At 42.7% G+C, this 72,089-nt stretch overlaps 2 protein-coding genes and 1 long non-coding RNA gene across 3 annotated transcripts; 1 reads left to right on the top strand and 2 right to left on the bottom strand.

Moving 5' to 3' along the window:
- Positions 1-31,050: 31,050 nt before the first annotated feature.
- Positions 31,051-31,705, bottom strand: LOC112348720 (pentatricopeptide repeat-containing protein At2g35030, mitochondrial-like). The gene is made up of 2 exons (XM_024681765.1): positions 31,531-31,705; positions 31,051-31,361 (listed from the first exon to the last, which is right to left on the bottom strand). Exons 1-2 carry the CDS (start codon positions 31,703-31,705, stop codon positions 31,051-31,053), a joined length of 486 nt encoding a protein of 161 aa, XP_024537533.1.
- A 1,415-nt stretch (positions 31,706-33,120) lies between these two features.
- LOC112348770 lies at positions 33,121-36,117 on the bottom strand. Its single transcript, XM_024681962.1, has 3 exons — positions 35,862-36,117; positions 33,521-35,519; positions 33,121-33,469 (listed from the first exon to the last, which is right to left on the bottom strand). Exons 1-3 carry the CDS (start codon positions 36,058-36,060, stop codon positions 33,268-33,270), a joined length of 2,400 nt encoding a protein of 799 aa, XP_024537730.1. The 5' UTR covers positions 36,061-36,117; the 3' UTR covers positions 33,121-33,267.
- A 20,313-nt stretch (positions 36,118-56,430) lies between these two features.
- Positions 56,431-56,767, top strand: LOC112348767. The gene is made up of 3 exons (XR_002993168.1): positions 56,431-56,529; positions 56,589-56,661; positions 56,731-56,767. It is a non-coding gene; the product is annotated as an uncharacterized LOC112348767 (long non-coding RNA).
- Positions 56,768-72,089: the final 15,322 nt, after the last annotated feature.

The following is a 72,089-nucleotide window of genomic DNA, read 5'->3' as shown; positions in this document are numbered from 1 at the left end:
AGAACACCTCGTCATCAGTGACAATGAAGACAACTCACACCAGACGTGGCTCATCATCTCCACGAGCTCCTTCTCAAGCTTCTCGATGCGCCATCCTCACCACACAACAAGAAGACCATGCGGACAGTAATATTCCCACTGCTGATCGCTCTACACCAAGCTCCTCCCAACAAGCAACCGTGGACAACCCAAACGAACTCCGCAGAACAAAGCAACAGCTCCGAAGAACAGTAAGAATCAGAAGGAGCAACTCCCAGCAAGAAACCGAAGCCAGCATCTCAACAATCAGGCTCAACTCACTCCAACAACACCAGCTCCAGCAACACACCTCCAATGATTCAACTCCACTTCGCCGCTGCCTCACAGACAAAACACGAGCGAATCCTGCTCCAAAATCGCTGATCTGAGAGGACCTCATCATCAGCGACAATGAAGACAACTCACACCAGCTTCCACACTCACACCAGAGCCATCATCCACTTGAATCAGCTCCAAAACCGACAACTTCTCACAAACATCTCAACATCTCCAAAGGAAAATGTTAGCTGCTCACCCAGCACTCAGTTTCTCCACCAGCTCAGAACAACATTCTCACCGCCCCAACCTCCTCGACATATTCTACAAAAGAAAACATCGACTACCTTTGCCAATCACTTGAAGAACACACAACCATGCCTCCTCCAGCAAATGCCACGATCAGCATTAACAAAACTTCTGCCCCTTCAACAAAATTTCAAGCAGAAAATTTCCCAACAGATAAATTATATTCAGCGCCACATCTGGGCCATTCATCCACCATCAAACTGAAAAGCTCATCTCCAACCACCTCAAAAAATCCGGCCCGACCACGTCACCCACATCCAACGAAGCAGATTCAGCCTCCAGCCAGGACCAAGAACACAGCAAACCCTAGCGAGAAACACCAGGATCATGAAGCAGGAGCAGGAGCAGCAGCCATGCCTCAGCCACAGAGTCAGGTATGCCGTGATTATGATGAGATCAGGAAGGAGTATGAAGATAAACTCCGCGACCCAAGCTACTACACCCGCAAGTTGTTTGAAGCCTCAATCAACACATGCACTGCAAGCAAGCAAACCACTTCCCAACACCAGCCGACATCGCACAGCATCTTCTCAAGCAAGACTCCTTCATATACACCCAGGGAGCGATCAAGAAGGAGTTCTATGAGCCTTTAAACCACCGGCTCAATACTCAGCTCGAAGAGATGAAGCAGATCTGTACTGACCTCTGGGACATCAGGAAGATCGTCTCCAAGCAGCCATCAACCCCATCAGCAGCTCACGAATTGACCTACAAATTAAAATACGAAGAGCTCAACACCCGCTACCAGAAGCTCAAGGATGATCATACCACCCTCCTATCTGAGGTAGCTGACCTCCAAGAAGATGGGACAGATCCACCAGATAGTGTCCCCAACCACAAGCTTACATTCCCGCAGCAAAAGTGTCGCCTTTATCGACTTGAGCAGCAGCAGAAGCAAGGGAAATTGACTACGTTTGCACTAAGGACAGTGTCTAGTTCTGTCAGGGGAGTAGAGTGTATCAACCAAAACCCCAGGCTCAAGGGACTCTGACCTTGAACCTAGGGCTGCATTAGAGATATCAATTAGATCATACACAGTATATACTATTCATTAGCATATGTTGGTAGTTAGAATCGCTAGCCTTTCAAGGGGGGGATCCGAGTTATGGATCCTTATCTCTATTCCATCATTTCTTATCAATACACAACATTCTTTCACTTATCTTTCTTCTCAGCCCTTGGAGATCAGGCCCTTTTCTCTTTTGTTTTCTTACTAACAATAGATTTCCAGCGAAAAGGAGTATCCACACCTCTTCACTCTTGGTTTTTATTATCCATTTAGGAATGTGGAAACCATTGTCACCATTGATAACAATGCTCTTGTTACTTTTAAAATAACAGTTTCGAGAAAGAAAAATGAAGAAATGAACAATATAGCGGAAAACACCAAGAAATCTATGACATTTGTAATTTAAATATTAATTCATATAAAAAACTATATTTTCTGCCTATATTGTAATCCTCCTATATGAAAAGACCAAGGTATATTTTTGTAGTGAATCCTCAATAAGAGTTTTTGGGAGTACACAAGTCAGCAAATCATGCTGCACAACTACAACAAAAATTGAAGACAACTCAATAGTAGAATATTTACAATTAGACAAAGATATACCACCACTAGCAACTCTAAAATATAAAGGTTATACTAACAATTATCAATCGTTATAGTGCATATGGTTTTTACCTTCTATCCTATGGTGATTTACCATAGGATAACTATGAAATGGAAACTAAACCCTCTATGTGCCACATGCCACGTGCTCAAAGGACAACGGAGTGAAACCCAAGTTTCAGGGCCTTAGGTCACTAAATGAAGGAACAAAGCCAAACTCCTAAGCATAGAGCCAGGGAGTGAAGGAGTTGGAGCACAGAGCGACTTTTGAGTGTATAGCTCAAGGAGCGAAGGGACAAAAGAACGAAGCGACTTCGAATGATCCTAGAGTATCTAGCATCCTAATGCTACTGCTATTTCAGCATACCAATGGCTTAATGCGATGATATGGGTACTCCATTAACTAGCATGGTATGGAACTGGGGCTTAGACCCAAGCCGAATGCAGAACAAGGATAAACACACAAGTGAGAGTTATATTATACCTCAGGATGGTCAGCCATGCCCGACCTACCCACTATCCCTACTATACATTTGGAACCCTGCCCCCCTGCCCCCCCCCCAATGAGGAACACATGCTTTGGGCTTTCAGCCTTAGCCACCCTTAGTACCAGGAGTTGATCTCTAGGACAAGCTTAAAACTTACTAAATATAGAATATCCCTAAATTGTGAGTTTAGACATAAGACAAACACCATTGTGTTCAGAAAAATCTCTACATTCTATAGATATGCCAAATGAGCAAATCTAAACACTTTTTATAAATACCAACACAACAGGCATGATAATGAAGGTGTTTGCTATCATTTAGCGATATTGAGGGACTAGTCTCAACACATGAGGGTTTTTGTCAAGCCAGTGCAAGACAAAATAAAAGAGAATTAAGAACCAGGTAGAGTATGCTCAGTTAGAAACAAATAGAAGTTCCTACCTTATATCCATATGGCTAAGTACACGTGCTAAGCCCAATTTACTAACACTTGAACAAGAGGAACTGATAAAGGGTTTAGCAATACCAACTTTCTGGTGTCGTGGTAGTAAAGAAAGAATATTCAAAAGGACTAGCTGACAGGTAACTTTCGATACCCACAGTCACATTCACGACAATCATATTCACCATTACCAAAATAATAAGTTCCAAACAATACTGAAGACATGGCACTCATCAACCCAGCAACATTATATGATAACATAACCATCTACCTAAATTTCACTAGAAGTAAAACCGAAGATGCAAAAAGACATTTTTAACAATTCAACCTCATTATCAAAGTTAATTAACAACAAATAAACGAAACACTCCTCTTTCCTTTTACACTTATTAAAGGCAAAGTGAAGAAAAACTCGACTACAAAGAAAAGATTAATCTAGCGGCACAAGAAACAAACACCTAGAACACCTCAAGAGCATTAAATAAGATACCTAAAGATTCAAATATCATGCAAAACATTGCAAAGATCTACTCACTAAATAATGTAAGTACATTTGGTATGTACAGGGATTGAAGAAAATCTATTAGCAAATGGTCGCTCTAGCAAGCACAGAAGAAGATTTAGATGTTGCGACCACCATCAATAATATCTCTAAGAAAATCAGAGAAGAAATTAAAGATGACCTCTAAAAACATATCTAAAAATTTTCAAGAGTAAAAACATCAAAGACTAATGACTCTTCTGATGATGAGGAAGATTACAAATTCGAAGTTAAGAAAAAAGATAAGAATCAAGAACTCACCAAATTACTCAAGAAAGTTATAATCAAGAACAAACTTAAAGGAGTATACGAAATGTAAGAATGATGGATATACTATTTATGAATAATAATAAAAGAAATTGAAATCTTTCGAAAGACTCAAAAGTAATATCACATCAAAGAATAAACTCTATCTATATTTCCAAGACTAAAAGGCAATCTCACATGAGAAAATGGCAATGTGGCAACATGCCCTACCACTATAATGTGGTCTATATTTCCCTACAATATATTTCTATAGAAAATTGGCATATGTAGAAAAGCATATATGCGTAATGAAGTAGAATTTCATTAAAATGATTGTAGTGTACATGGTTTTCACCCTTTATTCTATGGTGATTTACCATAGAACAACCACAAAGCGGAACCTAAACCCTCCATATACCATAATCACATGCCACATGCCACATGCCACATGTCCAAAAAATAACGGAGTGGAACCCAAGTTTTAGGGCCTTAGGCCACTAAATGAATTACCAGAACCAAACTCCTAAGCATGGAGCCAGGGAGTAAAGGAATCAGAGCACGGAGCAACTCTTAAGCATATAACTCAAGGAGTGAAAGGACAAGAGCATAGAGCAACTTGGAACAGTTCTAGAGCTTTGAACATCCAAATGCCAAGACTAACATGCAAAATGGAGCTAAACAGAATTTAGCACTATTTTAACATATCAATGGCCTAATGTGAGGATATAGGTACTCCATTAGCTACTATGGTGTGGTTCCGAGCTCCCAAATTGATGGTTCATGTTGCCTAAGCCGCATTGACCACCCAAAGAATACAAATCAATCTCAAAGGAAGCCATTAGGTAATAGCTAAGATAATGGCTGCAATAATGGCTTGGGAAATCGGTAATAGCAAGGAATTTAGTGGTAGGAAGTGGGCTTTCTGACAAAGATAACTTTAAAGATGAAGTGGAAATTTCACAAGATAGATATCAGCCATTTGATCCTTTCTTTTTACTTTTTACTTTTTCCTAACTTTTTTTTATTTCTTGGCATGAGCCACCTTTTCATATTCCTAGTATTTTTTCCTTATCTACAATGCTTTCTTCTCCTAGGATATCATTCATTTAGAACTTTGATAATTCTCATTCTTAGTCTAGTGTTGAGTTGAGTGTTTTATATCCTCCTCAAACTAATCTAAATGTTGAGTGTATGCATGAAGTTGAAAATTTTAATTTTGTTTCATTGGTAGAGCCTTTGATTAGTTCTGGTGTTGAGTATTCCCATGTTCCAAGGGTTGAATCACTTTGGCTAGAGTTTCAAGTTGAATGCATGTCCCCACTTCTGACTGTTGCTAAAATCTCTTGCTTTATCGTTGTTACTGAGGAGTTTATGTATTCCCTTGAGAGTGTGGATGTTGTTATTGATTTTTCTATCTCAAATATTGAGTTGTGTATTGAGGAAGTTGAGCAGTGTGAATTTTTTGTTTATATTGTGGTGGCCGAAGTATTTTATAATAGAAAGTCCTTTATTTTCCAAGTTTTAAGCATATATTCTTTTGATTTCCCCATTTTTACATTACCAACTACTGCAAATTCTTCTTAAGATGCTTCTTTATCCATTTTTTCTTCTTTCATAATTGTTTTCCTCAATTTTTTTTTTCATTTTCTCCTTTTTGCCTCAACACTTCAAACTTTGTTTTCTTTAGAAGAGGGGGTAGAGGGGACGGACAAGAGTTTGGCTTCAACTATGGAGTGAAGATGAACGAATATAGTAGTGGAGCAAAGATGAATGACATGGATTGTGGAGTGAGGATGAGCATAACAAGTCCAAATGAAACATCTAGCCCTGACGTAGTGAGGCTAAACAAATGTGATAATGGAGTCAAGTTGAACATAGATGGCAAAGTGAGGATGAGTGCAATGAGTCCAAATAGAGTTAGTATTTTTTAAAAAAAACCTTTCAAGAGGGGAAAAAGAGGATATGGAGGATAAATAGAGCAAGTTTAACCTCCCATGTGTGGTGTTAGATGAGGATGATGGTTGTGAGTCTAAGTTAACATAGGTCTCAAATGTTGATCGAAGGGAAGACATTATGGTAGATTTTACTTATGATCCTAAGTCCAAGTTAATGGTGGTCTTGGAGGATTGTCAACAAGCAGGTTTAGAAATAGGATGTATTGTTTGCTGCAATAGTGCTCTATGGACTACCTTACTTTGGTTCAAAGTTATGGTTGTATAGTTGGTTTGAGCATTTGGGAGTTGTATATAGAATTGCAATTAATTCACTAAGATTCTATAATCAACTGATACTTATGCCATGGCTTTGGGTTTTATTTCAATAGCTATTTTAATGGTGATATTTTATAGGAGCTTTAGATTCTTGTGGTAATTTATAATCACCCAACAAAAACTTCAAATATTCTACCTAACTTATTATCATCACCTTTTCATCTTTTGGAGGGGAGGATGGTGTAATGTTTGGAAATACATGTATGTATATACATATATTAATTTGGTTAGGTAATACACTAATTATAGTATTATAGTATATACACTATCCATTTATAACTGAATCTAGTCCATCCATTCTTGTATATAAGCAGGGTTTAAACCTCAATTAATATACCTATTCCTATATCACAAGCACTCTATTTTGCCTATAATAATATAAATAGGTTTATATTGTTAATATGATCATAGTAAATATATTTCTATATTAAAGTTCTCATATTTATCTGTTTATCCTTTAGCTGAATTTAAATACTATTTTTTTTATCAATTTCTGTTTATAAAAATGAAACTTATAGATATTAATAAGTTTGATAATATATCTAACCTACGTATCTCAAAAGAACAATATTGCAGTAGTACAATAATTTGAGCATAGCCTCTCATATGGATTGGACCATTTTGCCAAATATCTTCAAGCATGCATTGGACATATTAACGATTATGATAATGCTGTCGCACATGTGACTTCGGGTATCGAAAGTTACTTGTCGGCTAGTCCTTACGGACACTCTTTTCTTACTGCCACGACGGCAAGAGGTTGGTATTGCTGAACCCTTTATTAGTTTCCGCCTAAGCTAGTTGAGAAACTGGTCATCACATGTGCACTTAGACAGGAAGGGCACTAAGGATGGAAATCCTACATTGTCATTTAGTCAAACATATTTGGTACGGCGACAAGAAATTCATGATGTTGACTTGCACTTGCTAGTGTTGGGAACCCCCGCAATATTGAGTTTGGTCCCTCAATATTCACTATATGATAGCTTACCATGTTTGCCAAACACCCTTGCTATCATGCCCTTTGTGTTAGTCTCATTTAGGTCCCAAATGTTATTTATGGAAAGTGTCCAGATTTGCTCATTTGGCATATCTATAGAATGTAGATATTGACCTGAACACAATGGTGTTTGTCTTGTGTCTAAATTCACAATCTAAGGACATTCCATATTTCATAAGTTTCGAGCTTGTCCTAGAGACTAACTCCTGATATTAAGGGAGGCTTGGGGTGAAAGCCCAAAGCGTGTGTTCCTCCTTGGGGGGCAGGCAGCTGTGCAGGGTTCCAAATGTATAGTAGGGATCGTGGGTAGGTCAGGCATGGCTGACCAACCTGAGGTATAGTCTAGCTCCCACTTGCGTGTTTGTCCTTATTTTGCGTCTGGCTTGGGTCTAAGCTCAAATTCCATTCCATGCTAGCTGATAGAGTACCCATATCCTTGCGTTAGGCCACCAGTATGTCAAAATAGTGCTAGACTCCGTTTGGCTTCGTTTTGCGTGCTGGTCCTGGCATTGGGATGCTGGTTGCTCTAGGACTGTTCCAAATCGCTTTGAGCTCCTATCCCTTCGCTCCTTGGGCTGTATGCTCAAGAGTTGCTTCATGGTCCAGTTTTGTCACTCCTTGGCTTCGTGCTTGGGAGTTTGGCACCGTTCCTTCGTTCAGTGGCCCAAGGCTCTGAACCTCGAGTTCCACACCACTGTCCTTTGGACATATGGTATATAACATGTGGCATATAGAGGGTTTATGTTCCACTTTGTGGTGTTATCATATAGTAAATTACTATAGGATAAAGGGTAAAAACCACGTGCGCTACATTTGGTATTAGAGGATGAGTCTTGGTGAGTACTATCCAATGAGATTGGGCAACTAGTCTCATTGTATACACAAAGATGAAACCAATGATCCAAGTAGGTACACGTTTGGGTGCAAAAACTTCGCAATCATTTTTTAGGTATGGATTATGGTTACCTTTTTGTACCGTAATAATGTGAGCATGCTCTTGGGCTCATAAAAGGGATTGAGTTCTTCGATTTGTATGAGTTTTAGCTTGAGCTCGTGAGTGAGGCACATAAGCAACTCGAGGTTACACTTTGAGATGGCAGGATTAATGTTAGCCTATCGGTGGTTCCATAAATTGTTCCTTGTACCATGGGAAAAAGTAAACCTTCCCTGGGTTTGCTATGAGTGGCAAATAAGTTGGTCCGTGGCTGTTTAGCATGGCACTAATGGACCCTTCCTAAGCATGATTATAAATGGATCAATCAAGATTGTAGTGAAGAGTCTATTGATTCAAGTAATCATTGCTATGCTCTATTATAAACTTTTTTTAGATTGGACTGAAGGCAATGCGAAAGCAAGCTTGAGGTTTAGTCAAAGTTAAGACTAAAAGAGAGTTGTCAGGGACGAAAGATCAAACACGTAAATCATCTTTTCTTCTTGGAGAGATGATTCACAACGATGTGTGACTCATTTCTCGTATTCACATCATGCAATGAAGAGTCTCTATCTTGATGCATGTTGGAGATGATGGTTTTACAAATGGTGAGTTGTGGGATGAATAGCGGTGAAGCACTGAACCATTTTGTCTAGGCTTGCTATTGAAGACTTGAGTTGCAATGCTCAATTCTTTTCCGGGGAACCTTGCTATTGCTCCTTTAGTAACTTGGTCTTGGATTAGTTTTGAGTTTGGTCAGAAAGAGAGTGGCATGAGTTTGCCCGTATTGTGAACAAAAGTTAGTGATGTTAGTTGTTGTAAATCTCTATCGGTGGAGTATGGCATTTATGTTGCATTTTGTCAAATCGAGTTGGCACTTGATGCTTATAATAACCTTTGAAGTAATGGCATGAATGTTGCTCGTGGTGTTGCTCAATTAATGATCAAATCATTGTGATACTTATATCATATGTATGTGGTCATGAGCAATATATTTGCGAAGTTGCTTGGTAAACAATGATCAACCCCAAAGTAATTGATGGTGAAGCTAGTCTACTTGCATGAAGTAGCATTGTAATAGTTTTGACTAGATTCTCAATGGCAGTCCATTATGCTAATTTAAGTTGGTTCTTTGGTTCCTAGAGTTTGCCCATTAAAGTGTTGGAAAGGGTTGTAGCATTCATTTGGTATAGCTCTTTAGTTGATTCGTTAGCACTTGGAGTAGATTGTTGGATGGAGAAGGTGTGTAGTTGAGGCATTGACATCACTAGCACTTGTGTTAGTGAAAGTGGTGTTGTTATTTTGAGTGATAAGAAATTTTCCTTAAACCTTGATTTTCTATATCATTTTTTTTGTTAATATTTTGGCTTCACATTGGATCTTGAAGGTGGTTGAAGAAGAGTGTTAGTGCAATGTGGATATCTAAAAATATAGTCTTTGTGATCAAGTCTTGGATGTTCATTTTGCATTTTACAAATGTCGATGTTGGATATTGGAAAAATGGGCAAAAATGTTCGAGGCTTAGGCATACTATGGGTCATGAGAATTGGTGTTGAGGTGAATTTATGTGAAGTTGTAGGTAGGAGGAAGTTGGTTAAGTCTTGAAAGTTTGCATTCCTAGACTAAGAGTTATTCTTTCTTTAGGATGGAAATTTTTCCACAAATTTTCTTAGACTTTTCCAATAGCTGATCTGTTGCTCATTTCATTTTCGTAAGCTAATACAAATTAGTGAAAGGGTTGAAGTTAACTTTAGTTAGCTTAGACCTTAGTAAGTAGTTTGTATGATGTGACCTGAAAAGGGATATTGACTTTTGGGGCTAAGGCAATTGAGTTGGATATAGTTTGGTGTTGGTGTAAAAAGGTGGCCATTGCACTTTTTTAAGAAGGGTGACCCTTATGCCTTTCTTTTGTAGTGTTATGCTTGGTCGCAAATTGCACTTTGCATTTCATTAGACTCTATAGGAGTAATGAGCTCTCACTGATCTTGACTTAGTCTTAGAGGCCTTGCACCTTTGCTAAAGATGGTGATGTTTAACTTAGTTGTTTAAGGTTGAGATGTTAGTACCCGTACTATAACTTTGTTTATGAGAATGTTGTGTACCGATATGAGTCCATCTCATGGTTTTCACTTTAGTTTCGACTTAATGTTGATCATGCATAGCTAGCCTCTTCAAGGCATGCTCAGAGCTGTTGGCTAAATGCATTAGTGAGTTTATTACAGTTGAGTCGGATTCAAGTGGTCATTTAGTTATATTTGTCCATGAACCTTTATCTCATATTTGAGGTATCATGTTCATGTTGGATGAGTATATGACTCGATGATATAAGTTTAGTGTTGGGTCTTGTGAAGACAAGTTAAAGAGTGATTGTTAGTTGCTTTGCAACTAGTGATTGCTTATAGACTTCGTCAAGGACAGATTTAATAATGATAAGTTTACTTTACTGAATAGTATTGTGGAGGATCATATCATTAGACTTACATGAGTTTTCCATATTAGTATATTGACTCTACCTTTGTTAATATCATTTGATTACATTTAGTCTGTAGTGTTAGATTTCATTAAGTCTTGGACGTTGTGAATCACTCCTTGATGATGTGTTATCTATAACTGAGTATTGTTGGAGGATTGGTCTCAAATACTAACTAAGGTATCTTCGAATTTAGTTCGCTTGGTTGCTAAAGAGCTTTGAATGGTGATTCACTCTTGCTTTCTATTAGCTTTGTTATGGTGTTGATGGCATTGAAGTGATGCTTTATCATTGACATTGTTGGTGTTGAGATTTAAGTGGGATGAGATGTTTCTCCGTAAGATTGATATTGAGTTTCATTAGTCTCGATGCAAATAGTGCCGATGCTTGGGTTATGGCTTTGTGTTATTGGCATCCATGCATTTGCTAATTAGCAACTATGTTAGTGTTTAAATGAGCTGAGTGGCAAGTTTGAGTTAGTTATGTTCTAGACGAGATTATTTAGTAGGGGTGATTGATATTGGAATATTTGAATTCTTATTGGATTTGAGCTGAAATATATTGATCATTGATGATTCTTCTTGTGCTTGTTGTGAAATGAGTTACATTTTGCTATAGATGGATTCATAAAGGATCGGTTTGATTATCACTTGTTAAGCATATCCTTGGCTGTTGGATTAATGCAGATATGCTCTTCATTAGCTTTAGCATTATGAAGTTTGGCTTATGGATATATTGAGGAGGATATTATGGGTTGTACTATAATTTCTTCTTTAGCATTGAAGTTGGTTCATGTGAGATTCGTGATCATAATTAGACAAAACTTGACTATAAGCTTCTTTGAGCTTTTGGTTCCTTGAGTTTTCATGCTCATTATTCTATTTGTTTGGAGTTGTTGGGGGAAGGCATTTTTGGCTCATTAGCTTCAATGTTAAAGTTGGTTTTTGCATCTAGCAATCATTGGTGATGATTGATTATCATCTAGGAAAGTTAATTATCCTTGTCAAAAAGTTTTGCTTGATTGTTATTGATACAGAATGATTTACTATTTTTCGGGATGGTGGATTCCTTCTTTGACAATGATTAAGCATATTTTTATTGATGGGATAATTGATGATCTTTTATGATAGTTTTCTCTTTGTTTTTTGCATTACCACATGTTTTTTGTGGTTTGCTCTGGATTGATCTCTTGAGTTTGAGATATCAGTAGGATGTTGCTAACACTTGCTTAAGCAATTTAAGTTCTTTTGTATTATTGACTGGGATCTATTCAAATTGGCTAGTGCAATAGTTGGTATGAATGAGTGTTTATTGGTCTTACCATATTCATTCTGTTCTGTTAATTTTTGCTCAAGTTAGTTCTGATAAATTAGAATGTTATTTCCTTCGGGTGATACATTCGCGAGCATCTTGCTTGCCAAGTCAATAATACTTTGTGTTCTTTGAGTTATCTTTGGTACGTTGTTTGGCATATTGTCTACAATCTTCGGTAGTTAAGTTTTCTCATTGAGTTTACTTGATGATATACTTGCTATTGAATTTTGTTTGATGGTGAATTTTATGTTTTTTAAATATGATGATCTTGGTGGTTTCTATACTATAATACTGGTTTATCAGATGATAGCTTACTTGGAATACTTTTGTGTTAAAATATAATTTTTAATCACTGATATATTAAGTCTCTCAAATATCATTGTGTTTGACGTTGATATTGTCCATCTATTAATATTTGAGTTTGGGCCAGTATAGGCAGACTGACTTCAACACTTTATGTGCATGGTGAAATCTTTAATCATGGGGTAGCTACTGTCGACTGGTAACATCACCCGTCTCTCTGTTGATGTTCTTTATTTCGTTTAAAAAGGGCGTGACTGTGTAAACAACTTTACTTACCTATTTATAATAGTCTATTTTAACCTTACTGATAGGTTTGGTTTCTTTGCTCATGAGGGTTGGGGCCTCTGGCTTCTCTCTCTATGCCACCTGTGGGCAGGGGCGTATCACACTTTTGTAAGCTGGGTTGGCTAACTCTATTGGTCATTTCTTTGTCGGTGACGGCCGGAAGGTGTCTGAGTTGGTAGCGCATCCACGTTAGATAAAGAGGTTACCCTAGTGACTTCGGGTATCGAACGTTACCTGTCGGCCAATCCTTCGGCCAATCCTTATGGACAGTCTTTCCTTACTACCACAATAGTAGGAGGTTATAAGCTCTTAAATTTAAACTTCCTAGGAGGTCATCCAGCCCAGTATTATTCAAACCTAAGGACGCTTAACTCCAAGTATCCTAAGACCTTTAACCGATTGGAAAAGGAAGTGCACTTTTGTTCATAGGCCCTTTCCTTCTATATATGAACCCCATGGATCATCTCTCAAGTCGTTCTCTTTGGTTCTTTACAATCCACCACGCTTCCCTGCATGTTCACGCCCTCGTGAACTGAAGCTGAGAGCCGCAGCTCTCCCAAGAGCCCCGCTCTCTTGACACCCTACCCCTTGGGTCAAGCCTAGCCGAAGCATACTGGACCCTTGCCAGATGTTAATCAACATGTGGTGTGATTCCCTTAGCCAACCAACAGAGTCAGACCTGAGACCCCTCTGATACCAAATGTAAGCTCCTGAATTTGGACTTCCCGGGAGGTCATCCAGCCCAGTACTATTCAAACCCAATGACGCCTAACCCAAGACCCTTAACTGATTGAAAAAGGGGGTGCACTATTTTATATATAAACCCCATGGATCATCTCTCAAGTCATTCTCTTTGGTTACTTACAAAGGTCAGTATTGCTAGACCCTTTATTAGTCTTAATCTAAGCTAGTTGAGAAACTGGTCATCACATGTGCACTTAGACGAGAAGGGCACTAAGAAAGGAAATCCTATGTTGTCATTTAGTCAAACATACTTGGTATGGTGACAAGAAACTCATGATGTTGACTTGTATTTGCTAGTGTTGGGAACCCCCGTGATATTGAGCTTGGTCCCTCAATATTCGTTAGATGATAGCTTACCGTGTTTGCCAAACACCTTTGCTATCATGCCCTTTGTGTTAGTCTCATTTCGGTCCCAAATGCTATTTATGGAAAGTGTCCAGATTTGCTCATTTAACTTATCTACGGAATGTAGATATTGACCTGAACACAATGGTGTTTGTCTTGTGTCCAAATTCGCAATCTAGGGACATTCCATATTTAGTAAGTTTTGAGCTTGTCCTAAAGACTAACTCTTGATACTAAAGGAGGCTTGAGGTGAAAGCATAAAGCATGTGTTCCTCAGGGGGGGGGGGGGGGGGGGCTGTGGGGGGTTCCAAATGTATAGTAGGGATCGTGGGTAGGTCAGGTATGGCCGACCAACCTAAGGCATAATCTAGGCTCCCACTTGCATGTTTGTCCTTGTTTTGCGTCTGGTTTGGGTCTAAGCCCAAGTTCTATTCCATGCTAGCTGGTGGAGTACCCATGTCCTTCTGTTAGGCCACCGATATGCCAAAATAGTGCCAAACTTCATTTGGCTCTGTTTTGCGTGCTGGTTTTGGCATTGGGATGCTAGTTGCTCTAGGATTGTTCCAAGTTGCTTTGGGCTCCTGTCCTTTCACTCCTTGGGCTGTATGCTTGAGAGTTGCTCTGTGGTTTGGTTCTGTCACTCAGCTCTATATTTGGGATTTTGGCACTGTTCCTTCGTTCAGTGGCCCTGAACCTCGGGCTCCACACCACTATCCTTTAGACACGTGGCATATGACACATGGCATATGGAGGGTTTAGGTTCTGCTTCGTGGTGTTATTCTATAGTAAATTACTATAGGATAAAGGGGAAAAACCACGTACACTACAAATGCCTTCCAACAATTGCATCGTCTTTGTCAAGGGCTATTTGACTTAGTGATATAATTTGGCATTTGCTTCTAGAGCCTTTTGCCTAATGCAAAACTAAATATATCAGGGTGCATCAAATTCAACACTTTGTCAAAATCTTATGGAACTTGTGCATACACTTGCTCTAGCCACCTTTGACTATACTTTTTGACTAGCATAACATTATAAGATATTAGCTCTTCCACTTTTAATTGTACATCTTTCAACTCCATTTCCAATTAGAGATGGTTTTATTTTGATGAAGGTTGATATTATTGCTTTTTGTGTTTAAGGACAAGGGTGAGGATGTGGTCATGGCTGTGATGTCCACTATTAAGTGTATGATGAGATTAATCACATATATCAACATTGTTAGATTACTCCCACTATATCTTTCTGTCCTCCCAATGGAGCAGTGGTAGTTAACTCCACCCTTGGGTCACTAGATTCCCCACCACCAGGTGAAACACATCAGCATGGTCAACCATGCCCCTGTGTGTCCTGAAGACACATACCAAACCACCTGCAGAAGCAATGACTTGAGTGGGAGGAAATTTTCGGAAACTTCACACTGTGTTTTGGCCATGATGGATCCTAGGCATGGCAATGCTCACTGTGGGGGAAGGAGCTAGTCATAAGCCGCAAGGATTCCTGGCCACTGTTTTGGCACCAGTGGCGGTGAAAGGATGGATTGCTGATGATGGCTTTCCATGATGTGGTCACTTGGTGGCCAGGTCCACATAGCTGAGAACCGTCTCCAAAATGTTGTCTTGCAGTGACACAGGCATTTCTTTTCTCTGTTTCTATCACAAGGGCAATGCCAAAAGGAACTGGAAACAGAACAAGGTTACCTGCAATCTAAGGAAAAAAAGAAGCTCGTTCTCTTAGTTTCTTCTTTCTGAAGAAGTTATTCCCCATTATCTGTCCTCACTGGCTTGTGCAAAACCGAGCTTCTCATAAATCTCTCCAATCCTCGACCATTGTCATGGTCATGGAATGTACTACTTCTGTAAAAAAAAGAGGCCTTTAGTCATTGGCGGTCCACTTAGTCGTGGACCTGTAAGTTGAATCTGTGGATCATGTCATGGTGGCACAGTAGAAGTGGGTAATACTTGTTGAAAACTTTCCATTGGAGGCAGCATTCTTGTGTCCTGGTAGGGAAGAAAAAAGACGAAACCAAACAACCTTTTTGCTTTCCCATCAAGGTGAGCCTCTGTAGTTTCTGGAATTCATCTTCGCTGCTCATGATGATTGTTGCTCGATCCGGCAGCTCTTTAAACATCTATGACCACAAAACAAATGCGTGACCACTGTGGCAAAACATTTCACATACTTACTTTCATACATTGTGATCATTCGAGCCTACATAACTCTCTTGTTTCTTCACGACAAAACTATGCCAGGCGTGCTCAATCTCCGTCCACTCTGCCATCAGTGTCCAAGGGCCGGAGGAAACATCCATAAGTGAAAACCATTTCTTCAGAACATCGAAAACAAAGAACTTACGTGAATAACTCTGCCCCATTGTTTCAACTGTTGAAACAATGATTGATTGATTGATTGGGAATCTTAGGTCTTATATCCCAGCCATCAGCAGTATTCGTAAAGCACGTGGAGATGTACTGGGTGATATTCCCTTCACCGCAAGCATAAATTGGAGTCCAGCACCTTGTGCCGTAAGTAAGGATGAGATGCTGGCAGCCTATGAGGCTATTGATAAAAAACATGGCTGAGGAACCCGATTCAGGTCAGGAAAACTTCGTTTGCCAAAAGACAGTCCTGCTTGTGTGGTTGTTAAATGCTCTCGTCACAACTTGCAGTTCCTTGTTCAAAGCTAGGACCAGTATCATTGTTGTGATTGTCATTGCTGTCCTCAAAAAGTCTCGGAGAGTCCAGTTCAGCAGAAGTGGCCGTTTCATCAGTAGTTCTCAATGCACAGTTTACTGATATAAAACGACGAAGACTCACGTTTTTCTGGCTCTGCTTCCGAGTCCTCTGAAGCTGTTGTCCATTCTTCCTCCTGTATGAAACACAATAAGTTTGGAAAAGTAAAAACGCCTACCAATTGTATGGGATACTTGTCACTGAAAGACTTTACGGTAGTTCTCTGCAATTATCTCCACTCGATGCGGCCTCTACTCGAAAACTTGCCTAAGGCCCTTCCTGTTAGGTGCCAACTTTAACCACGTGGTCAACATTGGTCAAAGGGAGGCTCAAGGATATATTAAGGCATGTTAGGGTGAGGGACTTAACCTACCCTAGGGCTCACAGTGGTGCAGTGGAGCTTTTGAGGTAGCTCGGGGGTGGTTGGGTGGTGAGGAACCTCAAGAGGTGGTGTAACATAGTTTAGGGCGACTAGATCTCTGTCTTTTTTGTGTTGGATCATAATATTGGTATTAGAGGAGTTGGTTGTGATGGCCGACCAAGTTGAACGCTGGAATCCTATTGTCAATAGTGGTGCTGATGATGGTGTTGATGAAGCTGTGGAGATTTGAACCATTCAAGATATGGTTCACGAGCTGCGAGCCTTTAATCGAAATCAGCAAGAGATGCAAGACGAGATGCATGGCATGATGGATACCATGCGTGGGTGTGTTGAGGCACTCAAGGTTGGATGGGGTAGCGCTCCAAGTAAGCCTTCTTTGGTAGATCGACTCAAGATTCCAACCTTTTCCGGTGATGGTGGTGTGGATGAGTGTCTCACTTAGCTAGCCAATGTGAAGAAGTTCTTGGCTGCTAGGGGAACTCTAGATGCAGAGGCTTTAGTGGCTATTCCAATGGTTTTGTGTGATGCGGGTCTTCGATGGTGGAATTGGCTTGGGAAGTCTTGTGTTGCGGATAAGAAACCACCAATGTCTACCATGGATGAGTTTGAGGCTGTTTTCCGTTTACGTTTTGCCCCTCATTACGATGTGGAGAATGCTCGTATAGAACTTTGACATTTCCAGCAAGGGAAAATGACATTTGGGGACTATATTGAGAAGCTTACTCACTTGATTAGTCGCTTGATTGCACTTCGGATGCAAAGGGGTCCAAGAAGCAGAAGTTCTTTGTGAAGAATTATAAATAGGGTTGTTATCATTGCGGCAAACTTAGACACTACAAAGCTGATTGTCTGCAGTTGAAGAACAAGCAGTAGGACAAGAAGAATGGCCAATCTTCTTTTCACGGTAAGTCAGATACTAAAAAGTTGCAAATTTTGCAGCGTGAGGATGATGAGAACAACCATTCTGGTTGGAGGAAGAGACTTTCGATCGTTGCTCGTCAGCTTAGCTGTGTGTAGAACAAGATGGAGCTCGAGGATACATGTGAATCAACTTTAATGTTGGAGGGCGTGTTCCGTGGTGATCCAGTGTGGATTTAACTAGATAGTGGGAGCGATGACAACTTTGTTTAGGCAAAGTTTGTTGCGGAGCATGGCCTGGTCACACGCAGAATTCTTCTATACATAGTGGAAGGTGCAGCTACCTCTACTTAGCATTTTGATGTTTGTGTCAAGGGGCTGGAAGTGTTGGTTGGCAAAACCACACTTGTGGAGACTTTTTATCTTGCGATATCCATCGTGTGGATTTATTCTTGGGATGCCATGGTTGGTGAAGGTGGATCCATTCAACAACTAGTTGTTATGCTCTCTGCTACATCTTTGAAGTGGGCTTGTTGTAATGAAAAAGCACTTTTGAGTTACTTGCTGTTTGTTCGTGACTTGGGAGCCCAAGGCACGTGTGGGGAAGAAGCAGTAGTATGGGATGTACTTGATGAGTTTTCTGATGTTTTTCCATCTGAACTTCCTCATGGGTTGCCTCCATTATGAGGTGTGGAGCATGGGATTACATTGGAGCCGGGGACATGGCCAATTTACTGATGTCCACTTCAGTTAAGTTATACGGAGGAGCAAGAAGTTCAATGACAAGTCAATGAGTTACTTGAGTTTGGATATATTCAACCAAGTAAGTCCCCGTTTGGTGTTTTGGTCTTGCTTGTGAAGAAGAAAGATGGTTCAATGTGGATGTATATTGACTACCGCACTTTGAACAAAAAGACAGTGAAGGATAAGATGCCATTGCTATATGTGGATGATATCCTAAACAAGCTTGGTGAAGCACGAGTGTTTACCAAAATTGATCTAAGGAGTGGATATCATCAGATTGCAATGGATGATGGATGTATCTCCAAAATGGCATTCAACACAAGCTTCAGACATTTTGAGTTTACAGTTATGTCGTTTGGTTTGACGAATGCACCGGCCACATTTACTCGGTTAATGACGGAGGTATTTGGGCATTATCTTCATGAGCTTGTGGAGATTTTCTTGGACAATATTCTTCTTTTTAGCAAGAATAGGGAGGAGTATAAGGTGCATTTGCGCAAGGTTCTTTTGTTACTCCGAGATAGCAAACTTTATGCAAAGAAGAGTAAATGTGAATTTGCAAAGTCAGAGGTGGAATATCTAGGCCATATTGTGACATCTAAGGGTGTCAAGACAAATCCAAGGAAGGTGGCTGTGGTGGAAAACTGGCCTACACCGACTATAGTGGCCGAGTTGCACAGTTTTCTTGGTATGGCTAGTTACTACTAATGTTTCCAGCATAAGTTTGCCGAGGTGGATATTCCTTTGACACGGTTGGTACGCAAGAATGTGCCATTCGAGTGGAAGCAGCCACAAGAGGAGAGTTTTGTGGCGCTGAAACGATTGTTGAGCGAGACTCCAGTGCTTCACATTGCTGATCTATCGAAACCTTACGAGGTGACATGCGATGTGAGTGGTTATGCACTGGGAGGAGTTCTCATGCAAGAGGGACAGCCTATTGTATAAGCAAGAGTTACTCTTTATTGTTCATGCTTTGCGGACGTGGCAGCACTATCTTTATGGTGCAGTGTTCGTGGTGTTGACAGATCACAAACCATTTGTGTATCTTTTCACACAGAAGGAGTTGAATATTAGGCAAGCTCGTTGGATGGTTAAACTCATGGAGTTTGGGGAATTTCTTATTGAGCATTGTCCGGGAAAATCAAATGTGGTGGCAAATGCTTTATCTCTTGTTCGTCATGTGACGACATTACAAACACGATTTTGTTATCATTTGAGTAAGGTGGTCAGCAAGTTTGGGTAGCTGGTTGAGCATGCTCAGACTCAGGATGCTGAGGTGGCCTCTTTGCGAGACCAGATGGAAGCCCCTTTCTCATTGGTGGATGGGATTCTCTACTACAATGGCCGTGTATATTTGCCACGGGTGGATGCGTTAATTACTCAAGTTTTATTCCACTATCATGATCGTCCAAAGGCCGGTCATTTTCGGGGGAAGAAGATGTATGAATTGATGAAGTGCAACTTTTATTGGAGGAATATGAAGGCTGATATCCTCAAGTATTGTAAATCATGCGAGCTTTGTCAGCGGGTTAAGGTGCCATAGGAGAAGTCGGAGGGACTTTTGCAACCTTTACCTATTCCTCAAAGCCGTTGGTGTAGTATCTCTATGGACTTCATCACTTGTTTGCCACGAACACAGAGGCAAAAGGAGCAAGTATGGGTTATTGTAGCACATGTGATCATGGGATGAGATTTGGATATATTGTCATCGTGGATCTTTGGAACCTTGGGGGATAAATGGGGATAAAATAGCTACTAAGGGCTCTCTCATCAAGCAATTGCCCCTTTTCCAGTTGGCTTAAGGGGAGAGAGATAGGGTGCACTACATGTGGTATCAGAGCAAATGGCACGGGTTCGATTCCGGCTACTTAAAAATATAATATACCCTGAGCAAGGTATATTCCTACCCTTAAATTTGAAATCGTACGTATTATGCATCCATGCGTATGTCCTTCCTCTTATCCACGGACGAAGGTATCTATCGTGGGACTGTGGTACGGGTGGATGACTAGTTGCCTCACATGGAATAGCTGGTCTACACAATGGAAGGATTGGTAGATTCAGATTGGAAATGGAGGTGCTAGTTCCTTTTGGCTCAGTAGAACAACATCTCTCAAGGGGGGGTGAGTGTAGTGCATGTGATCATAGGATGAGATTTGGATATACTCTCACCGTGGATCCTTGGAACCAGGGGGGGTGAGTGTAGTGTATGTGATCATAGGATGAGATTTGGATATACTCTCACCGTGGATCCTTGGAACCTTGGGGGATAAAGCATGTAGCTCAGGATAGAGTGGAGAAGCTTGCTAATGAGCATCGCCAATTTTGGGAATATAAGGTGGGTGATTTCATCTTTGTGCAAGTGATCTTTCCGTTAAGTGAGCGGCGGACCACCTTGGTGCCTTTATGGACAAGGAAGAGTGATAAACTTTTCTATCGATATGCTGGTCCATATGAAGTGCTGGAGCGCATTGGTAAAGCGGCTTATCGGGTGCGACTACCAGCTGGGGTGAAAATTCATCCGGTATTTTATGTCAGCAAGTTGAAAGGTATACTATCTCGGAGTGTATCACACGTGGTTTTTACCCTTTATCCTATGGTGATTTACCATAGGATAACCACGGAGCGGAACATAAACCCTCTTTGTGCCACGTGACAAATGCCATGTGTCACATGCCACGTGTCCAAAGGACAGTGGTGTGGAACCCGAGTTTCAGGGCCTTGGGCCACTGAACGAAGGAACGGTGCCAAACTCCCAAGCATGGAGCCGAGGAGTGACGGAACCGAACCACGGAGTAACTCCCGAGCATACAACCCAAGGAGCAAAGGGACAGGACCCCGGAGCAACTTGGAACAGTCCTAGAGTAACCAACATCCTAATGCCAGGACCAGCACGCAAAACGAAGCCAAATGGAGTCTGGCGCTATTTCAGTATACCGGTGGCCTAACGCGAGGATATAGGTACTCCACCAACTAGCATGGTGTGGAACTTGGGCTTAGACCCAAGCCGGATGCAGAACAAGGACAGGCACGCAAGCGGGAGTTAGACTATGCCTCAGGTTGGTCGGCCATGCCCAACTTACCCACTATCCCTACTATACATTTGGAACCCCCCACAGCCCCCCCCCCTGAGGAACACACACTTTGGGCTTTCACCCCAAGCCTCCTTTAGTATCAGGAGTTAGTCTATAGGACAAGCTCAAAACTTACTAAATATAGAATGGCCCTAGAATGCGAATTTGGACACGGGACGAACACCATTGTGTTCAGGCCAATCTCTACATTCTGTAGATATGCCAAATGAGCAAATTTAGACACTTTCCATAAATAGCATTTGGGACAAAACAAAGGGCATGGTAGCGAGGGTGTTTGGCAGACACGGTAAATTCTCATCTAGCGATATTGAGGGACCAAACTCAATATCGCGGGGGTTTCCAACACTAGCAAGTGCAAGTCAATGAATGAGTTTCTCTAACCAGGTCAAGTATGCTTGACTAAATAAACACTTAGGAATTCCTTCCTTATGCTCATCTGGTCAAGTGCACGCGCGAAGACTAGTTTCTCAACTAGCTTAGGCGGAGACTGATAACGGGTCTAGCAATACCGACCTCCTACCATCGTGACAGTAAGGTAAGAGTGTACGTAAGGACTAGTCGACAGGTAACTTTCGATACCCGAAGTCACATTTGCGACACTCTCCCCCCCTACGGAAGATTGACGTCCTTGTTGATGCATACTTGAGTCTAGAATACTGCCAAGGAAACAACTCCAGAAAAAGTTCACGGTACTCACACTATGTGATAAATGCACCAACTTAAATGAGTTAGGGGGCAACCTCTTTGTCTAATGCGGATGCACTACCAGCTCAGACACTTTCTGGCCGTCACCGACAAGGAAATGACCAATAGAGTTAGCCACCCTTGCTACTCTGGGTGTCACCCAGCTACAAAAGTGTGATATGCCCCTGCCCACAGGGACATAGAGAGAAAAGCCAGAGGCCCCAACCCTCATGAGCAAAGAAACCAAACCCGTCGGTAAGGTTTAAATAGACTACTGTAAACAGGTAGTTAGTGTTGTTTACACGGTCACGCCCTTTCAACGGAATAAGGAACATCGACAGAGAGGCGGGTTATGTGACCAGTCGACAGTAGCTACCCCATGACTAGAGATTTCAACATGCACACGAAGTGCCGAAACCAGTCTACCTATACTGGCCCAAACTCAAGGATCAATATATGGACCATATCAAAGTCATAGACAATGATATCTTAGAGATTTAATTATCAGTGAATTAATCTTAGATTAAAACACAAAAGTATTTCAAGTAAGTTATCATCCGAGAAACTAGTATTATAGTATAGGAACCACCAAGATCATCATAAGTGGTAAACATAGGATTCACCATCTAACAAAATTCAATTGTCAATATATCATCAAGTAAACTCAATGAGAAAACTTAACTATCGAAGATGGCAGATAGCATGCCAAACAACTCACAAAAAACAATGCAAGGTATACAAGGTATCATTGACTAACAAGCACAATACTCGCGAATATATCACCCGAAGGAAATAACATCTTAATCTATGAGAACTAACTCGAGCAATAATCAACAAAACAAAATGAATGTTGCAAAGCAAACAAACACTTATTCATATCAACCAGTGCATTAGCTAATCTGAATAGATCCTGGTCAATAATACCAAGGAACCAGAGTTGCTTAAGCAAGTGTTAGCAACCTCCCACCAATGTCTCAAACCAAGAGACCAATCCAGAGCAAACCACAAAGAACATATGGTATTGCAAAAAACCATAAGCTATAAAAGATAACAACTAATCATCATGAAAGATCATCAATCATCCCATCAAAAAGATATATGCAGAATCATCGTCTAAGAAGGAATCCACCATTCCGAAGAATAGCAAATCATTCTAGATTAATGATAATCAAGCAAAAACCTTCGACAAGGATAATCAACTATTTTAGATGATAGTCAATCATCATCAATGATTGCTAGATGCAAAAGCAAACTTCAATATCGAAGCTAAGGACCAAAATGCCTTCCCCAACAACTTCTAACGAATGGAATAATGAGTGTAAAACTCAAGGAACCAAAAGCTCGAAGAAGTCTATAGCTAAGTCTTGCCTAATAATGATCACGAGTCTCACATGAATTAACTTCAATGCTAAAAAGAAAATCATGGTATAACCCACAATATCCTCCTCAACACATCTAGAAGCTAAATTTCATAATGCTAAAGCTAAGGAAGAACATATTTACATCAATCCAAAAGCCAAGTATAACGAAGTTATGCTCAACAAGTGATCACCAAACGATCCTCCATGAATCCATCTATAGCAAGATGTAACTCACTTCATAACAAGCACAAAAAGAATCATCAATGATTGATATATCCCAACTGAAATCCAACAAGGATTCAATCACTTTAATACCAATCACTAACTCTTCCTCTTATAGAGGTAGCATTGTCCACGACTAAATCACTTTTCAAGGAAAAGCTAAAGCTCAACCTCAACTAAGCAATCTCATCTAGAACACAACTAACTCAACTTGCCATTCAGTTCATTTGAACATCAACACAGTTGCTAACTAACAAATGCATGAATGCCAATAACACAAAACTAAGGCCAAATCATCAACACTATTTTTATCAAGACTAATGAAACTCAATATCAATCCTTGGAAGGATATCTTATTTCATTCGAATCTCAATATCAACAATGTCAACGACAAGACATCACTTCAATGCCATCAACACCATAACAAAACTAGAAGAAAGCAAGAGTGAATCACCACTCGGAGCTCTCCAGCAACTAAGCTAACCAAAGTCAAAGATACTTTAGTTAGTATCCGAGACCAATCCTTCAACAACACTCAGCTACAGATAACACATCATCAAGGAGTGATTCACCACGTCCAAGACTTAAGGAAATCCAACACTACGGACTAAATGTAACCAAATGATATCAATAGAGGTAGAGTCAACATGCCAACATAAAAACTCATGTAAGTTTAACAACACGATCCTCTGCAACACCATCCGGTAAAGCAAGCCCATCACTGCTAAATCATCATCGAAGCAACAATCATCAACAAAGCAAGTGTCAATAGTCCTTGACGAAGTTTACAAGCAATTACTAATTGCAAAGCAACTAACAATCACTCGTTAACTTGCCTTCACAAGACCCAAACACTAAACTCTTGTCATCAAGTTATATACTTATTCAACATGAACGTGATACCCCAGGTACGAAATAAAAGTTCATAGACTAGCACAAACTAAATGACCACTCGAATCCAACTCGACCACAATAAACTCACTAAAACATTTAGCCACTAGCTCTGAGCATGCCTTGAAGAGGCTAGCTATGCAATTAACACTTAGTCGAGACTAAAGTGAAGACCATGAGATGGACTCATATCGGTACACAACCTCCTCATAGACAAAGCTATAATACGGGTACTAACATCTCAATCTCAAACAACTAAGTTGGACATCACCATCCTCAGCCAAGGTGCAGGGCCACCAAGACCAAATCAAGATTAGTGAGAGCTCACTACTCTCATAAAGTCTTAAGCGAAATGCAAGGTGCAACCTGCCACCAAGCAACACTATAGAAGAAAGGCACAAGGGTTACCCTTCTTAGAAAAAATGCAACGGCCACTTTTTTATACTAACTCCTGACTCTATCCAACTCAATTGCCTTAGCCCCAAAAGTTAGCATCCCTTTTGGGCTGCATCATACAAATTATTTACTAAGGAATTAAAGTCCTTACAAAAACAAACTGGTTTTCAAACAAAATGATCAATAAATTAGCCATTGGAAAAGTCTAAAAAAATTTGGGGAAAATTTTCCATCCTAGAGAAAGAATGACTCTCAGTCCAAGAATGCAAACTTTCAAGACTCAACCAACTTCCTCTTACCAACAACTTCACATAGGTTCACCTCAACACAAATTCTCATGACCCATAATATGCTTAAGCATCAAACATCTTTGCCAATTTTTCCGACATCTAACTCCGACATCCGCAAAATGTAAAGTGAACACCCAAGGCTTGATCACGAAAACCACATCTTCAAATATCAACATTGCACTAACACTCTTCTTCAATCACCTTCAAGATCCAATGTGAAGCCAAAACACTAACAAGAAAAATAACATGGAAAATCAAGGTTAAAAAAAATTCCTCATCACTTGAAATAACAATGCCACTTCCACTAACACAAGTGCTAGTGATGTCAATGCCCCAACTACACATCTTCTCCATCCAACAATCTACTCCAAGTGCTAACGGATCAACAGATGAGCTATAGCAAATGAATACTACAACCTATTTCCAACACCTTATGGGCAAACCCTTAAGGAAACAAGGTACCAACTTAAGCTTAGCATAATGAACCACCATTGAGAATCCAGTCAAAGCTACTACAATACTACTACGTGTAAGTAGACTAGCTTCACCATCAACCACTTCAGGGTTGATCATCATTTACCCAAGCAACTTTATAAACACATTGCTCATTATCACATGGATATAATATAAAATCACAATGACTTGATCATCAATCAAGCAACACTATGAGCAATGCCCATGTCACTACTGCAAAGGTTTATGTGAATATCAAGTGCCAACTCGATTCGACAAAATGCAACATAAATGCCACACCCTATCAATGGAGATTTACAACACCTAACACCACTAACTTTTGTTCACAACACGGACAAACTCATGCCACTCTCTTTCTGACCAAACTCAACACTAATCCAACACCAAGTTACTCAAGGAGCAATAACAAGGTTCTCCGGAAAAGAATTGAGTATTGCAACCCAAGTCTTCCAATAGCAAGCCTAGACAAAATGGTATAGCGCTTCACCACTATCCATCCCGTAACTCACCACTCGTAAGACCACCATCTCCAACATGCATCAAGATAGGGACTTTTGATTGCATGATGTGAGCACGAGCAATGAGTTAGCACCTCGTTGCGAATCATCTCTCCGAGAAGAGAAAATGATTTACGTGTTTGATCCTTCGTCCCCAATGACTCTCTTTTCGATCTCATCTTTGACTAAACCTCAAATTTGCTTTCGCACTACCTTCAGTCCAATCCAAGAAAAGTTTATGAGAGAGCACAACAATAACTACTTGAACCAATAGACTAATCCCTATAGTCTTGATTGATCCACTTGTAATCATACCTAGGAAGGATCCACTAGTGCCGTGCTAAACAACTACGGACTAGCCCATTTGCAACTCATAGCAAACCCAGGGAGGTTTGCTTTCACCCATGGTACAAAGAACAACTCATGGAACCACCGATAGGATATCATTAATCCTGCCAACTCAAAGTGTAATGTGCTAATGTGCCTCACTCACGAGTTGCTAATGTGCCTCACTCTCGAGTTGCTAATGTGCCTCACTCACGAGCCCAAGCTCAAACTCGTGCAAACGGTATAGCTCAAATCCATCCTATGAGCCCAAGAGCAAGCTCACATTATTACGGTGCAAAAAGGTAACCAAATCCATACCCAAGGAACGATTGCGAAGTCTTTTGCACCAAAACGTGTACCCACTCGGATCATCGTTTTCATCTCTGCATATGCAATGAGACTAGTTGCCCAATCTCATTGGATAGTACTCGCTAAGACTCATTCTCTGATACCAAATGTAGCGCACGTGGTTTTTACCCTTTATCCTATGGTGATTTACCATAAGATAACCACAAAGCGGAACCTAAACCCTCTTTGTGCCACGTGATAAATGCCACATGTCACATGCCACGTGTCTAAAGGACAGTGGTGTGGAACTAGAGTTTCAGAGCCTTGGGCCACTGAACGAAGGAACGGTGCCAAACTCCCAAGCATGGAGCCGAGGAGTGACGGAACCGAACCACGGAGCAACTCCCAAGCATACAACCCAAGGAGCGAAGGGATAGGAGTCCGGAGCGACTTGGAACCGTCCTAGAGTAACCAGCATCCCAATGCCAGGACCAGCACGCAAAACGAAGCCAAATGGAGTCTGGTGCTATTTCAATATACCGGTGGCCTAACGCAAGGATATGGGTACTCCACCAACTAGCATGGTGTGGAGCTTGGGCTTAAACCTAAGCCAAACACAGAACAAGGACAAGCACACAAGTGGGAGCTAAACTATGCCTCAGGTTGGCTGGCCATGCCCGACCTACCCACTATCCCTACTATACATTTGGAACCCCCCACAGCCCCCCCCCCCCCCCTTGAGGAACACACGTTTTGGGCTTTCACCCCAAGCTTCCCTTAGTATCAGGAGTTAGTCTCTGGGACAAGCTCGAAACTTACTAAATATGGAATGCCACTAGATTGCAAATTTGGACACAGGACGAACACCATTATGTTCACACTAATCTCTACATTCCGTAGATATGCCAAATGAGCAAATCTAGACACTTTCCATAAATAGCATTTGGGACCAAAATGAGAGTAACACAAAGGGCATGATAGCGAGGGTGTTTGGCAGACACAGTAAGTTATCATCTAATGATATTGAGGGACCAAGCTCAATATCACAGGGGTTCCCAACATTAGCAAGTGCAAGTCAACGAATGAGTTTCTCTAACCAGGTCAAGTATGCTTGACTAAATAAACACTTAGGAATTCCTTCCTTATGCTCATCTGGTCAAGTGCACACGTGAAGACTAGCTTAGGCGGAGACTGATAACAAGTCTAGCAATACTGACCTCCTGCCATCGTGGCAGTAAGGTAAGAGTGTCTGTAAGGACTAGTCAACAGGTAACTTTCAATATCCAAAGTCACATTCGCGACACGGAGTGACGGGCCCAATGCCTCCTTGATGTATACGGCTGTGGAAGATGGACCAAAAGCTTGAGTAAGGTTCCCCAGAAAGGGTGATCACCAATACAACTCGTCCTTGGGACAAGGACTTTGTTGGGGGGGAAGAATTGTTAGGCACCAACTTTGACCACGTGGTCAAAGTCGGTCAAAGGAAGGCTCAAGGATATATTAAGGCATGTTAGGGTGAGGGACTTTGGAATAGCCATTAAAGCCTTTACATCTGGAGTTCCCCTAGCAGCTAAGAACTTCTTTACATTGGCTAGCCAAGTGAGACACTCATCCACACCACCATCACCGGAAAAGGTTGGAATTTTGAGTCGATCTACCAAAGAAGGCTTACTTGGAGCGCTACCCCCTCCAGCCTCAATTGCCTCAACACACCCATGCATGGTATCCATCATGCCATGCATTTCGTCTTGCATCTTTTACTGATTTCAATTAAGGGCTTGCAGCTCGTGAACCACATCTTGAATGGTCCAAATTTCCGCAGCTTCATCGGCACCATTGTCGGCACCACCATCGACAATAGGATTCCAGCGTTCAACTTGGTCGGCCATCGCAACCAACTCCTCTGATACCAATGTTATAATCTGGCACAAAAAAGATAGACATCTAATTGCCCTAAACTATGCTATGCCACCTCTTGAGGTTCCTCACCACCCAACCACCCCCAAGCTACCTCAAAAGCTCCACTATGCCACCGCTCCACTGTGAGCCCTAGGGTAGGTTAAGTCCCTCACCCTAACATGCCTTAATATATCTTTGAGCCTCCCTTTGACTAATGTTGACCACATGGTCAAAGTTGGCGCCTAACAGCCAGAGACCCCACCAAGACGATTGAAACTTCCGGCTTGTTCAGCAGACTAGCAAGCCTAAAGATGGATGTATTCTTTGGCTTCGTATGTCCAGTCTCAATATCCTCACAAACCAGCTGCTTCTGATCGCCCTGTTTGAAGTCTCCAATATCACTGGTAGTTGTCTATAGTTTTCTCTTTATTCCAATGTTAACTTGTTTATACAGGAGGAAGAATCAACAACAGCTTCAGAGGACTCGGAATCAGAGCCAGAAACAGTGTGAGTCTGTGGTTTTTATCAGTAAAATGTGCATTTGAAAAGTTTTCTCTTAAACAAGGCCACTTCTGCTGAAGTGACTTGGTGAGGACAGCAATGACAATCACGACAGTGATACCAATGCTAGCTCCGAGCAGGAAACTGCCAGTTGTGACAGGAGTTGAGTTTCTTGCTTCAACCGCACACACAGGATAGTCTTTTCGCAAACGAGGTTCCTCCTGAATTGGGTTCCTCAGCCGATCGAGCATTAAGCATCTCATCTTTACTTGTAGGCATGGCCGACATTTCATTATTTTTTTCTATAATTTCAGGCAGTCATGCGTCAATTGAGTTCTTTGAGTTCTTCGGGGCAGCAGACGGATAAACTCCGAGCTCTTCAACTTTTTAGGTGCTTTCTAACAACTTTCTTCACTAATTCATTGAGGCTTTGTTTTTCTTCAAATCGGGCATTTTGTCACAGTTTTTCAATGTCACGTACATTCGCAGCTTCTGGGGCGATTTTCTTCGTGCTATCAAACACGAGATAAATAGAATAACGTGCTGCAAGTTTTTTCTCCTTGCAGACGTATTATGAATATCAAGGACATGCAGGACTTGGAGGTAGTTCACCACAAGTACTTGATCAATGCAGTCCATCAGTAAGCACTGAAGTAAAGCAAGACTTTTATGCCTTCTGCTGTCTTTGTGTGTGTTTCTTTGGAACACACAGGAGTGAAGTCATGCATGAACAACATAATGCAGTGCTTGCTCAACTTTTGCTCCTTGCTCAAGAACATTAGGAGCTGGGAGGATGGCATCCACAAACTATATTCAAGGGTAGGGAGTTTCGTTTTATCTCTTTTGAGTTATATTCTCATTATCCCAACTATTTTACAGGTTCTAGAGCTGAGATCGTCATTTCACGAGAACGTCTGCCGCTTACACAGATGCTACTTGAAATCCCAGGCCCAGCACCAGCTCTCTGACTTTTGGACGGCTCTAGATTACAATGGCTATTTCATCAACATGTTGAGGGACTATTATGCAGAAGAAATCCTCGATATGAATCCGAGAGTGATTTTGATTTATGCGTCCCAGTAGGCTTTGTAGGATTTTCTTTGTAATTAGCTTCAAACAAGCAGGCACAAAATCACAATTGAAATACAATGATTTTTCGAGTCTTGGTTTTCAAGGGTGGAGGTATCCAGCGTGGCCCATGGTACCATGCCGTTTGCCACGACCATTCTAAATTCCTAACCACGCACTAACAAGTATTCCATTGCCACTGAGTATCGACATAATCTCCATTTTTTTTTTGCGTTCACGAACTACTCTTCAAACTCCGGCTGTCACCTTTGCGGTTGCATCATTGAGATTGTAAGCCACAACAGGGACGCATTCTTTTCTAAAGGAGTCGTTGACAATCATAACGCCAATCTCTTCCGCCTTTTGAAGCAGTGGGTGATCCAGCATCTCCTGCTCCAGCTTCAAGCCCTGCTCCACAACAAACAAAGTGGTTCTCAGCAGTAGATTTCTCTCTCGCGATCCTTCATTAACATCAAAGCTCTGAGTAGATGTTTGCCACTGACACATAAAACGCTGCTTTCTTCTCGTCTTTCTCAATTGTATGCCTTGCCACACTCAAGCCAGCATGACCATGAGCTTGACACCCGCAAGCTGAAAGAAAGCACATCCAATCCACTCCATCAGCAACGAAAGGATGCTCCCAATTAGCTCCATTGCCACATCCAAATGCCGAGCTCTTGAAAGTATCAACCATGCAGCAATAATGCTGCTTCAAAGGTTGGATTCCATAGTCGATAACCATGCTTCTAAAGTTCTGGATCCCCTGGCGAACCATCTTGGCTGCTGGCAATGAGGACCATGACAAAGCAAGCCTCATCCGGAAGGATTGTTGATTGCATCTCATTGAAAACCTTCTTCACCACTGCTGGTTGTCCACTTTCCACAAAACCAGCTAGAATGGTATTCCACGAGATGATATTGCGGCTGGGCATGGAGTGAAAGATTCTCTTGGCATCTGAAAGATGTCCGTTTTGAGTATAGCATTCCAAGTTGCTTCGTCTCTCTGGGGCATATTGTCGAAGATGACGAGTGCTTGATCTAGATAGCCATGCTGGGCCTATGCCGAAAGCATCGTGTTAGTCGATACCATGTTCCATTCTGGGAAGCTCTCATAGAATCTCTTCACTTCGACAATTTGTCCATTTTGAGCATATGCCGAGAGCATCACAGCCATTGCAATGAGATCCCTTTGGCCCATTTGGTCATAAACAACAAATCAAACACACGCTTGGCATCTTCCACATGACCGTATTGTGCCAATGCTGCGAGAAAGGAGGTCCACATAACCAAATCCCTCTCAGGCATGTAACTTTCTACAAAGCTAAAAGCTTGATCAAAATGCCCGTTTTGGGCATACGTAAGGACCATCACATTACAAGCAATAAGATTTCTGTACGGCATTCTTTTAAACAAATTCTTCGTTTTTTGTTTAGCATAAGAAGAAAGCCCAGAAACCCACAAATTAAAAGAATGCTGTTCCTCCAGCATAATTTCAGCTTCTTCAAAATACCCAGTTTGGGTCTATGCAGAAAGTATAGTTGTCCACGAGATAAAGACTCCCAAAGGCATTTGTAGAAAGGTCTCGGTGGCAAAATCAATTTCCCGGTCAGTGCGTACAGTGCTAACATAACGTTCCAAGAAATAATATTTTTATCCGGCATATTTGCAAACACAGCCCTTGCATACTCTAGATGCCCAGAACGGGTATATGCAGTTAGCATCGCATTCCATGCAACTAGATTCCACGCAGGCATGGCATCAAAGAGGGATTTAGTGCGATTGAGTTGTCCAGCGTGTGCATAAGGAGAGAGAATTAGCACGAAGGAAATAGATTCTTGTGTTGCAATTCCTCGAAAGTCTTTGTCGCGTCGTCCAGGCCCCCCAGTTTTGTGTACATTGCAATCAGCCTGTTGTGTATTGCCCAGGAGGAGGTTAGAATGCGAGTGTAGATTCTTCTGGCAGCAAAGAGGTGCAAGTATCGATGAGATCCAGGGATTGAGCTCAAGCTTATCACAAATAGACCAGGATACAGTGGACCTTTTGTGTGTGGTTCTTTCTTTTGCGAGGCTAGACGCCTCTTGTTAAATCTTGTTATCTTTTGCCGTGTTGAAGCCTGCATGGCAGAAGAAACAAAAACACAGCAGGGGCCAGGCTTGTACGTGGGAAGTCGCACTCGCTGGCCCAAAGTATTGGCAGTGTAAAACTTTTGGCTCCCGGCCCTGGATCGCAGCTCTTGGCGGGTGGCCCTCTTTGCAGGGTCATTCAAATAAAATACATGATCACATGCATTACAAAGGTGCTATGCTGTGCAGATTTCATTGTATTGCACCTAGGTGAGAATCTAATGAGTTACAAAAGAAACAAACAAAAATTACTTCAGGGAAGGGTCAGGTTAGGCCTTATTTGACTAATAGTGTTTAAAAGCATTTTAGAATGTTTTTCAAGTGATTTTACTGAATAGTTAGCTGAACAATAATTTGTGTTCTTGATGGTAAATGATGGTAAATAATTTATGGGTTACAATGACAATTGTCCGGTTCACCATAATCCTGTTCAAAGCATCCTGGATAAAGAGATTTTAAGTGTTAGTGAAATTGCACTCAGTTTTTAATAAGCTTTGATTAAAATTCATGGTTGGCCACTAGCAACAAAGCCTCCCTGACCAATTTCATATAACCAGCTCTCCCATTGATTTCCTCCAAATCTTTACTGTCATTTAGCACAAATTCTCATCCCACAACTCCCAAAAAATATCCATGCATCTTCAAAACAAAAACACAACTTTAACTCTTTTAACACTATCCAAACTACTAGGGTTTATAGGAAGGAAATGTATATTTCTTTTAGCAACCACATCGATCAAAACACAACTTCAAACTATTTCTAGGATTTGGGCATGTGTACCTGGGTGGGGGGAAGCTTGACAAAACAACTGACCGGATTACCTGTTTATAGTTATCAATTTATACATCCAACTCCATTCCGTCCTCATCACCCCAGTAGTCTTCCAGTTCAGTAAAGGCTACATCGAAATCTCTTTTCCTCCTAGGCCTGTCCTTGAACGAGCGATGCAAGTCCAATGCCAGCACTTTATCAACTGCACGTGCCAAGGACTCCGGCTCTCCAACTTTGAATCCCTTGTACACGTTCAGAAAGTTTACCAAACTGTCAAAACAAGTTAGCAACAATCACAGTACACAGATGAAGACCACTTACTCCTGAGAAAACAATTGTTTTGCGTTGCCAGCATGAATGATGATCTTGAGCTGGGGACCAACACCGCCTGCAGCAGGAATCACCTCAACAGCAGGAGGCATACGCTCCTTCTTGAAGACTGCTGGATACACTACCATCAACCTGATAATGCCGTTCTTCCACCAGCGGTTACCAACCTCCTCCTTGAACTCTGCCCTCAGTTTCGCTGCCTTGCGAGACCTGAATATGAACTCAGGGTTCGTCGTCGACACGCCCTGCTCGAACTTCTTTTTGTCAAGAAAGTTCAGGAGTCTGAACTGTGCAAAGAGGATCAGCTCCTTGTTGTCTTCCGTCTTCAGTGGGATCACCAGATCTGGACCTGCTAGGAATTCCGGGTGGAGAACCTTTGCTGTTCCCATCCCACCAGCGAGATAGCTCGTCATTCCCTTGGTACTACACACCAGTCGAAGGCTGTCTGCTGACCACAACCTCAGCTGCTGGCAGAAGATGTCTGGTAAAGCAGTTGCGCCCTCAAAGATAGGATGATTACTGAACTTGCCAGCCGAAAGAAAACTGCAAAGAGCATCTGCTGCAGCTATCTCGAGGTTGAATCCTGCCGATGGTGAATTGAGACGATTCATTATGTGAAGAGGGGCGTTGTCCTCACGGAAATAGTACTCAAGCGCTTCCAACACGAGTGGTTCCTCGATCGTTCCTTCCAGCCCGAACTCTCCCTTATCCACATCAACAGCATCCAAATAAGCTAGCCCATGGTGAATCAGCTCGACTTCCTCTTTCCTGGTGCAGTAGTACTTTCCAACATATTGGCTTGTCAGACGTATCATCCGGCACAATTGGATCAGCTCCACGTTGTGAATCCGTGGCTGGACCTGGATGCGCTTCAAAACCGTGACGTAAGATCCTTCCGAGTCCTCCTTCGCGAGCATCGATCGGACACTCTTAAGCGACTCATTGAGAGAGCGTTGCTTTTCCAGAAAATCCTCAAGAACCCGAGCCAGTGGTCTGTATCTCCCTACGAACCTCTGGAGCAACTCTTCATCAACAGTGTCATCGACAGCAACAAAATTCTTCATGTACTTGTACATGTCACCCGTGTCTCGAAACTTGCCGAAGGAACAGAAAGCAGGACCCCGTAACAGCTGTTTGGCAATTGCCGGCGAGAAAACCTCCGTTTCCTTGTATCCGGCCAAACAAGTAGCCGAGAGCAGCAGCTTGGCAGTCACACCTCTGGAAGGCCGGCTAAGTGCCTCATACACTTGATGGAACGAACTCCTCGTCCCAGTCCCTCCGCCAAAAGGCTTAAACTGATCTTTGTGCAACTCGAAGAGCGCCTGCGCTTCATCCAACACAACGACTACATCAGTAGCCATCCCTATAACCTGCTGCCACTGCTCATTGATCTCTTCCTCTAAGGTTTCCTGCCTTCTCACTACACCTAGAGCTTCCAACTTGACGAGCAAAGACCCCGTTAAATCCCTGCAAATATCCACCTGCACAAACTGACTTCCCAGAAGCTGGAGTAGCAACCATTCCCGTGCCGAGAACTTCACCTCAAGACAACGCTTAAGTAGAAATAACCGAGCTAAAACTGAAGCTCGTACTACCGACTGAGCTAGAGCAGCTCGAACGTCATATGCCACGCCTTCCAGAACCAAGCTGCGCAATAATGTTAAGTCCTCAAACCCAAAGTTACCCTGCATGTCAGCTACGAAGTAAAGCCCAATTCTCGAACAGAGAAGCTCCAGCAACGTCCTTGTTTTCCCTGAACCCGATGTGCCCACCACAGAAACCACCGGACCTTTACTGTCTAGCATCTTGCCCAGATCACCAGACTGCGTCAGAAAGCTTGTTCCCAAGCCCGCTAAAAGTAGGCTGGGCTTCCCCTTCACTGTGGGCACAGCTCCAAGCTGCTTGATAGACTCCCGGGCCTTTTGGATAAAAGCGTCTACGCGGGGGAGAGCCTCGATTAATACTTCACCAGCAGTTGGAATTTCTTGAGCTGCACAAGACAAAAGCACAAGCTTAGAACGGAGAAAAAAAAACGGCAGAAAAAAAGTGAGTTTTTAAGCAATGTCTTCCAAACGTCTCCTCGGTTTCGAGCTGTGGCAGACTTAGAGCTATGGGATCAATGGCGCAAGCTTTGGATGGGGCAAACAAGGGATAAAATGCAAAAGGATGGAAGTGCACCTCGAGTGGCTTTTTCGATTCGAGATGGCAACGAAACAAAGCTCGACATTTGGGGCTTCTGCGGCAGATATGAAAAGCAGCTGATTGGGGCTTTTGCAGGGCAAGGCTAGGAGTGTGCATCAAATCTCTCAGATCGCGCATAGCATGTACTTACCATTAGATTTGAGCAGGACAAGCTCCTTCTTCCGCAGCTGCTCCTCCTTCTTCCGCAGTTGCCACTTCTCCTCCCACAGATGCCTTTTCTCTTCAGGATCTTTCTCGCTTTTCAGTTGTTCTTTCAATTCTTCGATTTCAGTGCCCACAGCCAGGATGGAATATTCAAGCTCATCCATAACTGCAAAAAAGGACGCCATCCTTCCCCTGCCCAAGAACCCTAAAATTGGGAATTTCTAGGGTTCCTCTATGTCAAATTAAAAAGTGTTGGTCAATTTAATTATATCCCCAATGTCATATAATTGTATTAAATTAAAAAAAAACTGAAAAAATATTTTTCATAAACTTTCTAGTGGTTGGAGAGGATTAGGATATATTAGTATTTAACATCAAATCGTTGTATATGTGGGCAGTGCGTTGGCTTGCTTATACTTCCTTCAAGCTTGTAGGCCAGAACAACTCTCATGTACGAGGGCAGGATGTGAGATTCCATAGTCGGGCAAGGAAGAACTAACAGGACAAAAAGTGGCGGTCCTTGTCTGAGGTTCTTGAATCAGGCCACACTGAGGAGGCGAGGGTGCAGCTTCAGGCTCTCATGAGGATTTGTTCCATAGGTGGTCATGACGAGGAAGAGAAAGCAGCATTTACCACTACTGGCAATGAAATGCTGGAGAAGCTCCAAAGGGAGCTGACTTGTTGTCCGTAAGGTTCACTTCTCTTTTCTTGCTTTGATTTCTCTTTCATTTAACTCATATTTTGGAACTGCGCTGATCTAAAGCCACATGGAGAGTTTATTCTGGAGCAAGCATCAAGGCCGTGGCGATCTCAGCCAGCCTTCCCTCCCAGAGGATTGCTACTCAACAGCGCAGTAGACAGCAGATAAATATTCATGCTCACAAAAAAGAAGCGTGAATAAGGTCTGCTCGTTTTGAGATGAGCGTTGTGAGAAGAGTACCTGATCCGCTGATACACTGCACCAACTTTTGACCATTGCTGGGATTTTCGGCCATATTTGTAGGTCGGATTCGAGGCCTCTGCACCGAAGATCTCACGCTGCTGGGAGCAGTGCGGGCCATCCGTGGAGATATCAAACACGTGCCATGACCGTGGTCTCCTTGTTCCACTTCAGAATTTGTGATCTTAGCAGGCAAAGCTCCTCAACATGCTCTCCAGGGACTTCCCTCCGCAATCGCAGCCTTGCGCTCCCTCGCTCCAGGCTTTGCCTTGGAAGCCGCTGATAAGACTGCACCACTTTCTGGCGGCTCTCATCCTGCGCCAGCGCTTTGGCCAAGCTACTCTCGTGTTTCGCTCGAGTGGGGTGGCACAGGGACCAGCTTGATCGGTTTGTAGACTTCTTCCTTGGCTTCCACAGGAGGAAAGCTGGCGGCACTTGTTCACAGGAGCTGACAGGTTCTCACGAGGACCTGTTCCATAGGTGGCAATGACGAGGAAGAGAAAACAGCATTTTCCACGACCGGTGATGATATGCTGAAGAAGTTCAAGGATTTCCCGAAGGGAGATAGCTTACTCACTTGTGAAGGTTGGTTAGCTATTTTCTCTTTTATTTTAACGAGTTTGTTTCTTTCATCTTTCTAGGAACCTGATCCAGTGCTAGAAGTGCTCTGTTTCATATTTGCTCGGACATATAGGCCGACTTTATTTGCAGGAGCAGCCAGTGTTATGATCCGGCACAAAAAAGACAGAGATCTAGTTGCCTTAAACTATGTTACACCACCTCTTAATGTTCCTCACCACCCAACCACCCTCAAGCTACCTTAAAAGCTCCACTGCGCTGTTGCTCCATTGTGAGCCCTAGGGTAGGTTATGGTTTTGCGTGATATGGGTCTTCGATGGTGGAATTGGCTTGAGGAGTCTCGTGTTGCAGATAAGAAACCACTAGTGTTTACCATGGATGAGTTTGAGGTTGCTTTCTGTTTATGTTTTGCCCCTCATTACGACGTGGAGAATGCTCGTACAGAACTTTGACATTTCCAGCAAGGGAAAATAACACTTGGGGACTATATTGAGAAGCTTACTCATTTGATTAGTCATGTTCCAACGAAGGATCCAGATCAGAATAAGTCCTACTTCATTGATGGCCTACATAGTGAGAGCATGCGGCAACACTTGCGTCATTCTCAGCCTACAAAGAGTTTGGAGGAGCTCTTTGATGCGGCTTGTCAACTTGACAATGATAAGCACAAGTCTCGCAAGCGTTCGTGGAGTCCTTCTGTCGAGAATCGTCGTGATGATCACCGTGGACACAAGGATGGAACAAGCATCACAATTTGATGTCTGTGGTGACTACTTCGGATGCAAAAGGGTCCAAAAAGCAGAAGTTCTTTGTGAAGAATTATAAACAGGGTTGTCATCATTGCGGTGAACTTGGACACTACAAGGTTGATTGTCCGCAGTTGAAGAACAAGCAGTAGGACAAGAAGAATGGCTAATCTTCTTCTCACGGTAAGTCAGATACTAAAAAGTTGCAAACTTTGCAGCGTGAGGATGATGAGAACGACCATTCCGGTCAGAGGAAGAGACTTTCAATCGTTGCTCATCAGCTCAACTGTGTGTGGAACAAGATAGAGCTCGAGGATACGCGTGAATCAGCTTTAATGCTGGAGGGCGTGTTCCGTGGCAATGCAGTGGGGATTTTACTGGATAGTGGGAGTGATGACAACTTTGTTTTGGCAAATTTTGTTGCGGAGCATGGCCTGGTCACACACGGAGTTCTTCCATACACAGTGGAAGGTGCAACTACCTCTGTTCAGCGTTTCGATACTTATGTCAAGGGGCTGGAAGTGTTGGTTGGAAAAACCACACTTGTAGAAACTTTTTATCTTGCAGATATCCATTGTGTGGATCTCATTCTTGGGATGCCATGGTTGGTGAAGGTGATCCAAAGATAAAGTGGACTATTAAGCGTATCTTGCTGGAGTATGAGATGTGTGGTTTGGCGAGGGTGTTCAACCACCAGTTGTTATGGTCTTTACTACATCTTTGAAGCGGGCTTGTCATAATGGAAAAACATTTTCAAGTTACTTACTGTTTGTTCATGACTTGGGGGCCCAAGGCACGTGTGGGGAAGAAGCAGTAGCACGGGATGTACTTGACGAGTTTTCTGATGTTTTTCCATCTAAACTTCCTCATGGGTTGCCTCCGTTACAAGGTGTGGAGCATGGGATTATATTGGAGCCAAGGACGTAGCCAATTTACCGGCGTCCATTTCAGTTAAGTTATGCGGAGGAGCAAGAAGTTCAACGACAAGTCAAGGAGTTACTTGAGTTTAGATTTATTCAGCCAAGTAAGTCCCTGTTTGGTGCTTCAGTCTTGCTTGTGAAGAAGAAGGACGGTTCAATGCGGATATGTATTGACTACCGTGCTTTGAACAAAAAGACAATGAAGGATAAGATGCCGATGCCACGTGTGGATGATATCCTGGACAAGCTTGGTGAAGCATGAGTGTTTACCAAGATTGATCTGAGGAGTGGATATCATCAGATTGTAATGGATGATGCATCTATCTCCAAGATGGCATTAACACACAAGCTTCAGACATTTTGAGTTTACAGTTATGCTATTTGGTTTGATGAATGCACCAACCACATTTACTCGGTTGATGATGGAGGTATTTAGGCGTTATCTTCATGAGTTTGTGGAGATTTTCTTGGACGATATTCTTCTTTTTAGCAAGGAATAGCCACCTCGGCAAACTTATGCTGGAAACGTCGGTAATAACTAGCCATACAAGGAAAACTGCACAACTCAACCACTGTAGTTAATGTAGGCTAGTTTTCCACCATAGCCACCTTCCTTGGATCTGTCTTGACACCCTTAGATGTCACAATTTGGCCTAGATATTCCACCTCCAACTTTGCAAATTCATATTTGCTCTTCTTTGCATAAAGTTTTCTGTCTCAAAGTAACAAAAGAACTTTGCGCAAATGCACCTTATGCTCCATATTCTTCCTTTGACGTGGTTGTTACACAAGAATGTGCCCTTCGAGTGGAAGCAACCACAAGAGGAGAGTTTTGTGGCGCTGAAACGATTGTTGAGCGAGACTCCAGTGCTTCCCATTGCCAATCTATCGAAACCTTACGAGGTGATATGCAATACGAGTGGTTATGCATTGGGAGGAGTTCTCATGCAAGAGGGATAGCTTATTGCATATGAGAGTTGAACTTTGAATTCTGCGGAGCAACGCTATTCCACATATGAGCAAAAGTTACTCTCTATTGTTCAGGCTTTGCGGACGTGGCCACACTATCTTTATGGTGCAGTGTTCGTGGTGTTGATAGATCACAAACCACTTGTGTATCTTTTCACACATAAGGAGTTGAACACTAGGCAAGCTTGTTGGATGGTCAAACTCATGGAGTTTCCTATTAAATATTGTGCGGGAAAATCAAATGTGGTGGCAAATGCTTTATCTTGTGTTTGTTGTGGCGACATTACAAACACGATTTTGTCATCATTTGAGTAAGGTGGTCAGCAAGTTTGGGCAGCTGGTTAATGAGCATCGCCAATTTCAAGAATATAAGGTGGGTGATCTCATCTTTGTGCGAGTGATCTTTCCATCAAGTGAGTAGTGGATCACCTTGGTGCCTTTACGGACAGGGAAGAGTGATAAACTTTCCTATCGATATACTGGTTCATATGAAGTGCTAGAGGACATTGGTAAAGTAGCTTATCAGGTGCAGCTGCCAGCTAGGGTGAAAATTCATCCGGTATTTTATGTCAGCCAGTTGAAATGTGTACTATCTTGGAGTGACAGGCCTAATGCCTCCTTGATGTATACGGCTATAGAAGATAGACCAGAAGCTTGGGTAGGGTTCCCCAAAAAGGGTGATCACCAGTACAACTCGTCCTTGGGACAAAGACTTTGTTTGGGGGGAAGAATTGCTAAGTGCCAACTTTGACCACATAGTCAAGGGAGGCTCAAGGCATGTTAGGGTGAGGGACTTAACCTACCCTAGGGCTTACAATGGAGCGGGGGTGCAGTGGAGCTTTTGAGGTAGCTTGGGGGTGGTTGGGTGGTGAAGAACCTCAAGAGGTGGCATAACATAGTTTAGGGTGATTAGATCTCTATCTTTTTTGTGCCAGATCATAACACTGGCTGCTCCTACAAATGGAGTTGGCCCATATGTCCAAGCAAATATGAAATGGAGCACTTCTAGCACCGGATCAGGTTCCTGGAAAGATGAAAGAAACAAACTTGTTAAAATAAAAGAGAAAATAGCTAACCAACCTTCACAAGTGAGTAAGTCATCTCCCTTCGGGAAATCCTTGAACTTCTCCAGCATATCATCACCGGTCGTGGAAAACACTGTTCTCTCTTCCCCGTCATTGCCACCTATGGAACAGATCCTTGTGAGAACCTGTCAGCTTCTGTGGACAAGCGCCGCCAGCTTTCCTCCTGTGGAAGCCAAGGAAGAAGTCTACAAACTGATCGAGCTGGTCCTTGTGCCGCCCCACTCGAGCGAAACATGAGAGTAGCTTAGCCAAAGCGCTGGCGCAGGACAAGAGCCACCAGAAAGTGGTGCAGTCTTATTGGCGGCTTCCAAGGCAAAGGCTGGAGCGAGGGAGCGCAAGGCTGCGATCGCGGAGGGAAGTCCCTGGAGAGCATGTTGAGGAGATTTGCCTGCTAAGATCACAAATTCTGAAGTGGAACAAGGAGACCACAGTCATGGCACGTGTTTGATATCTCCACGGATGGCCCGCGCTGCTCCGAGCAGCGTGAGATCTTCGGTGCAGAGGCCTTGAATCTGACCTACAAATATGGCCGAAAATCCCAGCAATGGTCAAAAGTTGGTGCAGTGTATCAGCGGATCAGGTACTCTTCTCACAATGCTCATCTCAAAATGAGCAGACTTTATTCACGCTTCTTTTTTGTGAGCATGAATATTTATCTGCTGTCTACTGCGCTGTTGAGTATCAATCCTCTGGGAGGGAAGGAAGCATTGGTGAAGTCTGTCTATTCATCAAGAATTATACACATTTTGTACATTTAAGATTTTGAGATTCTATGTACATATAAGATCCAAACAGGTGTGTTCCTCTTGTTAACTTACAGCCTAGCTCAAACTCATCATAACTGTTTGTGTGGCATTCATCCTCCTTTCTCATCTCATTGAGTGTGCTGGTTGTCATTTGCCAAGGCTTCTACAGCTATTGATTGGTGCATATTACATCAAGGTGAGATTGAACAGAATTTGAGGTTCTCTATATAAATCCATAAATTGTTTCAATTGTTATATTCACTTTTCTATCTGATGAGCTTGTCTATTTCAAAGTAAGTAGCTATTGCTTTGAAATACTTTGCATCTGGAGCTTGTCTATTTCAAAGCAAGTAGTTATTACTTTGAAATACCTTGCATTTGGAGACATGTCAAAAACAATTGGTAATGCATTTAGAATGGCTTCATGCATCAGTCAAGCTTGTTTATGCCATTTGGGGATGGTCCAAAGTTGAGTTGAACTCACGAGTTAAGCTCAACTCAACACAAGTCAACTCAAGTCAACATAGTTAACTAGAAGTTTTACAAAGTAAATCTAAAGTAAATCTAAATTGAAGAAATGAAGGTTCTAGCAAACTTTAAAATATTGAAATATGTAAATATCTAAGTTAAAAGTTTCTATTAGATTGAGTCATTTGAAAAAGATAAAGTTCATAAGAATATTATTTTACTATGACTATTGTTACAGCTGTCATATTTTGATTTGACTACTTTTACAACTATACATACTATTCCTTCATTTAAAAGATTTTTTTAGGGTTCTTGAGAAAAGGAAAATAAAAGATCTGTGATTAAGAGTTGTAGTGCAAAGGAATGTGAGAATGTTAATTTCATTTCACTATCACAATCTCTATATAACACTCTTGGTTTTTATTACCCATTTAGGAATGTGGAAACCATTGTCACCATTGATAATAATGCTCTTGTTATTTCTATAATAACAGTTCTGAGAAAGAAAAATAAAAAATGAACAATATAGCGGAAAACACCAAGAAATCTATGACATTTGTAATTTTAATTCATATAAAAAACTATGTTTTTTGCCTGTATTGTAATCCTCCCATATGAAAAGACCAAGGTATATTTTTGTAGTGAATCCTTAATAAGAGTTTTTGGGAGTACACAAGTGTAGTGCACGTGGATTTTACCCTTTATCCTATGGTGGTTTACCATAGAATAACACCACAAAGTGCCATGTGTCCAAAGGATAGTGGTGCGGAACCCGAGGTTCAGGGCCTTGGGCCACTGAACGAAGGAACGGTGCCAAACTCCCAAACATGGAGGAGTGACGGAAGCGAACCATGGAGTAACTCCCAAGCATACAGCCCAAGGAGCGAAGGGATAGGAGCCTGGAGCGACTTGGAACAGTCCTAGAGTAACCAACATCCTAATGCTAGGAGCAACACACAAAACGAAGTTAAACGAAGTCTGGGGCTATTTCAGCATACCGGTGGCCTAATGCGAGGATATAGGTACTCCACTAGCTAGCATAGTGTGGAGCTTGGGCTTAGACCCAAGCCGGACGCAAAACAAGGACAGGCAAGCAAGTAAGAGCTAGATTATGCCTTAGGTTGGTCAACCATGCCTGACCTACCCACTATCCCTACTATACATTTAGAAGCCCCCACAGTCCCCCCCCTGAGGAACACACGCTTTGGGCTTTCACCCCAAGCCTCCTTTAGTATCAGGAGTTAGTCTATAGAACAAGCTCAAAACTTACTAAATATAGAATGGCGCTAGATCGCGAATTTGGACACGGGACGAACACTATTGTGTTCAAGCCAATCTCTACATTCTGTAGATATGGCAAATGAGCAAATCTAGACACTTTCCATAAATAGCATTTGGGACCGAAATGAGACTAACATAAAGGGCATGATAGTGAGGGTGTTTGACAGAGATGGTAAGCTATCATCTAGTGATATTAAGAGACTAGTCTCAATACGTAAGGTGTTTTGTCAAGCCAGTGCAAGACAGAGCAAAAGAGAACTAAAAAGCCAGGCGAAGTATGCTTGGCTGGATAGACACTTAGGAATTCCATCCTTATGCTCATCCGGCCAAGTATAGATGCAAAGCTTAGTTTACTAGCACTTGAACAAGAGGGGCTAATAAAAGGTCTAGCAATACCGACCTCTTGCCGTTGTGGTAGTAAGAAAAGAATATCCAAAAGGACTGGCCGACAGGTAACTTTCGATACCTGAAGTCACATTCGTGATAACAAGTCAACAAATCAAGCTTCACAACTATAACAAAAATTGAAGACAACTCAATAGTAAAAGATTTACAACTAGACAAAGATATACCACCACTAGCGATGGTGTCTATGCATACGTCCATGCCTACGTCCTTCCTCTTGTGTGGAGTATCCATGGACGAAGGTATCCACCGTGAGACTGCAATACGGGTGGCTGACTAGTTGCTTCACATGGAATAGCTAATCTACACAATGGAAGGATTGGTAAATTCAGTGTGGAAATGGAGGTGTTAGTTACCCTTGGCTCAGTAGGGGTTGTTAGTCAATAGTCAATGAGGACATTGACATCTCTAAAGGGGGGGTGAGTGTAATGCATATGATCATAGGATGAGATTTGGATATACTGTTATTGTGGATTTTTGGAACCTTTGGGGATAAATGGGGATAAAATAGCCACTAAGGGTTCTCTCATCAAGCAATTGCCCATTTTCCAGTTGGCTTAAGGGAAGAAAGATAAGGTGTGTTACAATGTGGTATTTACCCTTTATCCTATGGTGATTTACTATAGGATAACCATAAAATGGAACCTAAACCCTCCATATGCCACATGTTGCATGCCATGTGCCATATGCCACATGTCCAAAGGACAATGGAGTGGAACATGAGTTTTAGGGCCTTAGGCCACTGAATAAAGGAACAGAGCCAAACTCCTAAACATGGAGCCAAGGAATGAAGGAGTTAGGAACACGGGGTGACTTTTGAATGTATAATTCAAGGAGCGAAGGGATAGAAGCACGAAGCGACTTGGAATAATCCTAGAGTATACAACATCCTAATGCTAGTGCTATTTCAGCATACCGGTGGCTTAATGCAAGGATATGGTACTCTATTAACTAGCATGGTATGAAACTTGGGTTTAGACTCAAGCCAGATGTAGAACAAAGATAAACACACAAGTGAGAATTATATTATACCTCAGGTTGGTCAACCATGCCAGACCTACCCACTATTCCTACTATACATTTGGAACCCCGCCCCCCTCCCCCAATGAGAAACACATGCTTTAGGCTTTCACCCTTAGCCACCTTTAGTACTAGGAGTTGATCTCTGGGATAAGCTCAAAACTTACTAAATATGGAATATCCCTAAATAGTGAGTTTAGACACAAGACAAACACCATTGTGTTCAGAAAAATCTTTACATTCTATAGATATACCAAATGAGTAAATCTAAACACTTTTTATAAATAGCATTTGGGACGAAATGAGACCAACACAACAGGCATGATAACGAAGGTGTTTGCTATCATTTAGCGATATTGAGGGACTAGTCTCAACACATGAGGGTTTTTGTCAAGCCAGTGCAAGACAAAACAAAAGAGAATTAAGAGCCAGGCCGAGTATGCTCAGTTAGAAACACATAGAAGTTCTTACCTTATATCCATCTGGCTAAGTACACGTGCTAAGCCCAATTTACTAACACTTGAACAAGAGGGACTGATAAGGGTTTTACAATACTAACTTCCTACTGTCGTGGCAGTAAAGAAAGAATATTCGAAAGGACTAGCTGACAGGTAACTTTCGATACCCGCAGTCACATTCATGACAATCATATCCACCATCACCAACATAATAAATTCCAAATAATACTGAAGACATGGCACTCATCAACCCAGCAACATTATATGACAACATAACCACCTACCTAAATTTCACTAGAAGTAAAACCGAAGATGCAAAAAGACATCTTTAACAATTCAACTTTATTATCAAAGTTAATCAACAACAAGTAAATGAAGCACTCCTCTTTCCTTTTACACTCAAAGGCAAAGCACTCGAATGGTACTACAACCTTGAAGAAAAACTCAACTACAAAGAAAAGATCAACTTAGCAGCACAACAAACATACACCTAGAACACCTTAAGAGCATCAGATAAAATACCCAAAGATTCAAATATCATGCAAAGCATTGCAAAGATCTACTCACTAAACAAAGTAAGTACATTTGGTATGTATAGGTATTGAAGAAAATCTATTAGCAAATTGTCACTCTAGCAAGTACGGAAGAAGATTTAGATGTTGCGACCACCATCAATAATATCTTTGAGAAAATCAAAGAAGAAATCAGAGATGACCTCTAAAAACATATCCGAAAATTTTCAAGAGTAGAAACATCAAGGACTAATGACTCTTATGATGATGAGGAAGATTACAAACTCAAAGTTAAGAAAAAAGATAAGAATCAAGAATTCACCAAATTACTCAAGAAAGTTACAATCAAGAACTTAAAGGATTATGGTGTATGAAATGTAAGAATGGATATTGTTTATGAATAATAATAAAAGAAATTGAAATCTTTCGAAATACTCAAAAGTAATATCACATCAAAGAATAAACTCTATCTATATTTCCAAGACTGAAATATATATTAAATATATATTAATAGAAACTTAATAAAGTATAAATACAAAAATAAAATTTAAATAAATTTATTTTTAATTTAAATAGATACTGTAAGCTTCATGTGTACAGAAATGATACTATAAATAAATATTAATGTAATATTATTTTGATAGCTATTAAATTGGTTTCAATCCATACCACTCGCTCTTATAAATAAGATAGGGTTTTTAAACTATTGATATGCACATTTTTGTATTTCATTTCCATATTCCATTGGTAAAGATGAGGGGCAATTTAAATTATCCTTGAGGAGTGCTTACATTTAGGCTTTTAGTTTAGATTTAGCTTTTGCATCATTTATATCTGTTGCGAATGTGACTTCGGGTATCGAAAGCTACCTGTCGACCAGTCCTTACGGACACTCTTACCTTACTGCCACGATGGTAGGAGGTTGGTATTGCTGGACCCTTTATCAATACCTCTTGTGCTAGTGGAGTTAACTGGGCATTTTGAGTGTATTTAGACCGGACGAGCATAAGGACGGAATTCTTACGTATTATTAGCTAAGCATACTTAGCCCGGTAAGGAGTTCTCGTCTCGTTTTGTCTTGCACTTGCTAGTGACAAGAACCCTCGCGTATTGAGATTAGTCCCTTAATATCGCTACATGATAGCTTACCGTGTCTGCCAAGCACCCTCGCTATCATGCCTTTTGTGTTAGTCTCATTTCGGTCCTAAATGCTATTTATGGAAAGTGTCCAGATTTGCTCATTTGGCATATCTACGGAATATAGGGATCGTCCTGAACACAATGGTGTTCGTCCCATGTCCAAATTCGCAATCTAAGGACATTCCATATTTAGTAAGTTTCGAGCTTGTCCCAGAGACTAACTCCTAGTACTAAGGGAGGCTTGGGGTGAAAGCCCAAAGCGTGTGTTCCTCAAGGGGGGGGGGGGCTGTGGGGGGTTCCAAATGTATAGTAGGGATAGTGGGTAGGTCGGGCATGGCCGACCAACCTGAGGCATAGTCTAGTTCCCGCTTACGTGCCTGTCCTTGTTCTGCGTCCGGCTTGGGTCTAAGCCCAAGTTCCATTCCATGCTAGTTGGTGGAGTACCTATATCCTCATGTTAGGCCACTGGTATGCCGAAATAGCGCTAGACTCCGTTTGGCTTTGTTTTGCGTGCTGGTCCTGGCATTGGGATGCTGGTTGCTCTAGGACTGTTCCAAGTCGCTCCAGGCTCCTGTCCCTTCATCTTCATGGCAAAGTAGTAGCCTCTTTCTCATTTAACTCTAGATGGAATTGTTTGATGATATGTGGTTGCAATTAAACAATAAATTCAAATAATAGCAATATTTACAGTATATAGTAGAATTTCTTTTGCTCTGCTACCAATCTTCATGTTTGGCTGGAGTTTTTCCATGGGAAGATGTGCAATATTGGTTTGATCACTTTACAATGATTGCCACCTATCATTTTTATGATGATGTTTGGTATTTGCATGAGTTTCCTACGTGTCTCCAAAGAATAGTATTGTAGTAGTACAATGGTTTGAGCATAGCTTCTCATATGGATTGGACCATTTTCCCAAATATCTTCAAGCATGCATTTGGACATATTAACGATTATGACAATGCCTTTCAACAATTACATTGTATTTGTCAAAGGCTATTTGAATCAGTGATGCAATTTGGCATTTGCTTCTAGAGCCTTTTGCCTTATGCAAAACTAAATATATCAGAGTGCATCAAATTTAGCACTTCGTCAAAATCTTATGGAACTTGTGTATACACTTGCTCTAGCCACCCTTGACTATACTCTTTGACTAACATAACATTATAAGATATTAGCTCTTCCACTTTTAATTGTACATCCTTCAACTCCATTTCCAATTAGAGATGGTTTTATTTTGATGAAGGTTGATATTATTGCTTTTCGTGTTTAAGGACAAGGGCAAGGATGTGGTCATGGCTGTGATGTCCACTATTAAGTGTATGATGAGATTAATCACATATATCAACATTATTAACATTTTCCAGATTACTCCCACTATATCTTTCTGTCCTCCCAATGGAGCAGTGGTAGTTAACTCCACCCTTGGGTCACTGGATTCCCCACCACCAGGTGAAACACATCAGCATGGTCAACCATGCCCCTGTGCGTCCTGAAGACACATACCAAACCACCTACGGAAGCAATGACTAGAGTGGGAGGAAATTTTCGGAAACTTCACGCTGTATTTTGGCCATGATGGATCCCAGGCATGGCAATGCTCACCGTGGGGGAAGGAGCTAGTCATAAGCCGCAAGGATTCCTTGTGGCCACTGTTTTGGCACCAGTGGCGGTGAAAGGATAGATCACTGATGATGGCTTTCCATGATGTGCTCACTTGGTGGCCAGGTCCACATAGCTGAGAACCGTCTCCAAAATGTCATCTTGCAGTGCCACAGGCGTTTCTTTTCTCCGTTTCTATCACAAGGGCAATGCCATAAGGAACTGAAAACAGAACAAGGTTACCTGCAATCTAAGGAAAAAAAGAAGCTCATTCTCTTAGTTTCTTCTTTCTGAAGAAGTTATTCCCCATTATCTGTCCTCACTGGCTTGTGCAAAACCGAGCTTCTCATAAATCTCTCCAATCCTCGACCATTGTCATGGTCATGGAATGTACTACATCTGTAAAAAAAAGAGGCCTTTAGTCATTGGTGGTCCACTTAGTTGCGGACTTGTAAGTTGAATCTCATGGTGGCACAGTAGAAGTGTTAGGTTGACCACGATTGAATTTTAAACCCCAAAACCACCGTGCCAACCAAAATGGCCCAAATCAAAAGGCATGGAATGATCTCAAATAATAGATTCCGCGAACTACTGTTTGCTTGGCCCTCTTCTAGAAAGTTGGCGAGCATAGCAAAGGCAAGTGTGTTTCTAGGTGTCTAGGGCACACCATACCAACTGCTGAGGGAGGCTCAAGGATATATTAAGGCATATTAGGGTGAGGGACTTAACCGACCCTAGGGCTCACAATGGAGTGGCAGTGTTTGAGGTAGCTTGGGGGTGGTTGGGTGGTGAGGAACCTCAAGAGGTGGCGTAGCATAGTCTAGGGTGACTAGATCTCTGTCTTTTTGCACTAGATCATAACATTAGTATCAGAGGAGTTGGTTGCGATGGCTAACCAAGCTGAACGCTGGAATCCTATTATCGATGGTGGTGCCAATGATGGTGCCGACGAAGCTGTGGAGATTTGGACCATTCAAGATGTGGTTCACGAGTTGCGAGCCCTTAATCGAAATCAGTAAGAGATGCAAGACAAGATGCATGGCATGATGGATACTATGAGTGGGTGTGTTGAGGCACTCGAGGCTAGAAGTGATAACGCTCCAAGTAAGCCTTCTTTGGTAGATCGACTCAAAATTCCAACCTTTTCTAGTGACGGTGGTGTGGACGAGTGTCTCGCTTGGCTAGCTAATGTGAAGAAGTTCTTGGCTGCTAGGGGAACTCTAGATGCAGAGGCTTTAGTGGCTATTCCAATGGTTTTGCGTGATGCGGGTCTTCGATGGTGGAATTGGTTTGAGGAGTCTTGTGTTGCAGATAAGAAACCACTAATATCTACCATGGATGAGTTTGAGGCTGCTTTCTGTTTATGTTTTGCCCCTCATTACGACGTGGAGAATGCTCGTACAGAACTTTGACATTTCCAGCAAGGGAAAATAACACTCGGGGACTATATTGAGAAGCTTACTCGCTTGATTAGTCATGTTCCAACGAAGGATCTAGATCAAAACAAGTCCTACTTCATTGATGGCCTACATAGTGAGAGCATGCGGCAACACTTGCGTCATTCTCAGCCTACAAAGAGTTTAAAGGAGCTCTTTGATGTGGCTTGTCGACTTGACAATGACAAGCACAAGTCTCGCAAGCGTTCCCGGAGTCCTTCTGTCGAGAATCTTCGTGATGATCGCCGTGGACATAAGGATGGGAACAAGTATCACAAGTTGAAGTCGGTGGTGACTACTTCGGATGCAAAGGGGTCCAGAAAGCAGAAGTTCTTTGTGAAGAATTATAGACAGGGTTGTCATCATTGTGGTGAACTTAGACACTACAAGGCTGATTGTCCATAGTTTTAGAACAAGCAGTAGAACAAGAAGAATGGCCAATCTTCTTCTCACAGTAAGTCCGATACTAAAAAGTTGCAAACTTTGCAGCGTGAGGATGAGACCATTCCAATCGGAGGAAGAGACTTTCAATCGTTGCTCGTTAGCTTAACTGTGTGTGGAACAAGATGGAGCTTAAGGATACACGTGAATCAGCTTTAGTGCTGGAAGGCGTGTTTTATGGTGATCTAGTGCGGATTTTACTATATAGTGGGAGCGATGACAACTTTTGTTGCAGACCATGGCTTGGTCACACGCGGCATTCAACACAAGCTTCGGACATTTTGAGTTTACAGTTATGCCGTTTGGTTTGACGAATGCACCAGCCACATTTACTCGGTTGATGACGGAGGTATTTGGGCGTTATCTTCATGAGTTTGTGGAGATTTTCTTGGACGATATTCTTCTTTTTAGCAAGAATATGGAGTAGCATAAGATGCATTTGTGCAAGGTTCTTTTGTTACTCTGAGATAAAAAACTTTATGCAAAGAAGAGCAAATGTGAATTTGCAATGTTGGAGGTGGAATATCTAGGCCAAATTGTGACATCTAAAGGTGTCAAGATGGATCCAAGGAAGGTGGCTGTGGTGGAAAACTAGCCTACACCAACTACAGTGGCCGAGTTGCGTAGTTTTCTTGGTATGGTTAGTTACTACCGATGTTTCCAGCATAAGTGTGCCGAGGTGGTTATTCCTTTGACACAGTTGTTACGCAAGAATGTGCCATTCGAGTGGAAGCAGCCACAAGAGGAGAGTTTTGTGGCGCTGAAACGATTGTTGAGCGAAACTCCAGTGCTTTGGATTGCTGATCCCTCGAAACCTTACGAGGTGATATGCAATGCGAATGGTTATGCACTGGGAGGAGTTCTCATGCAAAAGGGACAGCCTATTGCATATGAGAGTTGAACTTTGAATTCCACAGAGCAACGCTATTCCACATATGAGCAAGAGTTACTCTCTATTGTTTATGCTTTGCGGATGTGGCAGTACTATCTTTATGGTGCAGTGTTCGTGGTGTTGACAGATCACAAACCACTTGTGTATCTTTTCACATAGAAGTTGTTGAACACTAGGCAAGCTCGTTGGATGGTCAAACTCTTCATTAGTAGTTCTCAACACACAGTTTACTGATATAAAACCACGAAGACTCACGTTTTTCTAGCTCTACTTCCGAGTCCTCTAAGCTGTTGTCCATTCTTCCTATTTTATGAAACATGATAAGTTTGGAAAAGTAAAAACTCCTACCAATTATATGGGATACTTGTCACTGAAAGACTTTACGGCAATTGTCTCCACTCAATGCAGCCTCTACTTGAAAACTTGGCTGAGGCCCTTCCTGTCAAAGGCCACAAATAAGAAACAAGAGACCTGTCCTTCATGTCTATCTCGTCACTCGGCATAGAGCCTTGAAACGTATGGCTCAAGGCTTGGGCAAACTCATGCATCTCTGGACGCTTTAGTAGGACTTCCATATGCAGTATTTGGGATGATACATAGAAAACAGGAGTATTGATGCCAGTCCGGACCTAGAGGATGGACAGATCACACAGAAGTCCGAGATCTGATGAAACAAAATCCAGACCTTCAAGCTACTTTTCATGGCTGGCTGAGATCGCCATGGCCTTGATGCTTGCTCCAGAATAAACTCTCTATGTAGATCAGCGCAGTTCGAAAATATGAGTTAAATGAAAGAGAAATCAAAGCAAGAAAAGAGAAGTGAACCTTACAGACAACAAGACAGCTCCCTTTGGAGCTTCTCCAGCATTTCATTGCCAGTCGTGGTAAGTGCTGCTTTCTCTTCCTCGTCATGACCACCTATGGAACAAATCCTCATGAGAGCTTGAAGCTGCACCCTCAGCTCCTTGGTGTGGCCTGATTCAAGAACCTCAGACAAGCACCATCACTTTTCCTCCTATTAGTTCTTCCTTGCCCGACTATGGAATCTCACATCCTGCCCTTGTACATGAGAGTTGTTCTGGCCTACAAGCTCGAAGGAAGTATGAGCAAGCGAGGGCACTGCCCACATATACAATGATTTGATGTTAAATCCTAATCCTCTCCAACCACTAGAAGGTTTATGAAAAATATTTTTTCAGTTTTTTTTTTTTATTTAATACAATTATATGACATTAGGGAGGATAAATACCATTATATTCAAGATAATCTTTACATTATGTAAATATCCCAAATTAGCAAATCTAGACACTTTCCATAAAAAGCAATTGAAACTAAAGAGTACTAACACAAGGTGTATGATAGCGAAAGTGTTTGGTAGACACTGTAAGCTATCACATAGTGATATTGAGGGACTAGACTTAATATGCAACAGTTCTTGTGCAAGATAAAGCAAAAGAGAACTAACAAGTTAGGCCAAGTATGTTTGGCTAAATAGTCATTTGGGAATTCCTTCCTTATGCTCTTTTGGCCAATTACAGATGCCAAGTCTAGTTTACTAACACTTGAACAAGAGGGAGTCATAAAGGGTTCAACAATATCAACCTCCTGCTATCGTGGTGGTAAGGAAAGAATATTCAAAAGGATTAGTCGATAGATAACTTTCGATACCTAAAGCCACATTTGCGACACTCTCCCCCCCTTAGGGAAGATTGACGTCCTCGTCGATGCATATTTTAGTGTAAACCACCAACAAGGAAACAACTTTAGAAACAATTCACAATGATCACACTATATGAGAAATGCACTAACTTAAATGAGTTAAAAGGCAACTTCTTTCTCTAACTCAAATGCTACCAACTCAGACACCTTCCAGCTGTCACTGACAAGGAAATGACCAACGGAGTTAGCCACCTTTGCTACTCTAGGTGTCACCTAGTTTACAAAAGTGTGATATGCCCCTGCTAACAAGGACATAGAGAGAGAAGCTAGAGGCCCCAACCCTCCTAAACAAAGAAACCAAACCCATCAGTAAAGTTTAGATAGACTACTGTAAACAAGTACTTAGAGTTGTTTATACAGTTATACCCTTTTTAAAGGAATAAGGAACATCGAGAGAGAGGCAGGTGATGTGACCAATTTACAGTAGCTACCCCATAATTAGAGATTTCACCATGCACACAAAGTGCTGAAGCTAGTCTGCCTATACTGGCCCAAACCCAAAGGTCAATAGATAGATAATATCAAAGTCAGAGACAATGATATCTTAGAGACTTAATTATCAATGAATAAATCTTAGATTAGAATACAAAAGTATTCCAAGTAAGTTATCAGTCGATAAACTAGTATGATAGTATAGGAACCATTAAGATCATCATAATTGGAAAACATAAGATTCACCATCCAACAAAATTCTAGAAAAAGTTCATAGTGATCACACTATGTGAGAAATGCACCAACTTAAACAAGTTAGCGTAACCTCTTTGTCTAATGCGGATGCACTACTAACTTAGACACCTTCCGGTTATCGCCAACAAGGAAATGACTAATAGAGTTAGCCACCCTTACTGCTCTATGTGTCACCCAGTTTACAAAAGTGTGATACACCCCTGCCTGTAGGGACATAGAGAGAGAAGCCAGAGGCCCCAACCCTCTTGAGCAAAGAAACCAAATCCGTCGGTAAAGTTTAGATAAACTACTGTAAACAAGTAGTTAGAGTTAATTATGCAGTTATACCCTTTTTAAGGAAATAAGGAACATCGAGAGAGAGGCAGGTGATGTGACCAATTTACAGTAGCTACCCCATAATTAGAGATTTCACCATGCACACGAAGTGCTGAAGCCAGTCTGCATATACTGGCCCAAACCCAAAGGTCAATAGATAGATAATATCAAGTGCTTCCTCCAGATCTTCTGGTACCACGCTCTCAATTTCCTTTTGTTGCTGACGGTCTGCAAGGCCTGGCCCTAGATCGGCTTGCTTCGTGCGATGGCCGCCTGTGGAAGATCGCCCCCAATTTGACAACCAGGTCCAGAAGGACGGCGTGGAGCTCCACCTCTGCGATTACGTCCACGACGCCATCTCCAGCGTCATCGCGCACCTCCACAAGGTCTGCTAGCGCTGGCGCTGGTGCTGGGAAGAGGACGAGCGCGTCCTCCGCATCTTGCTGCTCCTCTTGCTCATCCATAATAAACTATAGCCTAGAAACCCACCCACATTTTCTTGGCTTTGTTTTTCCTCATCTTTAGACTACACTATCTGAATCTTTGGAGCGCTGCCCGGAAGTGGAGGAGATCGAGCAAAGTTTTGACTCACTCCGGGTTTGTTTCTTTCTTTCTCGGAGGTAAGGAGGGAAGCGTTCTGCTGTGGTAGCAGCGGCAATCCGATCGACGACTGCTGGCGCTGCGACCCAAAATGGCACAACAATCGCAAACACTTGGCCGAATGCGCGAGGATTTGGCCTCGGGGGTAAGAACGGGGAAATCTACGTTGTGCGACGACAACCCAGTGAATCCCAAGCCCGGCACGCTGCGCTACGGCATGATCCGCTGTGGATCATCTTGAAGTTTTCTTGATGTGTTCTTGTGTCTTTGCTCGAACATTTCTGGCATCGTAACTGGTTTTTTTCATGCTTTGGATGCTCCTGGGACACACAACGACGATTACACTGCAGACCGGGCAATGCAAGTGACTGTAGCTTACAATCACTTTAAACAGGGTTAGTCGAAAGAATGTCGAGGTCAGCCTCATACTTTTGCTTTCTTTGCACGGGTTTGGCTTTTCTAAACTGGATTTCGTTTTCTTCTTTTGCTTTGGTAGATGCCGACACGGATACTTCCACGTTGTCAACCATGACTACACAAATGCTAATACCATAAAACTACAACTAAATGAATGGAAGATGCACGCCATTGGAAGCAGCCCAAATCCCACAATTAACACCGAAGGCAATACATTCTTTGCAAAAACTCGAAAGAGGTAAAGCTTTTTTGAACTTTTTCTTTGTATAGGCTACAAAACTGATGTTTGATCATAAAGCGAGAGTACACTGAGAAATCAATCTGGAAGAGCTGGCACGGGAGATCCGAGAAGAACTTGTTCCTGAATGGAGCGTACTTCATCACGTCTGGAGAGCTGGATCGGTCTATGGCAAAACCTCGAGCCTCGCTGCCAAGCCCACGGCCTACATTGGTGAGTTAACTCTCTCGACAGGAGCAATTCCCTGTGGAGTAGGATTTCCATGCTGACTTGAGGATGATCATCGCCATCGCCAGTCGTCATCAGCAGCTGTACAACATTACTCCTATAGCTTGTCGATCGGTCTCGCCCTCTTAATTATCCATGCGGACTATGATGTTTTTAAGGTTTCTGGATGGAATAAGTGAGTGTGTTCCATCGCTAGAAGGATGGTTAGATGATGGAGAGAGATTGGAGCTCCATCTCCATCTTCATAGAAGAAAGAAGAAGGAAAGTTTGGCAACCTCGGCCAGGAACGGAAGAGTTCTCTGGCCTTGTTCTTTGTTTCGTGCTTGCCACAGATTCGAGCGGCGCTCCTTCTGGATCATGACGCCCTGGTTGTCGAATTGGGGGCGATCTTCCACAGCACGACAACAGTGCCGATCCAGGCGGTGTGAGCGCGCCAGGTCTTGCACGCCAGCGATCAAACCCTACATTTCTGTTCAAACAATTAGGGCTTTGGCGCCAAACGGATTATAGGTCTTAATGACTCGATATAAAAAGTATTATAATAAAAAAAACGTTTTCTCTTTACGAACGTGCGCGGGATTCATTGTACATACAAAGACGGCTTCCACGCGGCAATTCCTACGGGAAACTTTCCGCGTAAAACGAGTGGAAAGCATTCCATCCGACTGCTGCTCGGATATAAATTCATGACGTCTCCCCAGTCAGCAGCAGGGCCCTCTTCATTCCGTATCTAGTGTCTCAAGCTTGTCAAAGCTGCGAATTTCACAACTGTGATCTGCAAATTCGTAGACAATCAAGATGGCTTGGAAGGTGAGCATTGCGTCTCTGATTTCGTTGAGCCTTGTTTGATCTCGAGCTCTGTGCTGCAGGTTGTCTTGAAAGTGGACTCTTGCAACAAATGCAAGGACAGGATGATGTCTCAGATCTATCACGGCGTCTCCGGTGAGTGTAGATTTCCGCAAATTCTCCCAAATTTTGATCGCTGATCAAGAGATCTTCGTGCTCTTGCAGGTGTGAAGAAAGTGGAGGTTAACGATCCCCTTTACACCGTCACGGGTGATTTCAAGGTGGACGACATCCTCAAGGCCACCAAGAAGAAACACAAGTGTATTTCTGTGGAATCCGTCCAGGAGATCAAGGTGGAAAAGCCCAAGCCAAAGGACGATTGCTGCTGCTGCCGCTGCTCTTGCTGCTGCTGCTAGAATTCGTGACTGATTACTGATCATAAAGAGGTTTTGTTGTGGATGAGATGATCAATCTCTCCTCTCATGTAAGTTCTAATCAAATCGAACGATGCTTTATTTCGTTAAAGTGGAATTTTTCATTATCCCACTTATGGTGTGTGGCCACATGCCATTTTTATAACAACAATAAAAAATTGAAGTTTTAGCTTTATAATTTATAAATTAAAAACTTTTCATATGATTTTGTGTTATAATATTGTGAAATATAAAAAATAAATTAAAAAACTGATAGAAATATTAATAAATATTAATTAAGTACTAGGAAATGGCATGTGGACACATGCTAATTAATGTCCCACTTTACTGAATAAGTTCCACTTTAACGAAATAAAGCATAACGAGGGGTTTCGGTTTCTTTCACCAAGTTTTTGTTGCAATAGGATTGAGATTGTCAATCTAACATCCAGAGCACGCGAGTGCTATGTTGAAATGGTCCTTCCCATCTTTGCAGGAGCGGAAATGTTTAAATTTCAAGGATGTTGACACATAGACTTAATTATCAATGAATAAATCTTAGATTAGAACACAAAAGTATTCCAAGTAAGTTATCAGTAGATAAACTAGTATGATAGTATAGAAACCATTAAGATCATCATAATTGGGAAATATAAGATTCACCATCCAACAAAATTCAATAGCAAGTATACCATAAAAAATACTTAATGATAAAACTTAACTATCAAAGATTGTAGATAGTATGCCAAACAACTTATGAAAGACAACTACAAGAATACAAAGTATTATTGACTAGCAAGCAAAATGCTTGCGAATATATCACCCGAAGGAAATAACATATAATTTATCAGAACCAATTGTAGTAATAATCAACAAAATAGAATGAATGTTGCAAAGCAATCAAACAATCATTTATGCCAATGATCGCATTAATTAATTTGAATATGTCATAGTCAATAATACTAGGGAACCAAAGTTTCTCAAATAAGCATCAGCAATATCCTATTGATATCTCAAACCCAAGAGACCAATCTAAGGCAAACCACAAAAAACATATAGTATTATGAAAAGCCATAATTTATCAAAGAGAACAACTAAAAATTATGAAAAATCATTAATAATCCTATTAATAAAAGATATAGAATCATCATTGAAAAAAGAATTCACTATCCCAAAGAACAACAAATTATTCTATATCAACAATAATCAAGCAAAACCTTTTGACAAGAATAATCATCTATCCTAAATGATAATTAATCATCACCAATGATTGCTAGATGCAAATACTAATTTCAACATCAAAGCTAATGAGCCAAAATGCCTTCCCCAACAACTTTTAATAAATGGAACAATGAGCATAAAACTCAAAGAACTAAAAGCTTGAAGAAGCCTATAGCCAAGTTATGCCTAGTAATGATTATGAGTCTCGCATAAACTAACTTTAATGCTAAAGAAGAAATCACAGTACAACCCACAATATCCTTCTCAACACATCCATAAGCTAAACTTTATAATGCTTAAGCTAATGAAAAACATTTCTGCATTAATCCAAAAGCCAAGCACAATAAAGCTATGCTCAACAAGTGACACCAAAAGATCCTCTATGAATCTATTTTCTATAGCATGACATAACTCACTTCATAACAAACACAAGAAGAATCATCGATGATCAATATAGCAAAAGCTCAACCCCTACTAAATAATTTCGTTTAGAATATAACTAACTCAACTTGCCACTTAGCTTGTTTGAACGTTATTTCAGTTGCTAACTAATAAATGCATAAATGTTAATAACACAAAGTTACAACCACATCATTAACACTATCTACATTGAGATTAATGAAACTCAATATCAATCCTACGGAGAAACATCTCATTTCACTTGAATCTCAATAATAATAATGTCAATAATAAAGCATCACTTCAATGCCATCAACACCATAACAAAGCAAGAAGAAAGTAAAAAGTGAATCACCAGTTAAAACTCTCTAGCAACCGAGCTAACCAAAGTCGAAAATACATTAGTTAATCCAACATCAGAGACTAAACATAACCAAATGATATCAACAGAGGTAGAGTCGAGACACTAACAAAGAAAAACCATGTAAACTAATGATACAATCCTTTGTAACACTATCTAGTAAAGTAAGTTTATCACTGCTAAATCATCATCAAGGGAAGCAAGTGTTAGTAGTCCTCAATGAAGTTTACAAGCAACCACTAGTCACAAAACAACTAATAATCACTTTTCAACTTGCCTTTACAAGACCCAAACACTAAACTCATGTCACGTCATCAAGTTATATATTTGTCTAACAAGAAGGTAACACCTCATGTACAAGGACAAACATGAACTAAATGACCACTCGAATACAACTCAGCTACAATAAACTCACTAATGCGTATAGCCAATAGCTCTAGGTATGCCATGAAGAGGCTAGCTATGCATGATTAACACTCAGTCAAAACTAAAGTGTAGACCATGAGATGGACTTATATTGGTACACAACCTCTTGATAGATAAAGCTATAGTATAGATACTAACACCTTAAACTCAAATAACTAAGTTGGACATCACTATCCTCAGCCAAGGCACAAGGCTACCAAGACCAAGTCAGGGTTAGTGAGAGTTCACTACTCTCATAGAGTCTAATGTAATAGAAGTATAAACAACCATGTAAGCAACCATTCTACTTTAGTCACTTAACCACACCTCCGACCACTTGTCGGAGTCTCACTCACAACCTTCATAAGTCTTATTCCGGACTTGGGCTTGTTAGCCCAGAGAATGGCATCCCTGCCACTCAAACTTTGCACTTGGCCCAAGTGCTCCACATGTCGGATCCTATGATCGACACCTCAAGGTACCACCGACATATCAACCTATTACGCTAAGGCCATTCCCCTTCACCTTGGCCACACCGGTGGTCCAACACCACCTGCATCACAGTCCCATCTCTCAAAGACTGGGCTATCCATCCATGAGTGATCATCCCAGATCTACTTCTTAGCATCTTTAGGATGCCCGCAAGCATGGGGAATAGCCTTTCCCAATATCCTTTTTCTAGTCCCCACCAAATCCCTTTTTATCCATGGCCATGTTTGCCAACACTACCACTGGATCAAGGCCCATAGGCCCGATCACTAAGTCCCACGGTCCTCTGGGACTTCCTCCTCACATGACAATATCCTTGGTCTCTACACTAGAGGACTGCTCCTCTTCCTTTTCACAGTCTGGGACTTTGGAACAACATTTCGGAATACCATGGCTTTATGCGAGCCTCATGGGTACTCTCCCTGCCTTTTGCCTTTGGGTGCTCTAGCTATGGGCTTAGAGCGAGGTTCTATTGAGCCATGCCAGGTATCCAAGTAGATAGTGCCACCCACACTTGGACTGGGAGCATTGACCATTCGATCTTTTGGGGGAACTAGAGCCGGCTTTTGAACACTTCACCAAGCTACCTTGCTTGTCAGTCAATATTCACTTCCTAGTGGTCATCCCATCACCCAACAGCTGGGTATGGCCTTCCTAGGCCAAACTAGCCTTTCCTAGCCAAACTAGCTCCACTGGGCTCCAATCCCACACTCTCCCCCCCCCCCCTCTGGGGGGACGATTGCTTTGGGCTTTCACCCAATAGTCTATATTAGTATTCAGACTCGGACTCGAACTCAAAATCAAACTCTGACTTGGTCTTGGTCTCGGTCCCGGTTTCGGACTCGGACTCGGTCTTGGTCTCGGTCTCAGTCTTGGTTCCATCTCGGACTCCAACTCCATCTCAGGTCCATCTCGAACTCCATCTCGGATACATCTCAGATCCATCTCGGACTCCATCTCAGGTCCATCTCAGACTCCATCTCAGACTCCATCTCAGACTCCATCTTGGGTCCATCTTAGAATCCATCTCGGATCCATCTTGGACTCCATCTCGAACTCCATCTCGGGTCCATCTTGGGTCCATCTCGAACTCCATCTCGGGTCCATCTCGGACTCCATCTCGGGTCCATCTCGGGTCCATCTCGAACTCCATCTCGGGTCCATCTCGGGTCCATATCAGACTCCATCTCGAGTCCATCTCAGGTCCATCTTGGACTCCATCTCAGATCCATTTTGGGTCCATCTCGGACTCCATCTCAGGTCCATCTCGGACTCTATCTCGGATCCATCTCAGGTCCATCTCAAACTTCATCTCGGGTCCATTTCGGACTCCATCTCGGACCCATCTCGGACTCCATCTCGGGTCCATCTCGGACTCCATCTCGGATCCATCTCAGGTCCATCTTAAACTTCATCTCGAGTCCATCTCGGACTCCATCTCGGACTCCATCTCAAGTCCATCTCAGACTCACTTGTTGCTCGCTTCATGCTCGTTCCTTGAGCCCTTCGTTGGGAGTTCCACTCCCGCTCTCAACTTCTCGAGTCAAAGCTTTTAGTCCAAATGTGTTATGCTCATTTGGCTCTTACCTCCACCACTACCACGTGGCACCCTTTCAACTCCCCTTTGGGGCCTAAGGATTTTGTGTCTCACAAGAAGGTTCAACTTACCAAGTATATATCAATATAGAAAAAAGGCACAAGGGTCATCTTTTTTAGAAAAGCATAACAGCCACTTTTCTACACAAACTCGAGACTCTATCCAACTCAATTGCCTTAGCCCTAAAAGTCAACATCCCTTTTGGGGCCACATGATACAAACTACATACTAAAGTTTAAACTAACTAAAGTTAACTCCAATCCCTTTACTAGTTTGCAATAGCTTATAAAAACAAAATGGTTTTTGAGAAAAATGATCAATATATTAGCCATTGGAAAAGTTTTAAAAAATTTATGGAAAATTTTCCATCCAAGAGAAAGAATGACTCTTAATTTAGGAATACAAATTCTTAAGACATAATCAACTTCTTCTTACCTACAACTTCACATATGTTCACCTTAATATAAATTCTCAAGACCCAACAATACGTTTAAGCATCAAACACCATACAAGCTCTATTTCGTTAAAGTGGGAATTGTCATTATCCCACTTGTAAAATAAGGTTTCCAAACCTTTATATAGTATATAAATATAACAAAATTCAACTGCATTGAGGCACATGCCATTTTATTTTAAACAAGGAAATGTCTACTCAATCACTTCTCCTCCCCCTGCCATTGCTTCACCTCTCTCTTCTCCTTGTCATCGTCGTTCAATTTCTTTCCATCCTTTTAATATTGGCTTAGTTGCTCCGAGTCTAGGTGGAGCCCAAGTCCCCATTCAATCTTTACTTTCCCCTTATTAATAAAACAACTTCGTAGACTTCCAATAACATGCTGTAACACTTCTAGTATAATGCAAATCCTCTCAAAGAATTGTCTTTTAATATTAATACAATGGCATGGAACCCCATGCCATAATAAGTTACATTTTTAAATAAATACATACCATCTCAGACTGTTATTTTTTGCCTCCAACGCCTATACAATAATCTTGGAATTTCATCACTCTCCACACTATCAGGATTTAAACCCAATAGTAATGCCATCTCTTCTCTAATACGTCCACGCTCATGTTCAGTGGTCGAAGAACCCATCCGGTTGAGCAGATTATGGAGATGCGGATAGTGCTTGGCTAGACAATATACATGCCATAAATGATGACTGGTGTCTGTCTGATCAAATGGCTTCTGATATACCGTTCCATCTGCCATTTGGTTGATTTCTGCAGCCACCTCCTGGACTGGCCGGTTCTCTATCACCATCGCTCCAAGCCGTTTTGCAAGGTCCCCCAGAACATACGGTTTCTTCTCCCTAGTTTCCATACTGCAAGAGATGGGGTGCACTGCATATGTGTGCGTGTTCGCTGCAGTTTTAATCGGCGAGTCATCGATGATGAGGATTTCACTTGACCTAGCAGTCCGGTTCATCACTACAGCCTCTGGCTTGACGAAGATGGGCTTGCTACCCTTCACATGGACCATAGTCAAGCAATCCTTCTGCGTTAGGAGAAAGTCAAATGGTAATATTACTCACGTCTGATCGTGCATCATCTGTAGCAACGTTAATGCATTGTGGCGCATCATGGATGTCCAAACTCCCAATTGCAAATTGAACCCGGCCCTCTGTTTTAAGTGTCGCATGGTCATTATTAGATCCCGCAGTTTCTCCCGTGTGATTAATGTGAATTTGTCTCTTTTGACCAACTTGCGACCACAGGCTTTGGAGGGTGCAATGACATTCGAGGACGAGCCACGCTCATGGGAGAAAAGGACACCGTTCAGATCAAAAACGATACAGTACCTTCGCCGTGACTCTGAAATGAAATGCGTCAATATAAAAAATGGTACAAGTCAATTTTACCATCTACAATATTAGCGAATGGTGCTCCCGATGGTCGTTGAGAGGGTTTTGGTCGAGGAAACGTGAAGGGCGGAAATACTCTCCTCTGCAATGTGGGGTCAATCGCATCCGATGGTGTGTGGGCACATGCCATTTCAGCTGTAGACTCTGGTACAACTGGCTCAATAGTGGCATGGGGTGGTTCCGATGGCGTGTGATCACACGCCATTTCAGCTGGTGCCTCCGTTGGCAAAGTGGACATGACCGAACAGGCAGCAGGGGCGGTGTAGGGAGGTTCCAACGGTGCGTAGTCAAACGATTGGGCACATGTTGAGTCCGTTGGAAATGAGGATACGACCGGCTCGGCGGCTGGGGCGGCCTCATGCGGGTCCAATGGCGCCTGGTCACCGTTAGTTGGATACGTGGACAAGATTGACTTAGTGGTATGGGCAGCATCAAGTGGAGCGTGGTCAGCTTGCTTGGCATTGATATGGATAGTAGCCTCCACCAGCTCTGATGACTCTTGCAGGCAAGTAGAGTCCACTGGCGGATCCATATGCATGTCCAAATATCTCCCTTCGATTGAGATGGTATCCTCCCGTGCTACTAAAAACAAACTCATTAGCACATTGAATCAACTATACTGTATTTACCATCAACTGTTATTGAGGAACTAGGACCGATATCACTTGGGCACACTGCTGATTCTGAAGGATTGGACATACGTTTCGACCCTTGCTTGGCACTATCCTTCCTCGACATTAAAGGCTAGAGTTTGTAAATTCAACTGAATAATCTCTACTTACCATTTGCTCTGCGACCTACATGGACAATGTTAGAAATGGTAAAAGGTTAGGAATGGATGTATTATTATTTACCTGATGGTTTGTCTTGTATGACCTTCCTCCGCTACTCTTTGGCCACCTCAGGCTGGCCATCGTCGTCATCATCGTCGTCGTCGTTATTGTGATCGTCACCATTGTGAGGACCATCCAAGTCCTCTTCGTCCTCCTCTTCTTCGTCCTCCTCTTCTTTGTCCTCCTCTTCGTCCTTCTACTCTTCCTGCTCATTATCTTTCTCTGGCTCCTCATCCCCCTCCTGCATTTCTTCCATAGGCTGCTCAGGCTGGATGGCTTGTTCTTCTAGGACCATCTTGGGAAAATCATCTGGCCGAGTCTCCATCTCAAAATACAAGACATCCATAGCCTGTTTTAGTGCGTGACCTAGAACCGTATCCTCACCCGACTGTCTTAACATGGTTTCTGCATGTTCTTGCACCCTTCGAAGACGACGAGATGAGAAAAACGTGGCCCTGACTTGAAAAGCATCCCTCATCCATTGTACCTCTCCATTGAGATTGGGGAAGGGGAGTCCGCCATAGGAATCTGAGTCAGGAGGTGGTGACTGGCTGCTTTCACTCAGCCCTTGATCTGCAATGAATGGCATGAGCACACACGCCATAACCGCGAGGCATTACCTATCATCTTTTCGTTGCCCTTCTTCCTTTTCGAATCAAACGCCTCTGATCCCGACGACTGTCCAACGTGCTTTCACTTTTTATGACCACTGTCAGTTTGAGCTTGGTTGGTGCTTGCCTGTTTTGCCTTTGAAGAAGTGTCTCCTGCAAGGAATGGCATGAGACCACACGCCATTGCAAATATAATTTGTACCTCCTTTTTTCCTATTGCTTGTCTGTTTGTCCTTCTTCGACGCGCCACCAGTGCGCTTTTCAGTCCTCGTGTCTGAATATTCACAACGATCTAAAATCAAAATGGCGTGAGGCCTCACGTGACCTTACCTTGTGCAGGTTGTGAGCTCGGCCCAACATGGGTATCTTCAACAGTAGCTGTTAACGCCGTTTCAGCATCTGGGGGTGGCCACGCTCCTGCATACAGAGCTTGTGAGATAACATTTAAACTTAAAGTGCGTACTCACCAAGTTTGCAAAGAAGATACTGTTTTTCTTTGGCAACTGTAATTATATGCTCCATTGAAGTCACCTCTTCAATGGAGTTTGTCACCGCAACACACGGGACACCCTTGAGTAGTGCGGCTCAAAAGAATAGTCCGCTGCAGTTGTACTCGACAACGCAGTTGCCCTTGGAGTCGGAAGCAGGTGACCCACCCGCTATTGCGTTGAAGACCCAGCTGAGCATTTCCCATGCTGCACCTGGAGCTTTCTTTGGATTTGAAAGCTCTATAGCCGTCTTCAGTTCCTCAGGCATGGGTAAATTGACCTCCCTCAGATCAATTCAATCGGCCTTGTCGAACGAAGCTGGGAAGTCACTCTAGTCCCACTCTGCTGCAGGACCAATAACAAGGGTGAGTGTGAAGATGCAGACATTCGTCGGTATCTTCTTCTTAGCCATTATCCCATGGATCTCCCGCATCTCCTTGCCTTTCAACCGAGCCTTCACCTCGTTCAAGGCCTTCCAGAACTTGTGATAGGATTCGGAGTCATAGATCATATAGTGGACTGAAGATTCCACCTCCGCAAGTCCCACCATTAAGTCAATGATGGAGCTGACTTCGTCTGCATGAGTGATCTCCTCGTTTGTGAAGTCCATCACACAAAAGATGTTCTTGACCTGCTCATCTCCACGGGAAACGATGCTCCTCCACCTTTGATCCTCATCCGAATTCACAAATACCTGGTAAGGTTCTCGATAGGCCTCTGCTGCGGGGTCGAGCTGTTTCTGAAGCCGGCGGTCGACATCCCTCTTAATGAAATTTGGATACTGATCCAACTTCTCAGCTTTACTTTTCGTGGCATCCCGCAGCAGATCGATGAACTTGGGGGCCCCCTTCACGTACTCGTCGATGTCTTCATTTGACAACTCCAGCGCTTCCATCATCTCTTGCGTGGTGTCGATGCTCACCCTCTCCACAGCCACTTGCTCGAAGATCCAATCCTTCAATAGCGCACAAGCTCTCAGAGTCGTGCACAAGTCCTCGTATGTCACAATATGGCCGGGAGTCATTTTAGTCTTGGTGAAGACTACCTCACCACGTAGAAGAGCATTAGCCACTGTCAGAAGGTCGTCGTCGTCTAGAGACCGCGAGAAACGCAAGGCATTGAGCTTCAAATCATTGGGCTTCCGGCCGTCCTCCACACCCATTGAGTTTAGCAACTCCCCATCATGGTACCTCCTCAGCACATCTACCCATTTGTCAAAAACAACTTTTGTCACGAGTAGAATGTTATGGATGCGGAGTGTGTCATTGACCCCCAGTGTTTTCAAGAGAAGACTCGAGAATTCCTGCAATGGAAATGGCGTGAGGCCACATGCTATGCCACATGCAACGAGGCTTACCTGCCAGGCGCTAGTTGCTAGTGCACGTCCTTGTCCTGGTTTTTGTGGCTTCTTCAGTTGAACCCAGAGCTTCCGTGTCTGTGCCAATGTCTCGTGCAGACCCGATTTGTAGCACATTTCTTGCTTGACATTCTGCGCGTGGGAGATGTATATGATAGATCGGAGGGGCGAGTTGCCTTTTATCAGGCGGACAACTCTTGTCTTGAAGACTTTCTTCACCTCCTCGCCCACCATAATATCCACAACTATCTCTTGCATCGCCAAGCTAAAATGCTGCCCGGAGACGGCATAGAACCGGATGTTCTGATCGTCCAACACCTTCCTATTGATCAAGTCTGGAAACCTCGTCTCGCCCTTCATTGTTCGGTAGTAGGGGATCACGTCTGCGATGTCGGGTGTTACTGGACTTGCCAGCATCTTCTGCTTCAGTTTCTCCACCCACTCATCAGATACTAGCCTGTGGTTGTATTTGTTTTGGATGTCGATACGGCTCACGTCGATTGTATATACTTTGTTGGAATAGTAACAAGTACTATTATCTGCGACGATTTTTGCTGCCTCTTCTTCCTCTTTCTGCTCTTTGCGGCTCTTCTTTTTGGTGGGTGTAGTGTTCGAACCCGAGGCAATGGCATCACCGAGTAGCTTCTTTTTTGGAGCAGGAGAGTCGGACGTCGGCTTGAGCTTGACCACCCTTTTTTGCTTCGGGGTAGTTTCCAAATCGACCCCCTTCCCCTTCGCTTCACGAACTGGAGGCACTCTCAACGGCTCAATGTTGGAATATAGTTTTTGAACATCGCCGTAGGTGAGGTCCGTGGATTCCATGTGATCTTCATAGACCCGCAGCGTCTTTGAAATTGTGGGCCTCCTGGACAACCTCTCCCTAGCTCCCTCTAGGAATTCCTCATAGCCGCTGCCCCCCTCCGGGAAGCCGCTAGGATATGCAAGGTGGATCTTGAAGGCGGACGCTGTCTCTACCACAAGTGCCAGTCCATATTCTTGCATGGAACTGCATGGAGTGTCTGTCACTTGGATGAGGATCCCCATGCATTCTTTTCTCCCACCATCTGTGTTGTACAGCCTCAGATCCTCGCCTTCCATCCTGAAAGTCCAACTGGTGAGCTCCTCCCCCTTCTCTGCATCCACATTGACAGTGGCTGGAAGAAGAACGCAATTCCTCGCCTGTTCAGAAATGCACAATAATTAGAGCTGACAGATGACAAGCTAGCAGCTGGAAATAACGTGAGGCCACACGCCATTCACCACTGCATCAGATGTCTTGAGGCTGCATCCTAAGATGGCGTGAGGCTACACGCCATCTGTAACCGGACTACACTCGAGAGCTCAATCGGTGCATGCCAATGTTGCTACTGAATGGCATGTGGCCTCATGCCATTTTCTACTTGGCCTAAAAGACTTACCATTTGAAGCCGAATGGAGGCGTGACAATCGAGGCCGGACTCGCTGGCGAATGTGCACTGTGTGTGCAGCGGATCGTAGCAGCAAGGCTACTCTGCCACTTACAGTTGGAGAGTGGCGCTGAAATCTCCCGGGACGCCAAGTGGGCTGCATGTGGGTGGCGGAGTGGGCGGCGGAGTTGGCGGCGAAGTTCCAAACTGGGTGTGTCTTGAAGTGGACGCCGATGCACACGAGCGCGAGTGTGATGCAAGCGCGAGTGGACGCCGATGCACACGAGAAACCTGTAAAGAAGGTAGATGAGCGCGAATGTGAGCGTGATCGTGAGTGGGAGCGTGATGCGAGCACGAGTACGATGCAAAACCTAACCTCACACGCGCGAAATGTCACGACGGTTGGTAATCCCGCCACGTCATCATTCCTCGGACTTGGGCGCCACCATTAATTTCTGGATCGCCGCGCGCATGCATGCACGTGAAATCCAAAAGAAATCCGCAACGTCATCATTCCTCGGACTGCATGCATGCGAAATCCAAAAGAAAGATCATGATTGGGATATCATTTAATACCCTCGCTATATTTATACCATGCATGATTGGATATTCCAAAGCATCTTGTATTTCCAAAAATGCCAGATGTTCAGCTAAATAAAGAATGGTATACAATGTCCTTCTTGATGACCCTGCAAAGAAGCATCTTGATCGGACACCACATGAGACCACACGAGCCTTACAATGTTTCAGGGGCATTTGCCATAGATCCGACCGTTATTTTGCTCCAAGATTCTACAGTTTGGTGTGCATTGACCTTTCCATCGACACTGCAAAGGGACATCACAATCAGATGCGGGATCACAAGAAACCAACTTCACTAACTCTGGTTTCACCAAGATCTACGTAAGAAGTTATGAAATGAAAGGACCCTCTCTATTGAAATGTGTTTTTGGTCCTGACATATCAAAGGATTTTGCATCAAGTTCTGTATTTGCATGTTTATCAAGCTACTGAATTGCTAAACCCTAAACCCTAAATATGTGGCAAATGCTGCGTGAAGAAAGATGCCCTTTCTGGGCAAATGCTGTAAGAGGCAGATGCCGAGCAGATGTATCTCAGGCTAGCGAAGGGGACAAACGAAAGCTAGCTATAAACATGACGGGATGCAAATAGATAATATTATAGATAATAAAAAGAAAGGTTTATAATATTTTTGAATTTTAAGCAACCAAAGGAATGTAAGTAGGGCATGTGTTTGTAAGTTTAAAAATGCTTCAACCACTTAAATTCCCAAGTAAATAAAGCTGTTTCTATTTTTGGTACAGGTAAACTTTATAGCGTGTGGGCTCATGCAATTTTGAACCCAAAAATGCACCAAAAAATGCTCGACTAGCATTATTCTTTGAATGGCGTATGGCCTTATATTGCCATAAATGGACGTACACACACAGCATAATTATTCCTTTACACGGCGAATAATCTTGGCGCGGATCGCTGACATGGCATGGCAAAGTTCGAATCACTGACATGGCACAGCTGGATCGAGGCAAGGACATGATGTGACAAAGTTCAACCTCCAACAGCAAAGTCTAGAAGCTACTCAGTTTGAAATTTGTCAGAGGAATCATAAGATCTGGTTTGTCAGAGGATTTGATGTGACGTTCAAGCGTGTGTTATTTTTGAATTCTCGAATCATTCCTAGGTCTATCATTTTTGTGCGCCGTGTTCTTGGTTCTGCTGAGCGCAGTGAGCGCTGCTTGTGTAAGCGGTGTTGTGAGCTCTGGTTTATGCGTCTACGAGCGGTTGCGGCATTGCGAGCGCCATTGCGAGCGGCAGTTTATGCAAGTGGCAGTTTGTGCAAGCGGCGCTACGAGCAGTTGCGGTGTTGCGAGCATGGTCTTCCAGAGGGGTTTGGTCTGCATGAAGGCATGGAGAATCATTTATGGAGTCCCTCAAACCACATTCTACAGAATCAAAACTGAGTTCGAGGAACAAAGGGTTCAACAGGCAGTCCATGGGAACGACGGTACTCACAAAACCAGGGGTCATGTTGTATATGGAGAGGCAATCTTCAAGAGGTTTGTCGAGACATGTAGCGAGCAGCAATCACATAAAACCCGCCTTTTGGAAGATGAAACTCGAGACACCCAATGAGTTCTCCCTGCCATGTATACCAAGGGGGCCATATTGGAAGATGTGAATCGGGAACTCCAGAGTAATGGCTACAGGAAGCTGAGCCAATCTAGATTTAGTAGATTGTGGAGCAACAGGTTCAGGGATGTGAGTATAGAAAAGTACTCCAGCTTTTCAAAGTGTGACGAGTGCACTGCTATCAAAATGGCTTTGTCGAAGAATTCTTGCAGCGCTCAAGAGCGAGAGACGTTGGTTAGAAGGCGGCTCGACCACAACATCGAGCAGAGAAGCTGCAGGACTGCATATTATCATAACAGGATTCTCTCCATGGAGAGACCTGACTCTTACCTCTGCATCATCCACGACAAAATGGACCAGAAAAAGACGTGCTTACCTCGACTCAATCCTGCCCCCAAGGCAATCTCTTCATCCATGCAGCTGCCTGTGTCTCTGTTTGGCATAATCGCTCATGGGCATGGTGCCCAGAACTATGGGAACTTCTTTGTACCTCTATGGGGTGGCGGGGGTGCAAACATGATGATTGCTTCCCTAGCCAAACACTTAAGGTCTCTGCAAAGTGCGCAGACTGAGCTAAACGGCCAACCCTTGCATAAGGCCCTTGTCGATCGAACCCCATACAAGGTTCAGCTGGAGGAGGAGCAAAGGCTTGCAGTATCGCGTGGGGCCCCATGCCATCCCAGTGAATATGTTGGCCGTCAGATTGTAGGGTTATCACGTGAGGCCTCATGCCATTCCGACGAGGCTGGTCGCCTGGTGAATGCACAGCCTCATCCAAACGAAGCAGAATCTCAAGGAAGTTTTTGCGGCCGATGTGGCCTTCCACCCCATCTTCTGCTCCAAACAGACAATGCTGGCAGTGAGAACAAAAACATGTACGTCTTCGCGTACTTGGCGATGCTTGTTGCCAAAGGCATATTTGAAACGGTTACACTTGGCTTTCTCATGGTTGGGCACACTCATGAAGACGTCGATGCCATATTCAGTCACCTGGCAGAGTCCCTTCGGCGATCCAATGTCCTCACCCTCCCACAACTCTACGATGAATTCCAAAATTGCATCAAAGGCACTGTTGAAGCTGCACTTGTGACAGAGGTTCCAAACTTTAAGGGGTTTGTAAGAGGCTACATCAGGGACGGATCCGAAACGCTGATTGGCCACTCCAAGCCTCTTCAGTTTCATTTCAGCATGCGTGACGGTGCTCCAGTGATGAGGTACAAGATGAGAGAATGGGACACAGTGTAGCTGCCAGTGGACGGCATTGAACTCTTCAAGAGAGATCCCATAACTAGGGAACCTATGATTCCTCAGGGTTCCCCACGGCCAATGCACCCGGATGGACTCAAAGACCAGGAAAGTATAGTGGCCGGGATTAGACAGCATATTGCCTTCTGGAAGAGGGGGTTGGTGTTTGGTGGAGAATCCTATTTTCAGAGGTGCAAGCCTTTGATCGAATACTGGGAGAAGATTATATCTGCTATCCAAAATGGGCCGGTTGTATATGAAGAATTGGAAGAGTCCTTTTGGCCAAAACCCAGAGCACCAGATAGTAGCGGAACAATGTCCTCTGGAAATGCAGTGACAGATAACGATGTTGAGGATCACTATTGTGGGCCGAGGAACAAGAAGCCGGATTCAACATTCAATCCAGTACATGTCTGCAAAGGAATGGTCATGCTTGTCAGACCCAGTAATAAAAAACAAATGATATGGGTGGGGCGCTACATCACTGATGCAGAGGAGGACGCGGAAACTAACTCCTTCAATGTAACTGTGGAGTGGTTCAAGCCAAGTTTCGGATATACGAAGGATTGCCTAGAAAAGAGATGGGTGCTGAATCCAAGGGATCCCAGCATGAGCATATCGGTGGATAATGTTGTGCATGGTTGGATGCGGAAGCAGAGTGCCACCATCACCTTGCCAGACCATGCAAGAGATGCAGCAAGAGCATTCATAACCCGGGTTCAAGGTGAGATTCATTAATATTC

The sequence above is a fragment of the Selaginella moellendorffii genome, unplaced genomic scaffold (assembly GCF_000143415.4).
Source record: "Selaginella moellendorffii unplaced genomic scaffold, v1.0 SELMOscaffold_32, whole genome shotgun sequence".
Classification (NCBI taxonomy): Eukaryota; Viridiplantae; Streptophyta; class Lycopodiopsida; order Selaginellales; family Selaginellaceae; genus Selaginella; species Selaginella moellendorffii.
Note: the sequence above shows the minus strand (reverse complement) of the source record. Positions and strands in the feature narration are given on the sequence as shown.

Coding starts and splice junctions, on each gene's coding strand:
- LOC112348720 (XM_024681765.1), bottom strand. CDS start 31,705: ATGCCGTACAGAAATCTTATTGCTTGTAATGTGATGGTCCTTACGTAT. Junction 31,362..31,530: donor TCATGTGGAAGATGCCAAGC/GTGTGTTTGATT, acceptor CTTTCGGCATAG/GCCCAGCATGGCTATCTAGA.
- LOC112348770 (XM_024681962.1), bottom strand. CDS start 36,060: ATGGCGTCCTTTTTTGCAGTTATGGATGAGCTTGAATATTCCATCCTG. Junction 35,520..35,861: donor TGTCCTGCTCAAATCTAATG/GTAAGTACATGC, acceptor TGTCTTGTGCAG/CTCAAGAAATTCCAACTGCT. Junction 33,470..33,520: donor AAACAATTGTTTTCTCAGGA/GTAAGTGGTCTT, acceptor TTGTTTTGACAG/TTTGGTAAACTTTCTGAACG.